Source organism: Carassius auratus, chromosome 41 (assembly GCF_003368295.1).
Source record: "Carassius auratus strain Wakin chromosome 41, ASM336829v1, whole genome shotgun sequence".
NCBI lineage: Eukaryota > Metazoa > Chordata > Actinopteri > Cypriniformes > Cyprinidae > Carassius > Carassius auratus.
The window spans coordinates 14205924-14259954 of NC_039283.1; the positions used below are offsets into that span (position 1 = coordinate 14205924).

The window sequence follows — 54031 nt, forward strand, 5'->3', positions numbered from 1 at the left end:
ATCAGATTATGATGCAAGACGCTGATATCAGAAATGTTGACAAAAATATTGTACAGGTACAGAATTTACCAGGCCCCCAATGCCCGATAATGTGCTGCCTCGAAGGCTTTTGTTATCATGAAGAAGAGTCGTGTTTTTTCAGAGGCAGTCAGAGTAGCTACAACTTTGAAGGCGTGGCTAGATCGTTCCCTGCGACATTACACAAGCTCCACCCCACTCCAATTCCAACCCCGCCTCTAGATGAGGATTGGCTGTTCAGTAACATTGTGCCAGAGGAAGAGGTCAATAGCATGAGTAATACATTTGGAAAGTATTGATCAGTCACTGGACAGTAATGGCATGAACTGTATCCATTAATTTTATTGTATCTGGGGTTGTTTGATTAGTACAGTTTTGAGATTTCATGATCATTTCTGTAAAACGTTCTTGTCTGTGAAGTGAAAAATTTAATATTTTCTATAATAGAACTGTATGAGTATTATAACATCATAAAACAAAAAAATCTGTTATATATATGAATTAATTATTTTTATTTTGTATTATATTGTACAGTGTTTGCTTGTCTTTGGCGCTAAAAATGTTTGCTTAAAAAGTGATTTCAAAGTTACTAATGCTTTTTTTTCATTTAAGTTACATTATGAACATGAATTCAAATGTTAAATCTATATTTATTTACCAATTTTATAGACATGTATTAATTTATTCTTTTATTGTTATAATAAACCATGTTTTTAAACGTAAAATTGAGATTTAAATATCTATCTATTTTTAAAATGTATTAATTTATTCATTTCCTATTAGTTTACTTCTTTATTGTTAGATTTAACAACATTTTTAAACTAAGCATAATGCAAAACAATTTTAAATGTCTAATAATTTGTCAAATTCAATTATGATTTCTATTTTTGGTTTAGAAACTGATATTTCATTCGATTTTTAAGTGGCACTTACTCCATATTTACTGTGCAGATGGCGATAATGTGTTAGTGTGAAAATAAACCACACTGCTTTCAAAACCAATGGTATTGCGACCCCAGTCTCATTTTATCATTATAGCAAAATAAAGCAAAAGATCAAATAAACAACACGGTTAAAAATTCAAGTTGCACAGATGCAAAAAAGCACACAGTCCTCTTCAGAAACACAGCTGGAGATTTAATTCCTTTTCATACATAATTTCTGCTATTGTCCACTCATCTCACACTGGTTCAAAGCTGCATCATAAAGCGCAGGTTCAGTATAACAAGACCCATTTAATGCACAAGACTTTAGGATTCAGAGAAATAGTGGTTTATAAATTTGAATGCTCTTCAAATGTAATTTTTGAGTTTGAACAGCTCTGCAAATCTATCTGCTAAATGTACAAATCAATTCAAATGACTCCATGAATCCATTTCTCAGTGACAAAACACATTTTTTAGCAGCAGTGTTGATTTGCTTGACAGGCAAACGGACGAATGGATGAATGAACAGCATAAAGACTGTTGTACAAGGCTTGAGTCTTTGGGCTTGTGTTTGCAACTGAATACAAATCCATCTTGATTCTAGAGGTCAGGATTTAAAAATACACTACATTTTCAAATGAAACAATATTGGGGCAAATAAAATAATACAAGTATCAAAATCTGATCGACATAACCTATTACAGACATTTTACGAAAACCCTGCTTTCCGAGTTACAGGACATACTGTTGCGGGACCACACAGGTAGTAATTACTGCAGTAATAACAGTGTAATAAACCCTTCAGTGCATCAGAGAATCAAATTGCAATTTCACAGGCTTAACAAATCTTAAATATATTCTAAAACTTAATGGTAACAAACAATTATTATTCACAGTTTAACACTGTTAAACTTTAAAAACTTGTGCGTGCAAGCCAGGAGCAGTGTATCAAAATGCTCATCACCATACAATATCTAAAATATCAGAGACATATATACACCGAAGGCTAAGGAAACTTTCATTTGTCATGGATTCATAAACATCTCAGAACCAATCAACAACTGGAATCTAAAAAGTATCTGTAAAGAGTCAGATTGCTGTTCAGGGCGACCTAATATTGCAATTTACTTATCAAATTCCAGACCTCGGTCTTATTATTACACTGATTTTCAATGGACGCATTTTAGTATTTTCTGCAGATACTACAGGCACAAGCTGGAGTAATGTCCCTTTAGTCATCCATATGCCCTAACAAACGCTTCGATCCATAAATATTTACCACATTCAAAAAAAAAAAATACAATATGTCCATTTGAATAAAAAAGAAAATAAAAAAAAGTTACATTGATATAATGAGATAAGTACTAACTAGCAGCCTTCAACCCCCTGGAAAACAGGCAAGATATTATATGTTCATATCTTCCTCAGTCACACCATGTCACCATTGTAAAAACTGTCTCAAACACATTCATGTGTTATATTCTTTGAGGTCCACTGCAGCTTATTTAAGAAAAAAAAAAAAAAAAAAATCAGTGTTTTTTTATTCTGTCCAGTGTTACTGACTGATACTCTGGAAAGTGTAAACCCATCTTTACCCTCTAAATCTTTTTCATTTCGCCTCGTTTTCACTTAAAATTGCAAACTATACAACAACCATGACATGTCTGTGTGCAGACAAAAAATCAATACAAAACAAAATAAATACTTGATTTCTCTTACTTGATAAAAATTACAACAAGTCAGTAGTCTGAAACTGGAGCCGATGTGTTAAGACATCAATTAAGAAATCCTAACTACCTATCTATATCACTACCAACAAAAGCGTCCCTTTAGAGCTACCTAACTAACTACGCACAGTATCTAAGAGGGTCTGATCTGCGGCACAGACACCCTGAACTTGACAGAAAGTTACTGAGTAACTGAATACTAAAGTTTGAATGAGAGCACAGAAGGTATATTTCAGATATCTAGGAACTGTTACTGTTAAATCTACATGGAGGCTCTTTTTTTTTTGCTGCTGTAAGTCCAGTATTTGTTTGACCTTTAAGTTTTTTTGTTCTTTTTTTTTTTTTTTGTATCGCCATTTTTTTCTTATGGTCAGGTTATGGCTAAAATGTAAAAGCTTTAGTGGTTGGCTCAAATTTGTAGCATATAAATTTAATAGAAAAGCATTTTTCTCTTACTCACTTTTCTGTCTTTGTTTTATACAATCGTAGCTTTGTACATGTAAATTGTCATCTATGAAAGCCCCTTTTTACCTCAATAAAAAATAAAAAAGATAACTGAGATAAAGTTTAAAATAAGATAACACTGTGAGATATAAAGTTGCAATTTCGAAAATCATAATGTACGATAAGAAGTGACATATCGACAGAACGTCCAACTGTGCGTTACAAAGTCACATTAGTGGAAACAAACTCGCAACTGCGAGATGTTGAGTCGTAATTGCGAGATATAAAGTCAAACTTTGAGATATAGACACATTTTGAGAAATAAGACCACAACGTGAGTTCGAAATCAGCAATTGTGAAAAACAAACTTGTTTGTGAGATGTGAAGTCAAAATATTTAAAAAGAAATTTGAAATTGAAGGATATAAAGTCACACTGTGAGATACAGTATAAAGTCACAATTAGCAGAAACAAACTCGCAATTGCGAGATATAAAGTCACACTGTGAGATATGAAGTCATATTTTGAGATATAAGGTCACATTATGAGTTATAAAGTCACGATTGAGAGAAAAAAAAACTTGAAATTGCGAGATATACAGTCACAATATTGAGAAAAGATAGTTGCAATTGTGAGATTGTGAGATATAGTCACAATTCTGAGATTCCAATTTATAATAGTGACAAATTAAGTTGCAAGTACCTTTTTTTCTCTTTACTGGGGTGGAAATGGGCTTCCATAATCATCATCTCTGCCCTAATTATGTATAACTAAAAGCATTGTCGTCTATTTATCTGAAGTAGAGCTATCACCTTTAAAATCTAAACAGAGATATTCTAAAATACCAATGATACATCCTTGTACCTGTTCACTTCTCAATTTCTTAAAACAGAACATTATTTTAGGAGTGAGAGAGAGAAAGTTTCTCAGGGTTTTGATGGCTTGTGCAAGCACAGATGATGATTTTAGCCTGATTGTTGATCATCTGTGCAACACCCGATGGCCTTTGATTGCCATCTACATGCAGATTTCTCCTAAACACATGGCTTTTGATTGATTGAGAGAGAGCTTAAGATGGCCATCATAATTTTACAACAATAAGCTTAATATACTGCACCGATATACAATACTTATATTTCCCAAGGAATGCTGGGAAATGTAGTTTTATTTTCTCCCCAACTTAAAAACTGCAGTCTTTACTAACTGCTTGCTTGGTTTAAAGAGTACTAAAAGAGTACTGTATCAAACTTACACCATCTTGCATGCTAATTCATCTGTTCATTTAAAATCAATAAATCACATTAACTAGGTTCAAGTTATATCCTAAAGCACAGATGTTCTGTTATGTGTACCATTGCAAAAGCTATGAGTTAAGCCAATTAAACTGTCCGTCTATCACACTCTCCACTTCTTATTCAGTCTCTGTGAGGCTGTAGGGAGGAGGGGGGCCCAGGGTGTTGTCTGAGGGTGTGGGGGTACCCGGCGGGCCGCTGGACGGGGTGGGAGAAGCACCTGGATCCTCAGAATCAGAGTTCTCCTGAGAAAGGTCATCTACCAGAGCCCTTCGGCCAGCACGCATGGAGATCGGGAGCGGAGCTCTCCTGAGACAGAGACACAGAAATAGAGAATAAACAGCAATTCATGCACAAAATATACAGTGTCCCCGTAACATTATTTAAACATTGGACACAAAATATCAAAGCAATCTGCAAAAAGAAAAAAAATAATATGCTTTTCTAGATATTTCGCACAAAGCACTCATATATGACAACATATTTTGTACAGTATAAAAACATTTGGTCAAATTATTTGCTTTAAAATGTTTTGTCCAGTAAACAAAACACAAGCCAAAATGCAGTGCTTTTTCGTCAAATGCTTTGCTTTAAAATCTTCTATGAACAAAACAAGAAACTACAAGCTTGCAGAGTTACAAAACTGGTTTGTAAAGTGATTTGCTTAAAAAAAAAAAAGATATTTTTTGATATTTTGTTACCTAGTACAATAATATTTACATTTAATTTTTGAGGTCACTCTTTATGAACTGGAAGAAGGTGAAAGATAGAGGAAACTGAAAGTGTGAAATTGAGTCCATGATTGGTGTAAGACAGAATCTGTGATTAATCACCATCTATAAACATGAAGTGACCCACAATTCAATGTAGACTTCACCATCTTTATATGCTTCCCAATAAATCTTAGGCCTAAAAAAGGCGCACCTCTACACCCCTCTACAATCTCAGCAGGACACCTCTAGACAACACCAGAAACAAGAGGAGAAAGGATAACGCTCAGAGAGGAACATAAGGCACACAATGTTCACAAATGAAAACCTACTGTTCTGACTTCTGCCGTTCTGTGACGCTGAGTGGGTGTAGGACACAAAGACACAAATAAGGACGGACACACAATCAGACACATTAGATGAAACATGCACATAAAGTGAAGAAATGGTTTGATGACATGCAAATATATTTATGTATGAATAGCAGAATGACTGGATCTTTTGCTGTCCTAACCACAAAATGTGTCAAGTTTCCAGAGACAAGCCATTTTTCTGTTCACACTGAATGCAAACTGCTGCAAAATGTGACAGTCACAGCCAATTAGAGGAGACATTTGATACAGACTGTAAATAGTGGATGTATGTACATTGCTAGCTCAAGAGTTATTTATTTCTACCCAGTCTAACCTTTAAAAATTTATGTTTTTTTTCTTGGTTAAAAAATCTTACTGGTATGACCTATTACAGTACAGACTGATTTAGTTACATTAAAATAAAATTATTTAGATGTCAGCGCATGAAGAAATTTTTTGAGAAAACCTTACAACATACAGCAACAGGATTTTGGAATATCAGAAATCCATGTGACTCTCTTGTCTTAGTTGGGGGGGCTCTTGAATTTGACACATAAACTAGCACCCTCATGACCATCCTAATGTTTACCTGAGCTGGGAGCGGAGAGTGTTGAGCTCGCGGTTCATGCTCTGCATGCTGTCGCTCATTTCCTCCAGCTCTCGCTGTAGTTTCCTGCGCTGAGCGTTGGAGCGAGAGCTCTCTTCCTCCACCTCCTCTAACTGCCTCTTCAGCTGACGGAGACGCCCCGTAGACTTATCCAACTGAAAAAAGAGAGATGTGAGAATCATACCATTCCATGTGTTTTACACAACCCGTAACCTACCCATTTGTAGGTTAATGAAGGCTGAGGTATGTTAACTAACCTAAATTGTCTTACATTAAGAAATGATGGTTTCTGATAGGAAAATGCATTTAAAACGAGAAAAACAGACTGAATTGATCATTAGCAATGCTTTGTGGGATAGGTTCGTTCATTCTCTTAAGCTACACACTATTTTAACTTTGCCAGTTTTTTCCCCTAATATTGTCAGATAATTTCCTAATCATTCTGGACTGTTGAAATGACTGTTTTAATGTGATTTATCTCAAGCTGGCTGATTTGGCTGGAAGTCAAATTTGCTGAAAGTCTAAGACGCAAATGAACAGAATTAGTGTAACAAGTAGGGTCAAAATGATGCTTAGCCGATGTCCTTTAACAATGCAAATTTGTTTTAATAAATAATACATTTATTTATAGATTTCATTAATTATATTTGATAGATTTGATTAAGTCTGTAATTAAAGATAATCCTTCACAGTTGTCCAGTCTGAGGTTTTTGAGCAGTACCTGTTCTCTGTACTGATCTGCGTGTCTCCTTTCATCCTCCACCTGTATCAGAACTTCTTTGAGTTTCTTCTCTGTTTTCCTCACCAGCTTACTGGCCATGGCTCGCTCCCTAGGAAGGGAGAAAAGGGAGAGAGCACACACAAAACAGTCACATTGCTGGCTTGATCTTCATAGTAAATTTAGATCCTTAAAAGAAGAACTTAACTTCTTAATTTAAAATTCTGTTATTTTCTCGCGTTTTCAAAAATGGTCTTCTCTTCTAAATGCAATACAATTTAAGAGTAACCATGGCTATCAAGCATGATTTTTAATTAATAATTTTAATTTTGTTTGTCACACAAATCTATCAAATGGTTGATTCAATTCGAGCCCATGGGATATCTCACGCAAGTAGTATAGGCCACTTTTATAATGCTTTTAATGATGATTAGGTCTTGGTATTGCCTGGTCTCCATTCACTTGAATTGTAAGTAAAAGAGCTGAGGTTCTGCTAAACTTCTCATTTTATGTTTTTTTTTTCATGGAATAAAGAATTTAAAAGACTATTCAATAATATTCAATCTAATAAAATGACTGATTTAACTGTACTGACACTCTTGAATGAGAACGTCATTTGGACTGAATTGAGCTAAACAATCATACTAACTCTGCAACATCTTCAATGTTATTGAACTGAATTGAATCAACACTGAACGTACTTGAGCTGAATATTCTGTAGAGCTGCGTCCGAGTAAAAACGTACGAATATTACATTTACATTTAAAAATGAATAATTGCAAACCTTGCAACATTAACACTCTTATTTTCCTGATTAGTCATGTAAAGCTACTTTGAAGCAATTCTATAAAAATGCTATTACGACTTCATTTGACTTTGCTAGATTAAAAAACCATACAGGTTTGGAACGACATCTGTCCATTCGACTTCGACTTCCACGTTTTTCTTTAGCTCCCCCTCTGTTTTCTTACTGTCTCTCCTGCTCCAGTTGTTCCTCCACAGTTTCTATCTTGGCCTCCAGGGCGGCGACACTGAGGCGATGTTTCCCCTTCACAGCCCCCTCCATCTCACTGAGACGAGTTTTCAGCTCTTTATTCTGCCTCTCCAGAGTCTCTCGTGCGCTCTCGCTCTTCTGCGCCAGCGTCCTCTCTCCAGATAACTGGACTGTAAGTGTTTCAACCTAACAGAAAGAGATGGAGAGAGGGGCTCTGTCTCTCTGTGTTTTTCTGATAGTATAATGCAAGTTTGTGAGTTTCTTTGTATACCTGTAAGGTGCTCTTTCTCTGCCTCTCGGCTAGTAGTTCAGCATTACTTTGTTCCTCCTCCAGCTCTTCCTCCAGCTGAGTGATTCTGGTCTCAAGACGACGCTTCTCTTCCAACAGTGCTGATCTGCAGGGGAAGCAAAGTTCACAATGTGGGTCATATTTACTTTTTTAATAAACGTGGACCTATGAATTGTGCACAATAAGACAAGGAACATGTATTAAGAAACCAAAAAGGGGGTTTTCATCATCACTAGACCTCAACACAAGAAGAGATACTGACTTTCCAGTTGCACTGTTGAGGATTTCATCTGCCAGTTCATCTCTCTCCTGTTGGGCCTGTCTCCGCTGCGTCTCAGAAACAGCCAGCTCCTGAGAGAATATTATAATAAGATAGATATATATATTAGAGAGACTCACAGAGTTAAAATATCTTCTGGGTTACATAGGCAGAGTAGCATACCTCTGTCAGCTGTAATAGTTCTGCTTCTAACGTCTGCAGCCGTTTCTCGCTGTCCTTTGATTGGGCGACAATCTCGTCTCGAGCTAACTTGGTCTCATCAAGCTCACGAATAAGCTCCTTCATCTGAGTCTGAAAAACACACAGGAACACACTGGATATTCACATCAGGGCTCTTCAGCCGTCAGCCTGCGGGGAAAATCAGATACATGTTTCCAATGCATACGGCTACTTTAATTTATTTAAAAGAAATCTGATCATTGTTTTGAAATGACTGAGTTTTGGTTTACAATGAATATTCCAAACATCACTCCTGATAAGCAACTAGTTATAATCACAACCTGGGATGGACTGGGAGTAAAAATGGCCCTGGACTTTGACTAGGCCCGGCCCAAAGCAAACAGTGCGCGTAAACTCGACAACAACAAAAATAACGCCTGGCATGAGTGTCACAAGACTTAAATTGTGGCTCATGATACTGTACCAATCCAAATTATAGCAATAGCACTGATGTTGACTAGATGTTGAGCTGGAGTGGGTGTCTTTCTCTGCTCTTGGTCTAAGCTCAACCTGAATAAACAACGATGGAATGGATAAAAAAAAAAAAAGTTTTATTCCAAGATAGCATGGAATAGTTTATATAATATTTTATTATACAATCTATTCCATGTGGTCTTAAAATGAATTTATTACTTAATAATCTTAATTTATGCAGTAATTAATCTTACTGCACAGATAATAATACCACATCTAAATGAAAATACACCATTATAAATGTAACGTCTGTTCTCAAAATCTTCAAAGTTTGTAAGTATTGCTTTATAAGCTGTCTGGCTCACTTCTTTTTATTTAACTGCGAGGTGCTGCTGCTGGAAAATATTGCTATATATTTCATTTAGTTTGGGAGATTTAGTGGCTTCAGTATCTAAATTCTGAATTTTTTTATACCTCGCCTTCTCAGCCCCACCCTTTTCTTTCCGTTTTTTACCCGCGGACACGTTATGCATATTGTTTGTTTGTTTCTATGCTTCTTCTGTCTAACGTTAACGTCTTTTGCTGTTTATTTCTTCCTACTCTTCCACTTCTTCTTCTCCTTACTTGGCTGCCACCTACAGTACTGGAGTGTGAAACAGATTAGTGGGGAAAAAAAAAAACGCTGATTACTGCATGCTTGGCGGGCGGCGGGTACCAGCCATTCTGTGATTCTTCAGATCACACAGATGGCCAGTCCGCCCCAACTCTCAACAACACGTTTTTATCATATGATGGTTAATTGAGCAGACGCACCTGGAGACGTTTCATCTGTCTAAGTGCTTCCTCTCTGCCTCGATTGGCTGCCTCCACCTGAGCCTCCGCCTCCTGCAGCTCTGTCTCCAGTTGTTTCTTGACAGTCAAAGCCTGAGCTCTCTGAGTTTTCTCCTCCTCAAGCATTGTTTCAAGTTCTCGCACCTGAACAAGTGATAGAAGAAACAAATATAAAGCATGAGAGAAAAGGAGATCAAGATCAGTTCTTTTTAGCCCTGGACATCTTCAAATATGATCTTGTATCTTCACTTCTTCATACTGCTGAAGGCAGTTACCTGTTTGTTGAGTGCTCTCCTCTTTTCTTCCCCTTTCTCCTCCTTAGTGCTGATCTCTCTCTCAAACTGAGCTCTAAGAGCCTGAAGGGTGACTTCCAGTCTGAGGCGAGCGTTTTCCGCCTCTGTCAGCTCGTCCTCCAGCTCCTGGGTCTGTTCTTTCAGAGACTGGGCTTCTGTCTCCAAAGCCCTTCGAGAACGTTCTAGCTCATGCACCTGAGGAGACGTGACAAAGAAAAATTAAAATTAAGTATTTTTTGTCAAAGACCAGAATACGCTATTGTTATTACTATGCTATTACATGTTAATAAATATAATATAAGAGCATTGGTAAAAAGCAAGCTGTACATTTTTGCCCACGTCATCTTGGACGTTGACGAGCTGCTCCATCTCCAGGCGGAGCTGCTTATTAGTTCTCTCCAGCTCATCTCTCTGCTCTGTTGCTTCCTGCAAGGCTCTAGAGAGAGACAGGAAACGTGTCTCCTTCTCTCGACTCTCTGCTTCTGCGCGGTCCCGTTCCTCTAGCAGCCGAGAACTAACTGCTTTCTCCTCTGCCAAACACTGAGGGGTAAAGATCAAAGAGTGATGAATATCTAGAGCAGCACTACTCATTTTCGAGGCTTTTTACTTCTTTTTTTTACCACAGTCAATCCATCCATTAATCCAACCATTTAGCCATTATTAACCAGTCAATCTGTCCATCCATGCATCCATCTATTCGTCACTTCATCCATCTCTCCAGCCTTCCAAGTCAATCCGTTCATTCATTCATTCAATTCACCCATCCATCCATCATCCATCCATCCATCCATCCACCAGTCAATCCATTCATTCATCCAATCATTTCAACTTTCATCCATCCAATCAATCCATTCATCCATCCCTCCATCCATTATTCATTCATCAATCCATCTAATCCATCTAATCCATCTCTCCCCATCCCATCAGCTGATGCATCTATCCATCCATCCACCACTCAATCTCTCCATCCATCCAACACTCAATCTATCCATTTATCTATTCATAAATCCTATCATCCTCAAATCATTCCATCATTCCATCCATCCATTACTCAATCCATCAATGAATCCATCCATCCATCCAACACTTAATACATTCATCATTCCATCAATTTTTTCATGCATCCATTCAACCAGTCAAACCATCCACCCATCCATTCATCCCTTTAATCCACCAGTCAGTCCATTCATTCATCCAGTCAATCCATCCATCCATCCATCCATCCATCCTCCCACTATGTGTTTCCTCCTGTACCTGATCAAATTTCTTCTGCCGCTTCTCCAAAGCAGTGCAGTTCTGTCTTTCTCTCTGTAAAGCAATGGTCATGTCCTCTATCTCTTCTCTCAGCCGTTCTTTCTGTCTCTCGATGCGTTCTTTCTCTTCTTCTTTGGCTCTCTCTCTCTGTATGGCGTTCTCCAGCTCTCTCTGCAACTTCCTCCTGGCCTCCTCCCCAGCCTCCACCGCTGAATTCACTTCCTCTGTCTGCCTCTTTAGATCAGACAGCTGCATGGACACATAAACATGATATCATCGAACAGAGTAAAGATACAACAACAGGGTTTTTTCTTGGGTGAAGAAATGGATGTGTACCTGTTGTGTATGGTTCTGAATCTGGCGTGTAAGTTCTCTGGTCTTCTCTTCCTCCTCTTCTAGCCTCTCCATCAATCCAGCTTTTTCTTCCTCTAGAGCACGTACACGTGAGCCCAGTGCCAACTTCTGCCGTGTCTCTTCCTGCAGTAGCTCCTAAAACATAACACACACACATTAGACACAGATATTAAGCATGCTTAAGAGGCCAGTCTCAGAGACGTCACATTTTCTAAGATCTGCTTTAAAATAGAACAACAATCAAAATGGGCAGAGAACCTCTGCCAGATCCTCTCTTATTCATCCATGTAAAAAGGGTTTCTTCAAAAGCAGTTCAGTTAAGTCCCATGAGCCTATTAATATGTAGCGGAAAAGAGCAAATTAAAACACAGACGCTAGTTACCTGCACATCATGTAGTTGGCTCTCCAGACTGCTGACCTCCTTACTCAGGCGGTGAGATTTGGACTCAGATGAGGACAGAAAACTGGTGAGAGACTCAAGCTCCGACTGAGAGGGAGAGATTTCAAAGTTAGGATTTTTTTAAAACTGGTTTGATTCGTTGGTTCATTTGTAACATCTAGATTGGCCAGCAAATTAACAGCTTGGACCAACTAATGACAGTTTGGACCAACTAGAAAACAGCTACCAGCTTAAACTAGATTTTCCAGAGAGGAAAGTATGTCTGTTTAAATATCATGGGCAAAAACAACTCTATTGTCATTGTCTACTTTCAAAAGTGTAGCAATGTACTGTAAGAATCATAGCTAACTCAGAATTCACATTCAAACCAAGCAGCTTTCTTTTGATCACTTGGATTCTTTTAACTCCCAATCAAATACAATCCTATTAAAATAGATTTGAGTTTAACCTAAACCTGAGTTTACATGAATTGTACATCTTATCAGGTAGGGTGCTGTTCCCTGGTGCCCACCAGAATCTGGAAAACCGTTTTTTTTTTCCATAAACCAAGATATTAAACTCAAAACATGCTTGGGTCCACACTGTAAAAGCTAAATATTTCCAATGAAGCCCATTTCCTCTCTTTTTCCCCATTTGTACCTGGAGTTTACAGAGTCGTTCCTCTCGCTCCTCTCTTTCTCTCGCAGCCTGTGCGAGGCGTGCGTTGAGTTCCTGTAACTGTCCCTCTGCTCTCTTTCTGCCCCTCTCGCTCTCCATCTTCCCTCCCTGTAAAGTCTTCAGCTCGGAGCTCAGGTTCATGCGCTCCTCCTCCAGAATGGCCTTCGTCTTCTCCAGAGACTGACGAGACTGTGAACATACACGCACATCAATGGCTGGCACCTTAAGAAAACACTCCTGACTTCCCAGTGTAACAACAGCTAGTAAACATGTTTCAATCAACGTAAACCCTAAGACTCACTCTCTTGGCGTTGTCCAGCTGCTCCTGTAGGGAGTCTATAGCAGCGGTGTGTTTGATGCGGAGCTCTGACAGCTGGGCTTCGTGACGACGGGTCTCCTCCTCCAAACATCTCTGAAGCTCTCCTAATTCAGCCTCACGACGAGACCTAAACAAACACACACACTTAAACGTTAACCATAGTCTACCCTTCTGAAAAAGAAAGAATGAATCTGCACTTGAAGTGTAACTCTTTTTTCAAAAACTGCACTTGTAGATAATATAATATGAATAAAAAAAAAAAATGCAACTTAAGTGTGTATCATAAAACTGTTCTCTCTTTAAGAACACTTAAGTACGCATTTAAAAAGTGCACAGTTAAAGGTTTTAAAATACATATCTTTATGTTGTCATCTTTTGATGTGTTTTAAAGTACACTTATTTTGATGTATTGAAAACATAGAAAAGCACATGTAAATTACTTTTAATAAAATATTAGATTTAAAGTTACTATATTTTAAATGCACTAAATTGTAACTTTATCATTACAAATGTGTAATTACACATAATTTAAAAACAAACTTCAATAGAAATTACATTAACATGCATTAAGTGTCCAAAAACATTACTTAAGTATATGCAAAGTATATTATTTCTGTAGTTAGCACTCTTTTCAAAATAATTAGGCAGAATTGTGTTTTTCTCATTAGTTGACTCTTTAATATATTGAAATCAATCTTTAAAATTATATTTTTTTCAGTAGGTATATAAAGATTTTCACTAAATATGATTAAAAACACACCTGAGCTCTTGCTGAGCAGCTGTAGTGTCCAATGTATCTTCTAGTTCAGTCCTCAACGCCTCTAACTCCTCGCCCAGATCTCTCCTCTGTTTCTCAGCTCTCTCCCTCATTCCTCTTTCATTGTCCACCTCCTCTTTGAGCTCAGACACCTGAGACATGGCCTCTCTGAGGGCTCTCTGAGCCTCTGCACGACGTGCCCCCTCTTCTTCCAGCCTGAGAGAGGAAAATGATGAGATGTCATTCTTGAGTACTATTACTTCTCAAAGTGATTCGCTATAAGGTAGACTTATGTTTGTGCATGTACCGTGACTGTAGTGTGGTGATCTCTTTCTCTCTTTGGCTCACACTGCCTCTCAGCTCAGTGACGAGTAAGCTCAGGTCAGACAGCTGCTCTTGGGCCTCCACTGCTTCTCCCTCCATCCGTCTCTTCCACTTCTCTTGTTCCAGACGGCCCTGCTCTTCCCTCTTCAGACGCTCTAAGGGAAAGGAAGATACACTTATATATCTGTTTGTGTTGCGTTTATGTACCTGTAAAGGAACAGTCCACCCCCAAAATAAGATTTTGTTATTTATTTGTTATTCGGAATTAGCCTCATGCTACCCCAACCCATTAGCTGTTATTTCTACATGGAAGACAAAGGGAGAATTTTTTAAGAATCTTGATGCTGTCCTTTTCCATATCAATATGGCTCATACTGTAGTATGCAGTAATATTTCTTCTGAAGTCATATAAGCTACTTTTTGAGCTTGTAATATATAATTTCTTCAAAAACATAATTTTCTTGTGTTTGCTAAAAAAAATCAGACATTATTATTTTAAAAAAAAATTCATACTGTATGTTTTAAGTGGTTTCTTATGCTCACAAAGGCTGCATTTTTTATGGTAACCAAAATGCAGTAAAAGAGCAATATTATGAAATATAATAACAATTTAAAATGATACATTTTAAAATGTAATTTATCTCTGTGTTGGAGATGTTGAATTGTCAGCTGTCATTAGTCCAGTCTTCAGTGTCATGTGACCATTCAGTAATCATTCTAATTAGTTGATTTGTTATTTAAAGACCCTGTAAAGTCAATTCTGATAATTGTTTCTAAACACATTATAAATGTTAAAAATGTATTGCTGAAACAGATTACAAAGACTGTGAATTCTGTAGTACTGAATAGTGGAGCTAGACCGTTAAACAGATTTTCACCCAATCTGTGCTCAGGATTTTTTGGGCGCGGCTAAAACGGTGGCTCGATGATGCACTGGAGCCACGATCATGGCCCCTCCCCTAACTATAATAACTGTCGATGACTCACCGGAGCTAATATGTATAGCTTTGTAAATCCAATTAAGCTGCAAGGAGCATCCATTCAGGCTGTAGTTGACAGTTAAGAGGCGGCAGCTTTCCCGTGAGTGGGTGTGGTTTCAGCACAGACAGCGGACACGCCCTCAAAGAGCAGAGGATACCGCAAATTTTTTGAGATTTTGATAACTTATTTTATGTACTTAGCTGATTTTTGTGCTTAATAATATTTTTTTCTGTGTTTTGGCAAACTCAAATTCTTAATGTTGACTTTACAGGGACTTTAAGAAATATTTCTTATTTATTATCGATAGAAATCGATATTGTGAAAACCATAATATATTTTTTCAGGATTCTTTGGTTTATTTGCATTATAAATTGCATTTTTTTTGTAACAATCAAAAGTCACTTTTGCCCGATTTAATGTGCCCCAGTTTTTCATTGCTTAATAAACACAAGGACAGTTACCTTCTAAATCAGCGATGACAGCTTCCTGTTTGTTTTTCAGCTTGTTAAGACTCTTCACCTTCTCCTCTTCCTCTGTGAGTTGGTCGGTCACTTCATTCAGTCTCTCTTCCAGCTGTTTTTTCTCCTGAGAGAGAGAAAAGTGCATGAGTTACTGTACCACTGGAGTTGCATTCAAACAACAATCCTCTTCTCTTTAACTACCTTGCTTAATCTGTCTCTCTGCTCTCCCAAAGTCAAAGTCTCGGACTCCAGACTTTTCACTTTGCTTTCCAGGGTGACTTTCTCCAGCTGGAGACGCTGACGTGTCCCCTCTTCCTCTTCTAGCTGTTCCTCCAGATCCTGAGTGAAAGAAACAGAACAGTGATGTTGACAGAAGATCCTCAACAGTGGGCACAATACACAGACCCATCCTCCTCACCTGCACATGTTGCTGTATTCGCTTCTTCTCAGTGGTCAGCTGAAGGGTCCTCTCCTCTTCCTCCTCCAATCGGCTCTCAAGCTCTCCCAACACATCTTCAAGCTCCTGTTTGCGACTGGCCAGCCGTGCTCTCATTTCCTCTGCCTCTGCGAATAACTCGGCCTCCGCCTGCAGCTGGTCAGTCAGTACTGACTTCTCCTCCATCAGCTTTCAAAGAGGACAACAAGATGAATGTGGAAATCAAACAAATGCACACTTTGTTGTTTTGATGTACTAAGATGCAAAACAAAATTGAGTGAACCAAGGGAAAAAAGTTACCTGTTGGTTTTTTCTGTCCAGTTCAGAGAAGTCATGCTCTAGTTTACTCAGGTTGTCTTTGGCTTTCTGAAGCTGTGCTTCCCGAGCTTGAATCTCTTCATCCTGGCGGGTCACCTGTAGCAAGGGCTTCACCTGGAGAAGAGGTCAAAGGTCACAAAGCAAATTAACACAAAAGACGTGCATGCAAAGTTTGGGGTCAGCATGATTTTTTTTTTTAATAAGGCAATTAATATTTTAACAGAAAACAACAATAAATATTAACTTTATTTTTGTTCATTTGTAATAATTAATATTTTATTACGATTGATCAAATGTGTCAACAGTTATATTGAAAACTTTTAACAAAAAAAATTATGAACACAGTAGTACAGTTTATATAGAAATATTAAATAAATCAACCACCTTAAAAATTTTATTGAGCATCAAATCAGCATATTATAAAAATTTCTAAATGTTCTTATGACACTGAAAACTGTAGTAATGTCTGCTGAAAATTCAGCTTTGCCATCACTGGAATAAATTACATTTTAAATTTTTATAAAAAAAATATAAAATAGTTATTTTAAAGTGTAATTACATTTCACAACATTACCATTTTTACTGTATTTAATCTAAAATATATGCAGCCTAAGAGAACATAAGAGACTTCCTTCAAAAACCTTGTTGACCCTTAACCTTTGAACTCTTTGAACCTGTGTAATTCTGAGTGTCCAGTAAGAGAGTATGGAGCACATTACCACACTATTACATTACATATTGATAAAAATCTTCCATAGTATTTGTGTTTGCATGTTAACAGCATTCTAACTAAATGCATTACCTTAAAATTCATTATTAGTCCTACTTAATTTTTTACATTTTATATTTCATGTTGTGTAGTGCTGTGTGCTACCTTGGTGAAGAGTCTCCACCACTGCCAGTTCCTGAGCTTCAGGTAGGCTGCACAGTTCCTCTGCATCACACGCATTGCACTGAGCTGCTGCTGCTTCTTATGGAACGCCCTGAAAGAACAGGTCAATTAATCCGTACACATATTACACAGCACCAACCTACCTACCACACACACACACACAGACGTTTACCTCCTGGCAAGGTATCCACGGGTCACGCTCTGGAAGCGGATGATGGTGTCAGTGATCTTCAAGTCTCGTTCTTCCTCCAGGTGAGCCAAAACTCCAGCCCGGAAGAACACCTTACTCTGTCCCACCCGGAAAAGATTCTTGTCCAGCTCCAAAGCGCTGATCTATAAGTACAGGAACAATACATAAATCAATAACCTGTATTAACTCAACTCCAGAATACTAATCAGAGATCTGGATAAAACACTAGAGCATCATTGACCTTCCCTACTCTGATCCTAAAGCATCTGTGCTGTTCACATTTATTAATCAGAAACTAATAAAATATAATATCCTCTATCAAATCAATACTGTGAACTCAGCACAAAAGGTTTATGTGTGAATGACACTTACCATTAGCTCACACGCCTGTTTGCCATCCATAAAGGTTCGAGGAATAGCATTTGGAGTCAAGATCTCATACCTGAGATGAATAAGACAATATAATGTTATTTAGCTATAAACGTTCACTTACTTTACTTATGTTAATGGAGACATTCCATAGACTTCGATTTTTTTATATACAGCTAGTTATGAATAACCTTTAGTTCACTACTGGGTACAATTTTTCCCTCAAACTATGGTTAAGCAGGATACACACACACCTCTGTCTGAACTCCTGGAATGGGATGCGGTTCGGGAAGCCCTGTCTGCAGATCCTGATTCCCTCCAGCACCCCATTACACCTCAACTGATCCAGAACCAAATGAGGACTCAACTTCCCTGCCTGTGATCATTTAAAGAACAAACAATTAGGCAAGCTCCGATATAAAAAAATGCTGGAACAACTGATATTACATTCAATACTATATTATACTCTAAAATAAATAAAAAATAAAACACTTCAAATCAATCCCACAATGCACAAACAAAACGCTGGTAGAGAATACCCATAATACACTGTGAGAGTCAAACAGAATGAATTGCCGCATCTTGCCAAAAGATGGCATCCACAGCTGAATCATCCGTCCATCCATTCATTTTACAAAGCGCTCGTCCACGACATACAGCGTAATACAACACAGGTATAAATTAATTGTAAATTGATTATTAAATTGTATAAACATAGTTTCAAGTTCAAGATAAATCCTTTAATCTTACTACTGGAGCTGGTAGCTTACCAGTTTCAAATGATTATTAAACCTCAAACACAAACTATGAAAAACGACAGTCCTTCCGGTGCACTCCGTGTCCAAATTCACTCACTCTTTCTAGTGAACTGAATAAGTGGCCTAATGTAGTGAATGAGGGTATAGGGGGTAATTTTGGATTCAGACAGAAAATATACACAGATAAAAATAAATTTGAATTAACATTTTGTACAACCCTACAATAAAAATATTACTATCAGTTATATACTATATGAATCTTTTAAAAAGGCACTTCAGTCAAACGTTAAAGGGATACTCCACCCCAAAATGAAAATTTTGTCATTTATCACTTAGCTCCAAACCCATAAAAGTTTTGTTCATCTTCGGAACACAATTTAAGATATTTTGGATGAAAATTGGGAGGCTTATGACAGTCCCATGGACTGCCAAGTTAGTAACACTATCAAAGTCCAGAAAAGTATGAAATGCATCATCAGAATAGTCCATCTGACATCAGTGGTTCAACCGTAATGTTATGAAGCGACAATAATATTGTTTGTTAGTGAAGAAAACAAAAATAAAGACTTTATTCAACAATTCCTTTGTCAACAGTTTCCTCTGTGTCTCTCCACATCACTCAAACTGCCTACAGTCTTCTGTGTCAGCCGCGCAACAAGGATGTGCTGTTTTCTTTCAATTCAAAGCATAACACACATAGAAACAGTGCATCCTTGTTGAACCACAGATGGAAGATGGACTATTCTGACGATGCTTTTCATACTTTTCTAGACCTCGACAATGTAACTTACTTGGAAGTCTATGGGACATAACCCTCGTGTTTTCATCCAAAATATCTTAAATTGTGTTCCGAAGATGAACTAAGCTTTTACAGGTTTGGAACGACATGGGGGCAAGTGATTACTGGCTACTTTTACATGCACCCAAATAATCTGTTTGTAATTGGATTGATGGCTTAATTGGATTGAAAAACTTAATATAAACACTTTAATCGATCCGATTGAGCTCGATCCGAATGAAATTTCGATCGGATTGAAGGGGATGGTTTATTCCTCTTCTAATACGACTGAGCGTGCATGTAAACACTCGATCGGATTGAACCATGACACTGAAAAACTGTGCATGTGCAATGACGCAGAAATAACGTAATAATGTCTGACGCACGGAATGAGCGGCTCTTCCTTTTGAGTAAAGTGTTGTATAAATGCGTGTCCTGTCATTATAAAACTCCCATTTCATTCGGCAACTGTGAAGTGGAGCAGGATCCTTTTTGTATCCTTTTTGGATACAAATCCACAGGCAACCCATTTGGGCAAGGGGAGGGTTTTTTTTTTCCGCGTGATAAATATGAGCAGCACAGCGGTTTATATGTTTATTTATCCATAAAGGTGTATATAATAATTCTGCTGTTAAAAACAAATAAAGAAACCATGTAGGAAAGTGGTTATTATGTGCAAACAGTGAGAAACTCAATATTATCTATATGTCTCTTTCTCTTTTAACTGTCACTATTTGAGCAGTGTGTGCATGTCTAAGAAAATCTATTCCGATTTGAAGCTTGTGACATAAACACACATCAACCGGATCACTTTATTTAGCGTTCATATAAACACTACAATCAGATTCATCAATCGTAATGAATTCAGTCCGATTGAATCATAAAGTGTGCATGTAATAATTTTTGGGTGGAATATCCCTTTAAGGTCTCATTAAGAAAGGAGAAGAACCATGGCAACTATCCATTTTTATTAAGATTCTTTCTTACCCTTTTCTCATGGTTAGGGATGATGCAGCGCAGGAAGTTGGGGTTGGTGTTGCGGAGGGTGGCCATCAGTTTAGTGAGGGACTCTTTGTAGAGTTGTCCCACCGTGCGGAACATGCCCTTCTTCGTCTTGAGCCCAGCAGCCCCAAAACTCACCGGACCACTGCTCTCACCAGATGACACCTGATCCAGACCCACAATCCTCTCCACTGACAAGCACAAAACAGGGATGTTATCATATAACTTAACATGTGCATGAGCACTATGACTTTATTTTAGGACTATTAAAAGAACCAGAAAGATTTTTTTTTCTGATCAGGTAGAAGTCTTAGTATAGTAGAGTGTGTTGTACTGAGACCTTTAACATTCCCCAAACAGAAAAAACGTTTTTACATTTCTAAATTTAAAGCACATTGAGAAAGATGCTTCATGACGAATAAACTAGAGACAAGCACTTTTAAACCAAACTAGAATGAGCTCTATAGAAACCCATGAAAAACAAACTACACATTCTACTAAACTACAGTGCAAAACAGCAACCCACACATCACATCACAATCTGATGCCATGAAAGAGAGATGAAAGAAAGAGTGAAGTGTTAATCATCAGTTAGATGGTGGGGAGTTTAAAAGAGGAAGAGCAGAAACACCTACTGCTGTCAGTGCCATTGGTTTGCAGTGTGGCATAAGAGTCAAAAAAGTACACGCGAGGAAGAGTTTGAATATCTGAGAGAAGAGAAGAGGAGAGGAGAGGAGAGGAGAGGAGAGAGGAGGAGAGGAGAGAAAACGAGAGGAGAGGAGAGGAGAGTATTAGAGGAGAGGAGAGAGGAGGAGAGGAGAGAAAACGAGAGGAGAGAAGACGAGAGGAGAGCAGAGCAGAGCAGAGGAGAGGAGAGGAGAGGAGAGGAGAGGAGAGGAGAGGAGAGGAGTGGATAGGAGATAAAACGAGAGGAGAGGAGAGGTGAGCAGAGCAGAGCAGAGCAGAGCAGAGGAGAGGAGAGGAGAGGAGAGGAGAGGAGAGGAGAGGAGTGGAGAGAAGATGAGAGGAGGAGAGGAGAGAAGTGGAGAGGATGAGAGGAGAGGAGAGGAGAGGAGAGGAGTGGAGAGGAGAGGAGGAGAGGAGGAGAGGAGAGGAGAGGATGAGAGGAGAGTATTAGAGGAGAGGAGTGGAGTGGAGAGGAGAGGAGAGGAGTGGAGAGAAGATGAGAGGAGGAGAGGAGAGAAGTGGAGAGGATGAGAGGAGAGGAGAGGATGAGAGGAGGAGAGGAGAGGAGAGGATGAGAGGAGAGTATTAGAGGAGAGGAGTGGAGTGGAGAGGATGAGAGGAGAGGAGTGGAGAGGAGAGGAGAGCAGAGAAGATGAGAGGAGAGGATGAGAGGAGGAGAGGAGAGGAGAGGATGAGAGGAGAGTATTAGAGGAGAGGAGTGGAGTGGAGAGGATGAGAGGAGAGGAGAGGAGAGGAGTGGAGAGGAGAGGAGAGGATGAGAGGAGAGTATTAGAGGAGAGGAGTGGAGTGGAGAGGATGAGAGGAGAGGAGTGGAGAGGAGAGGAGAGCAGAGAAGATGAGAGGAGAGGATGAGAGGAGGAGAGGAGAGGAGAGGATGAGAGGAGAGTATTAGAGGAGAGGAGTGGAGTGGAGAGGATGAGAGGAGAGGAGAGGAGAGGAGTGGAGAGGAGAGCAGAGAAGATGAGAGGAGAGGATGAGAGGAGGAGAAGAAAGGAGAGGAGGAGAGGAGAGGATGAGAGGAGAGTATTAGAGGAGAGGAGTGGAGAGGAGTGGAGGAGAGGAGAGGAGAGGAGAGAAAACGAGAGGAGAGGAGGAGAGGAGGAGAGGATATGAGATGAGAGGAGAGGAGGAGAGGAGAGGAGAGGAGAGTATTAGAGGAGAGGAGAGGAGAGGAGTGGATAGAAGAGAAAACGAGAGGAGAGGAGACGAGAGGAGAGGAGAGGAGAGGAGAGGAGTGGACAGGAGAGAAAACGAGAGGAGAGGAGAGGAGAGGAGTGGAGAGGAGAGCAGAGAAGATGAGAGGAGAGGATGAGAGGAGGAGAAGAAAGGAGAGGAGGAGAGGAGAGGATGAGAGGAGAGTATTAGAGGAGAGGAGTGGAGAGGAGTGGAGGAGAGGAGAGGAGAGAAAACGAGAGGAGAGGAGGAGAGGAGGAGAGGATATGAGATGAGAGGAGAGGAGGAGAGGAGAGGAGAGGAGATTATTAGAGGAGAGGAGAGGAGAGGAGTGGATAGAAAAGAAAACGAGAGGAGAGGAGACGAGAGGAGAGGAGAGGAGAGGAGAGGAGTGGACAGGAGAGAAAACGAGAGGAGAGGAGAGGAGAGGAGGGGAGGATATGAGAGGAGAGAAGAGAAGAGAAGAGAAGAGAAGAGAAGAGAAGAGAAGAGAAGAAAAGAGAAGAGAAGAGAAGAGAAGAGGAGAGGAGATGAGATGAGATGAGAGAGGAGGAGAGGAGAGGATGGCAGGAGAGGAGAGTATTAGAGGAGAGGAGAGGAGTGATGGGAGAGAAAACGAGAGGAGAGGAGAGGAGAGGAGAGGAGAGGAGAGGAGAGGAGAGGAGAGGAGTGGCGAGGATGAGAGGAGAGGAGAAGAGAAGAGAGGAGAGCAGAGGAGGAGAGGAGAGAAGATGAGAGGAGAGGATGAGAGGAGGAGAGGAGAGAAGATGAGAGGAGAGTATTAGAGGAGAGGAGTGGCGAGGAATGGAAGAGAGGAGAGGAGAGGAGAGGAGAGGAGAGGAGAGGAGAGGAGAGGAGAAAAGACGAGAGGAGAGGAGAGGAGAGGATTAGAGGAGAGGAGTGGAGAGGAGAGATCACAAAGCAAAGCATTAGTCTATAGTAGATTACATTATTAAATATTAGTAATGAAATAAAAAAATTATTATTAATACTGCATTATCAAACATGTATTAATACATTTTATTCATTGTACTAGTTTGTAACTGTACCAAGCAATTATTTTATTATTTATTTTATTATATATTTTATTATTATATTTTATTATTTTATTTATTATTGTTCTTAATGTTAATAATAATAATAAACATTAATAATTATTTATTTATTTAAACAAACAAATTAGTAGTAGTAGTTATTGTTGTTTGGCCTCTGAATTTAAAACTTTGGGAAATAATAATAATAAAAATATAAATAATTGCATTTATTTGTTTATTTCCTTCTGAAATGTTGGGAAATTAATAATGATAGTAATAAACATAATACCACCAACAACAATACTATTATTATTCATTTGTTTCTGCTTAAAATATTAGTAATAGAAAACAATAATAATATTACATTATTAACTGAAATGTTGGGAAATTAATAATGATAGTAATAAACATAATACCACCAACAACACTATTATTATTCATTTGTTTCTGCTTAAAATATTAGTAATAGAAAACAATAATAATATTACATTATTAACCAATTATTAATAAATAACACAATTATATATTCTCTTTAAGGCTGTAACTAAGCCACTTAAAGGTTTGTATTGTTTATACCAGTTTGTAACTGTATGAAACAATTCATTCATTTATTGTTGGTGGTGTTCCATGTTAATTATAATATTTATTTGTTATTAATTTAATTATTTATCCTAATTAATAATAATACCTTGACTTTATCGCTTTACTTTACTTGACTTGACTCACCCTCCCTCCAGAGCTCAGAGATGAAGGGGTCAGATGACTGATGCAGGAGAGACGCAACATTATCATTCAGCGGATCCATGTTCTTTATCAGCCACTCATCTGCCTTATAGTCCACCTGACAGAGTAACAAACCCCATTATGACTTCATGATGACTAGAAAACAGAGGAAGAGTGAATACACTGTGGTAAAAATATAAATCGGACCTTGCCAGCATAGTGTATAATGGAGAAGTCGGCCTCTTCTTTAAGCTGCCTCGGCCGCATGAACTTCGAGTGTGAACCCTGCTCAGCTGACACCTTGTCCACAAACGAGCGATCAGTCGCCCTCGGAAACCAACACTCCTCATCCAGCAATGCCAGGACGCCAGGAGGATGAGCCTGTGGAGAAAACCAGTCAGTAAACACTATAAAGACACTGCATGTCAAAGCAGGTGGTTCTCTATGATGTGGATTAAGTTCTACACACACACACTGACCGATCTCTCAATCAGGTCGATACAGGGCTGAAGATCCAGACCGAAGTCAATGAAGTTCCACTCGATGCCCTCTCGCTGGTACTCCTCTTGCTCCAGTACAAACATGGTGTGATTGAACAGCTGCTGTAGTTTCTCATTAGTGTAGTTGATGCATAACTGCTCGAATGAGTTCAGCTGTTGTGAGAGAGAACGAGAGGGAGGGATTAATATTTACCAGCACAATGATAAACGATCATTAAGACCCTCGCTTATCGCCCACCTGGAAGATCTCAAATCCAGCGATGTCCAGGATCCCGATGAACGAGGCCCCCTGCCGCTGTCTGCGGTCCAGCGCTCTGTTGATCCGGTGCACCAGCCAGCGGAACAGACGCTCATATGTGGCCTTCGCCAGAGCCTCCACTGCGAAATCAGCCTGAACACGCCCACAGCAATGAAACAAATGCATGTTTCTATTGTACAGCGTTGCTGAAGTAAAAGTATATTACTGTAGGTGGTCTTAATGTACCATGATGTTCAAAGCACTTCATGAAGCCACACAAACACCCACCTGCTGCTTGGTCTGAGCCTTCTGGACGTACTCGCGGCCCACTTTGATGCGGGGAGTGAGAATGGCTCGGCTGAACTCCAGGACACTGATGCCCAGCAGGTGGCAGAGTTTCTGCGCTGCTGTGTCGTCCGGCATTGAGGCCTGATCTGTGTTCTTCTCTTTGTGAAACGTGATGTTCCCAAACTGCAGCACTGCAGAGATCACCTTTAACATAGCTGAAAAGAGAGAGAGATAGCAGGATGGATAGGAAGATGGAAAATCAAACATTTCTCCAGTGGTCATGTGCATCTTTCTAGATTTATTTGAGGCCGTCCTCTCTTACATGTGGATTCTTCCTGTGTGAAGCCCATGATAGTCACTGAGTCCATTGTCTGAGTGAAGTTTTCTGAATCACTCTGACCCGGAACAGGAAGTGAGCCCCCGCAGAGGAAGCGATACTGATCCGCACTGCCCAGCAGAAGCTCCTCTACAGAGAGACAATGGATAAATAATGACGTTTCCATTGAAGAGAATAGAAACGTTTATATTTTTGACGATGTGTTGTGTGTGGTCTACTGACTTCTCATGGCCTCAGAAGCTCCAGAGAGGAGCTGGTAGAAGATATGAAAGGTCCGCTCGTCTTTAGCCTGACGAATGGCTCGAGACTTCTCCAGCAGATCTGATTCACGTGCAGGTTAAAGAAAAATGCACTGATATTCACCTCGTTTATATGCTGTACATTATAGGCTTTACTCATTTATTGAATGAGGTTTATAAAGAAGCCCAAATTTATGAATGCCACTGCATAACAAAATATAAAGTAGTATCTGCAAACAAGGATGCTATAACTTTTCTCACAACTGACGTTACTTTTCTAAGCATTTTTTCTAAGGTGATGTTAGTGAATTTATGAAGGATACAGGTCTCAATATTAGCACCAACAATATATCCAGCAACATCAAAATTGATCCTGATGAATTTGCCCTAAAACAAATTGAAAAGCATGTCAGACCAGATCAAAACATCAAGATTCAAGTGATGATGGTTAGATGTGCTGTTACAGAGCTTACAAATCTAGAAGAGTTGTCATTTTTGACAGTTTTGGCATTGCCAAAGGCCTCAAGAATTGGGTTTGCCTGCAGTAACTGTCTCTCCAGTTCCCCCTAGACACAGGACAGGACAGGAAGAACAGCATGTCAGAGCACATTTTACTCCCATTCCAGCAAAAATCCCACAGAAAACCTCTGCATTCAGAGACCCTGCAGCACCAGCAGCAGCATCAGCATCAGCAACATATGACTGCAGCCAAACATCTCTCACACTCTCTCGCACAAACACACATACGTGTTTACTTCACTAAATGGAGACTTACCACAGACATCTATTCATTTTAAATAAACAAATTTTTTTAAATGAAAAATAATACAAAATAATAATAATAATAATAATTATACATATAATATTTTAAAATAAAGTACAATAATCATTTTTAATTTAGGTATACAGAAAATAAAGAAAAATCTAGCTAATTAATTTTTTTATTTAACAGTGTAATTAGAAAAAAATGAAAAACACGATTTTTTTGGTTTTGTTTTTTATAGAAAAGTGATAGAAAGTCAGAAGAAAATTGCATACATTTAATAAAAAAAAAATCAAAATAAATGTACTTTTTAGTTTAATAAATATAACCTATGTAAATTAGGTCAAACTAAAAAACAAAAAAAACAATGGTCTAAACCAAACAAAAACAATTGTGTACATTAAAAAAGGAAATAATAAAAATTTGAAATAGGTAACATCTGGAAACATTTTCTGTTAAATTTGTCCTCAATTTAAGGTCAGAACCACACACACAGTGTTGAAAGTGCAAACTCATAAAATTGCAGTTCAGCAAAAGCCTTAAGATGAAGAAAAAAAAAAATCCATGTACAGGCCAGATAACCTCTGATTGGGCTCTGAGGTTTCGCTTTTACGCATATAGACCAGTGTGGTCTATATAGGTCAAGAAAAATACCATGGCAAAGCTTTAATATGCATACAGCGCCCCCTAAATGCCCATAGTGGAAGCATTAGAGCACAACCATACTCACATACTGCACAGTCTGTTAGAGTCCACAAAAAAAAAGAGAGAGATGGGGTGGTTGAACAAGTGAACAGGACAAACAGGGACAAAAAAACAGAACATATTGATGAGCAAAAGCATAAAAACATGGTTAAAAAACAAAGCAAGACAAAAGAAATAAATCCACACAGATTAATTAACATATGATGTCACACATTATGAGGTTAAAGTGACAGGACATGAATTAGAACCGCTGAAGTATGAAATCCTTCCTGTTGGCCAGGTTTGTCAGTCAAGACGAGAAAAAAACCCACTCACCCTGTTGCCACGACCCAGAGAGCGTGTACCATCCGTCTTCAGTGCAGAGCAGAGGACAAAGAGAAAGAGGAAAGAAGAGCAGAACGAAACAGAAGGACCCAGGAAAGAGAGGAGACGGGGACAGAAGAGCAACCAAGAACAGCGAAAATAGAAATGTTAGAGAAAAGATGCATATTTGCTACAAATATAAACATATAACCAATAGAATTTTTATTGGTGAACATATTGGCAAGGCAAGTGGATCTGCAGAACATTATTACTGTATTATTGCATTATGCATAATTTATCCTTATTGATGAACTTCTGTAACAGAAGCTTTGAGTTACTGGAGAACTAGGCAGCAGCAACAAATAAATGCAAAGGAGAAAAAAAAACTTGCAGCAATCCTCAGTCCTCACCTGAAGGGCGCTGTCTTTGGGACGTCCCAGAGTGCCAGACTTGTGTGAGGATGCCACATGTGCCAGATACTGAATCACTTTTTTTGTGTTCTCTGTCTTTCCTGCACCAGATTCCCCTCTGAACACACACACACAAACAGAACAAATAAACCACATTCTGCTGTAAAATAGGTTTAGACTATTTTCAGAGTTATTCAAACAAATACAGCAGATGACTTAGCTGGAGTCATTGTTTTAACAAGATACTAAACATATGCTGGAACAAATTTAGCAACACATGTTAAGGGAAAGAAAATAATGATCTGTGGAAAAAAAAAGATTGTCTGGCTGAATGAAGTATGTTAATTTACATTACAAGAGGACTGAGGGAATAAACAGGGCAAGTCCTTTTGGTAACTTTGTCTTCTTGTGGCCTTTAGGCTACTGCTGGGTCTACTAAAAGAAATAAGTCAAATAGCTACAGCTCAGAATTGCATCTCTTTAACTTAAATGTTCATTGTTTTCCATTTTTTTTGTGATGGCTTGAAAGAGATGAAGAATATTTTCTGAAAATATGTTCCACAAATATGTAGTTGAACTCAAATATAACTCACGTGCACAGGATGGCCTGATCTTCTCTGTCTGTACGAAGGACACAATGCACATGAACAGAGACATTAGCATGACCAGTGAACAATTAAAGTGATTGCTCTCAGTGTTTTAATATAATTCAGAATTACACATAACATGCATTACTGAAATAAACAAGTACTTAAGCTGCTAAAACTAAAATAAAAATAAATAAAGCAAAACAGAAATATAAAAAATTTACAAAAATGACTAAAGCACATAACAAAATGACTAAAACTTAAAATTAAAATACAAAAATAAAAGCGAATTCAAACATATTAATAAACAGTATATATTATATATAGTATCTAAATAATACTAAAATAAAAGTTTCTAAATTGTATTAGAATTAGACCCAAGTGGCTGGTGAATCTGCAGCAAAACACCAGGCCTCAGGCATCAACAACAAAAGATGTCAGTGTTCCCTTTCAGACACGTTGTTGACCGACAAATTGGGAATCTTGCTAGAGAGACCACTCCACTTTGAGTGTAAACTAAATGAGCCAATGCACATTGGCATGCAATTATTGCACCCAACTGCCGCTGATCATAGCATAAGTAGACAGTAGGGATGCACCGAATCCAGATTTTTGGGGTTCGGCCGAATACTGAATCCACTTTTTAAGATTCAGCCGAATCCAAAACCGAATACCCAATCCTACTCGCATCCTTATTCCATTAACACAGTAAAACACATTAATGAAGTAAACAACATCCACAGCAATGTATTTTTCATTTTATTTTATTTTAACTGTAAAAAAAAAAAAAAAAAGAATAGGCAACATTATGCCAGGATGACAAGTGAGAAAAACTTTTTTTTTTTTTTTTGACAATTACCAAGCTTATGCTTACCCAAGTAAACAACCAAAACCTTTCAAAAAATTTTTAAAAATCAGAATATGTTTGGTGACTTAACTGAAATGAAACTGAAATTAACTCAATAAACATAAATAGTAGGCCATTTTTGCCAGCAGTGGAAATCGCTGATTGTTTGTCTTCCACCACTGAAGAGGATACTCTCTAAGAGGAATCAAAAGCTCATCGAAAAAACGCTTATCTCCACGTCAGCACCCGATGTGACTGGCTAGCTCTGTACTGCTAAGGTATAAATCGTCCCAGCCGCTCAAGATTCCTGAACAGTTTAGTTTAGAGCGAACTGTTGGGCCGTGTTCCTCCTCATATAAACACCTTCACGCAATCAACGGCCGCGTGACATCGACCAGCGTAGCGCAAGCCTAGGGTTCGGGTCGGTGAAAAAAAACCCAGAAACCAAACCCCGTCAAAAAGCCCAGTATTTGGCCGAATCCGAATCCTGGATTCAGTGCATCCCTAGTAGACAGTGCAGTGCATAATCAGCTGTATGCTTCGGAGCCAAGCAGTGTTTTCGTTCTGCTCCTGCCAAGCCTTTTTGTGTGTCGAACAAGTCAGTGCTCTCAAAGGAGTTTCTCTGTGTGGTTGTTACAGCGCGACAGCGGGTTGGTTGACCTTCGTTGAGTGGGTGCAAACTACAGGCTGCACTACCCCCTGTAGAGTTGTGGCGGCTATCTCCTCTGTGTGCTTCAGCACAACTAAAAGAGCAATCCTAAAAAATGCATTCATGGGTGAATGTCTTTTTAAAGACTAGTCTTTTTAAAGATGGCATTTCACCCATGTGTTTTTGGATGCGGTCATTACCTGGCACTGGGTGATGGTCACGATCACTTCCTCTCATGCCTGTGCATTAAGCACGCTGAAGTGGCGTTTGTGGATGAGGCTTGTTCCCATTTCAGGTAGATGACCATCTTGGAGTGGCCGACCAGGCTCCACTACATCAAAAGGGGTGGATTTCCACTGGCTCTGCCACAATCTAGATCTCTTCCTGGCAGAAGTTAGGGGAAAACTACTTCTGGCAGTAGCTCGGGCAGTCTGAGGATCACAGTGGTGGCAACCCCTCCGAGGAACCAACTTCCCAGGGACTGCCACTCCTCTTGCACTTTGCAGCCAGCCTAGCTCCCTAAGGAACACGCTGGGACCTCCACAAAGATAGTACAATGATCGTATGTTTATCACTGCATTGGATGGCGAGTCTAAACTCTCTGGAGAGGATGGTAGCAAGGCCTGAAATGGATCAGGAGATAATGGCAATGCTTTCCCAGGCTGCTGAGAGGGGTAATTTAGTGCTCGGGCACCTCAGCCTGTTGGGCGTTCAGGTCAACTGGGAAAAGAGCAAACTCACCCTGGCGCAGAGGATCTCTTTCCTCGGTATGGAGTTTGATTCTGTCAAACAGACAGCATCCCTCACAGAGCAACATGCGCGGTCAGTACTGAACTGCTTCATTTCATTCAAAGGCAGAACAACGGTCTCACTGGAACAAATTTAGAGGATCCTGGGGCACATGGCAGCTGCAATGGCAGTTACACCACTACGGCTGCTTTATATCAGACCCCTTCAGCACTGGCTCCATGGCCAAGTCCCGAGGTGGGTGAGCCTTCTTGATCAGACACTGTGCAAAGTCATGGAGGATGAGGAGCAGCTCCTGCTTGTGGCACCCTGCTGGGCCACTCAAACCTGGTTCCCAGAACGGATACTCACTGTGACAGCCCCTTCTTGGCAGATTCATCTGAAAAAGGATTTACTGACTCAGAGACGGGACACCCTGTGGTACCCACGTCCAGACCTCAGGAAACCTCTAGAGGTAGTGGTCACCATCACTTTGGCATTAGCACCATCTATGTGATACACTTATGCCCTGAAGTGAAAGTTGTTCATTGAGTGGTGTTCCTCTCATAGAGAAGACCCTCAAAAATGTCAGATCAGATCCGTGCTCTCATTCTTGCAGCAAGGGTTGGAGCAAAGACTGTCTCCCTCCACCCTTACAAGTCTAATTCGCTGTTATTTCTGCTAACCACAACCCTATGGATGGAAGAACGGTGGGAAAACACCACCTGGTCATCAGGTTCCTTAGTGGGGCAAGAAGGTTGAAGCTTCCTCTGCCTTCCTCTTGGGACCGGTCTCTGGTGCTCAAAGCACTACAGTGCATCCCATTTGAGCCTTTGCAATCAGTTGAGCTGAAGTTTCTTTCAATGAAGAATATGCTCCTGGTTGCACTGGCCTCCATCAAGAGGGTAGGGGACCTGCATGCTTTTCGGTTGATTCGTGCCTAAAGTTTTGTCCAGCCCAGGTAATCCTGAGGCACCGGCCTGGCTAAGTGCCCAAGGTTCCCACTACTCCCTTTAGGGATCAGGCCTGCAAGCACTGACTTCCGGAGGGGGCAGACCCAGCCCTAACTTTGCTTTGTCCTTTCCGAGCATTGAGATGCTACGTAAACAGGACGCAAATCTTCTGGACCTCAGACCAGCTCTTTGTCTTTCAAGGAGAAGGGGAATGCCGTCTAAGCAGAGGATGGCCAACTGGATGCATGAAGGATGGGGCTTCCGCAACATTCTTGTTCCAAGTGGAATGGGTTCATTTTCTGAATATTATCCAATCTCAGTGAGTGGTTAGTGCTACGACAACAGTGACTGGCCTTCTTGCACAGTACACTGGAAGGGCAGCATCCATGGTGCTTTGGTAGGGTTTCCAAATTCATCGGTCACCAACATGACGTTGAGAGTGACCGACTGAAAGGGAATGTCTCAGTTACGTATTGTAACCCTCGCTCCCTAAAGGAGGGAACAGACACGTCACGTCACATACCATACTGTCACGTCACATACCATACTGTCCCGTCACCGCGGCTGCTGTACCACCGCTGAGTGGCTCGGCTCCTCAGAGAAAACCTGATGATGCGCTGAAGCTTCTGTCAAATTATACTAACGCTGAGATCAGTGGCAGCTGGATGCAATAATCGCATGCCACATTGGCTCGTTTAGTTTACACTCAAAGTGGATTGGTCTCTCTGGCGAGATTCACAATTCGTCAATCACCGAAGTGACGTCTCCATTCCCACCTTCAGGAAGCGAGTGTTACAATACGTTACCAAGACGTTTTCTCCTTCCTTTTAGAAGTTCATAAGCCTATATATTTTGCAGCACTTCAATAATTTGCATTTAGCTATTTTTATCTGCTGTTCGCAACCAAATCAGAACAGACCTGCAGCGCACCAGTTAGACATCAAAGTCATCAAACCTGTATCTTCAAGACTAGTTAATCTATTAATGAATAAATTAAAGGAATACATATTTTTTTTATAAATTAGACTTCCAGTTGTATTTTCTGCATATTTGTGCGGAACACTGCATGTTTTCCATCTCAAAGCCTTTAAAACAGACAAAATAAAGTACAATTATCTGACACAGTTAAAAAACTAATTTAACATTATGTCATTTATTAGAAAAGAGTTGAGACTCATGACATAATCTGCATGGCTCTTTTTCCTTGAAAACACACACACCGGTCGGGCCAGTTTATTAACCACAGACACACCCTGAAGAGCAGGATACAGGGGGAAAATGCCCAATCTCAGTGTCTCAGTCATGCTTGTGGTTTCACACTGTTAATAAGTATGTGCAAAATGCAGAAAAGTGAAACTGGCTCCTTTTTTCTAAATATTTTGATGCAGAGGTGTTTAAAAACATTCATATAAACTGAAGCAGCCTACAGCAGGTTAGTTGGTTGCCATGGTACCTTGCAGCATGCTCCTGTAGGCCGCCTCTGATATGGCGTAGATGTGTGGAGGCATCTCATGCCGTTTCTTCCCACGATACATCTCTATGATGGATTCTGTATAGATGGGCAGGTTCTTATAGGGGTTGATCGCCACACAAAACAGGCCGGAGTATGTCTGTCAGACATCAAACACAAACACCAGAATTCAGACAGATTGAAATAAAGATGTTGTAAATGTAGAAACTATTCTTGGCAGAGCTGCATAGACAGACTGCCCACAATCTGTTCACTGACTGCCTGATAGACACTGCACACAAAACTAGCAGTTACTTGCAAAAATCAGAAGCTCAGATCTGATTGGCTGCCTTTACCCAGATTCAGAAGTCACAGTGCTCAGGTTTTTAAAGAGCTTTGGGTTCGCAGTGCTTGTTTGTAGGAATGCACAACTTGGGCAAAGCTTTTATAAAACAATGTAACTATTATAAAATAAAAATATTAAACAAAGTAAATAATACTAACTTCAGATGTAAAATGAAAAGAACACCGTTTAAAATAAGATAAAAATATTGTTTTGGGAAAAAAAAAATTAATTTTACAGTACAACTATAAAATTACAAAAATAATATCTGAGTCTTAATTTCTTTATACTGAGCTTTGATTGAGCTTTTATTTTGGTGGAAAACCAAAGAGTTAAAGCTTCTCCTTTGTTGGCAAATATATTTACTTAAATAAATCAATTTTAATAATCATACAACGCCATATTGTGATTTCAATTTTATTTTGATTAAGCCCTAGTGCTTTGGTTTGAGGCGCTTAGTTGTAACTTATATTCTACACAGTTTTTGGAGTTGTCTTACTGTAGAAGACAAATAATGCATTTACTATTACAAATTTTAGTACATTTACTCGAATGAAAATACCATCTAATTTAAGTCTATAAAATCTTTGTCATTAAAGAAAATATTAAACCATATTTATTTATTTATTACATATTATATAAATAAATAAACCAATATTTAACATTTTATTTAATAATTTAATCATGTATTAACATTTAACAAAATCAAAATGTCAAACTGTTCTTACTCATCCTTGCACATAAACTTGGAATGGAATTTTTGACTTTATACACACACTAAGCATTACTTTTTTAAGTACAAATTTCAAAATCGTATAAAAATAGAAAGATTTAAATCTAGCAACCCATGTCAGATTCAGTTACTCATAAATGGCGCATAAAAGCAAAGCAAACAGGTCAGTCACTATACTGTACATGTCGGTCAGACAGTCTCATATTGATTGGTGGTTGTTTAGTCAGAATAAGCGGTGAATAAGTAGATCAGACTTTATGCCAATAGTCAAAAGAGGCATGTTTGCTATTGTACATGATGATCAGAAATATGATGCCTGTTCTGAATATTCTACATACTTTCCCAAACACTGAAATGTAAAATGTTGACATCACCATGATCTTATGCGCTCATTCAAATTTGATTACTGAACCAAGTCGGGTACAAACTGGGCTCAAGTGACTCGTTTGACAAATGCGCTATGAAAAAGGGCCCTTGATCTTGTGTGTGTATGAATACATCTGTGCATGTGTGTTTGTACTTTCTTGGCTGCGTTCAGCATGAAACCTGAGCGAAAATTTGAACTGTGAGTCTGTGATGAACAAACACATCCGTGTGTATCTGTGTGTGTAACACTATCCTTCTCGCTTACTCAGAGAAAACCACACACACTCATGTGACAGCAGGGCACGGTCACAGGCATGTGTCAGGACTGAATGATCGTTAAAATGACACGTGGGGAACCATTCGGACTAAAGGGAATCACTCACGTATATGAGTCCTGAATAGTATCTCTCTCGTAGATTGTGTAAGACAGAGGCCTCATTGAGGCACGTAAGATCAGCCATGTCTTCAACTTTACTGAATCGGGGCGGGTTCATCCGCTGGAGCTCCTCCCTCGAGAGCGTCAGCTTCCTCCCACTGTCTGCAAGCTCCACCTCCACCTCGTCACCCCGCTCCTCGCGCACACTTGCAGACTGACCAAAGGAAACACAAGCAGCAAAATAAGGGATGATAAGAGACTATATGAATGTGCTCTTTGTAAAATGTCTTTCATGGAACATGTGGTAGCAACTCCAAATTTGCAGCTGATGCGTCACTGTCTTTTATTAAAGTCATGACCACTGTCAATTGTCCGAAATATGATCATAATTTCACTCCATATAAATAACAAATGACAAGTAAGAACATTTATGACTCATTACTGTAAAAAATATATATATATATATATATATTTTTTTTTTTTTACTCAATTTAGCATAAAATAACAAAGTACAACTAATACTACTATGATGTTTACTTATAAATATTATTTCAATGTATATATATATATATATATATATATATATATATATATATATACATATATATATTGTTTTTGGAGAAATGTTACATGGATGCAAAAACAAACATATATGTTTAACATATAGTTTTTATATTAGTTTTATTTATATAAATTACATGCTTAATTTTTATATACGTTTATGTGTGTGTGTGTTTATACATATATAAATATACATATATAAAAATACATATATAGATATAGATATAGATATGTTCTAACAAATACACACACAACATAAAGCTATACAAATCACAATAAGTTTTTTATATTTTGGTTTTATACAAAGTTTTTTAAATATATTTTAGATTCAATCATATCATAATGTCAGAAATATTACCAAAGCACAGTGCGACATTAGTTGGTTTATTCAAACAACATTGTGAGTTAAACACACAGTTTCTGTGTTTGAGAGATTGATGATAATGCTTAATATTCTTCTACAGACCACTGACTTTCTCACACAGGAATAGTGGCTTTGTAGGAAACAGAGAATGAATTCATGTTTGATGGAGACAGACAGTCTGAGGGCGAGTGTGTCAGGGGTTGAGAAACAGAAATAGATATACTAAGACACAGAGAGAGAGTGTTCAGACAGGAAGTGCTGAGATCTCCCTATCTGTTCTCTCTGGCAGTCAGACACACTCTCAACATGGGACACTTTATGACGAGGCCTCATTTTGAATGCGGTGACGTTTAGCAACCACTGACTCAACAAGTGTTTTGTGCTATTCATAGTGTCATATCAAAGCACTAAAGCCCTGACTTAAATACGTGTTTGGGGGGTGGGCTGCAATGAACTAGCTTTCCAGATCAGAAACTTTGACTAGACGGAGAACAACATAAACAAGGTCGAAAGGTGAGCAGCAGATTAGAGCGTCCTCCAATGGGCTATAATCTGCTCTTCAAGAACCTGACCAACTAATAGATCTGGTTCATTTTGTGAGCATTTACTCACCATTATTATGTTTTAAATCCGAATGATATGCCTTTATTTATTCAGTGGAACTGAAATTTGGAAGAATATTTAAATCAGTCTGTGGTCACAAAACACACAAGACCCAAACCTAGCACGCCGAATCTTCAGGTGGCAAGTTTAAACATACGGAAGAGCAAATGAGATTTGAAAGTGGTGGAGGGGAAGATTTTCAGTCATTAATCAAATAAATTTGGGTATTCGCACAAAAACCAATCGTATGATTTACAAAGCCTATGGAATGTATAGCTTATGAGTCATATGGACCACTTTTATTGTACTTTAATAGTGAATTTCTCGTTCTTTTTTAATCTTCTATAAATTCTTGTCACAGTTTACTCAAAGGAAAATAATTCCTATTTACTTTGTTGTCATGGATGATGACAGAAATGTAATTATTTTGCATAAAAATGTTGTATATAACTATAAGCAATATATGAAATATTCTTATATATTTCTTTTTCTAACCTTTCTGCCTAATAATTGATTATTATTCCTGATTATTATACATGTCATATTCACTTAGTTTTGTATGTGTTACTTGGTCTTTATTAGACAAAATATGATTCCCAGTGCAAACAGACTTATTTAATCAGATTACAGAGTGCACTGCTGGTTACAGTGTCTACCTCCTTTTTAGTAATTTTTTTTATATAATAGGATTATGCTATAATAGGATTACAGAATCAAGAAGTTTCTATCTAAAGTATAAATCCATATTTTTTTTCTGCATCAAGTTAAAATTATTTACAATTTTCAAAGTGTTTATTTCTTATTTTGTAAATATTAGGTCAAATAAATATACATTTTATTTACTACCTTTAAGTTAAATAGTGTGATATCATATATGTGCGCATGATTTATGTGACCATAGTATTCTCTAAAATATCAGCAAAGGTGAACAACATTATATCAGTTATTACCTCAAATCCATGCTTCTCTGAAGGCACCCATACAAGTCTCTTAGCCGCCCAATCAGCTTGGCTGGAGGCGGAGAACCCTGAGGTTGGTGACCCAGGCCCCGCCCCCGTGGACAGGAAGCGGGTGACATCATTGACATTGCCCCCCGCTGGCCTGGACATGGTTGTAGAACTGTGTAGGAGAAAGAAAGAGAGAGAGCTGTAACTGTTTATGGAAGGAGCCCAGCACAGCAGAAAACCAATCATTACCCTTAATAGAATTATAACCATCATCATTATGATGCCACTGAGGCAATCAACAAGTCCATCAATCACAAAGAACAGAGAGGGACGGTGAGAGACAAACCAACAGACAAAGAGTGCTAGAGAGACATATAGAAAGTGGACTACAGTATTGTGACATTTAATATTGCAGTTAAACTGAAGGACAGCCTGATTGAGAGTGTCAGTAACGTATGCAGATCAGAAAATATGCATGTGACTATGCAAAGGCTGCACAAATCTGACCGCTAAAATACACACCCACATATACATTTGTGTATTTTGGGTCTTCTTTCTGAATATGTCCATTTACATTGACATTTATGCACTTAGCATACGCTTTTGATCCAAAGTGACTTACAAAACATGAAAAAAAAAAAAGAGCCAACAATATTTGTAATATAAAATACCAGGTTTATTAGATTTATTATTAGGATTCTGCACCACAGCATTACCAAAGAACATTAAACTAGTTTACCAAACATTTCGCACTTCTTCTTCTTCTGGTCAGACCAAAAGTAGGTTTGTCCATTTGTTGAACTAATATTGTTTTATTCAGGCTGTTTGGGATGCTCAGAGATACCTGAGGTGAGCTATCGGCTGACCCATGTGAAAAACATGTGATTTAATATCTGCCATCTTTTCTCGTGTGTTCTAAATTCAGCCATTTTTTTGAGTCAATCACATGAGGAGGTACAAGTCTCTTATGCTCACTAAGAATGCATTTATATGATCTAAAATACAGTAAAAACTGTAATATTTTTAATATGTATATATGTTAAATATATGTTTAACTTAAGATAACTGTTTTACTTTTTAATATATTTAACATTTTATTTATCCCTTCTGATGACACTTTTGATCAATGTAATGTGTACTTGCTAAGTAAAATAAAAATTTGCTTGTTTCTTAAAAAAAAAAAAAAAAAAAAACCTAGACCCAAACTCAGTTCATTTCAAGCTTTTTTTAGAGCTCTCCAAAAAGACATGGGCACTCTTAAGACTAACTAATAACTAATTTCCCCATTTATATAATATTTGCTAGATAAAAGGCATAACACAATATGCCTTTTGAATAGCTGTTTATGGAAAAAGATTCTTTTTGCAGCCAGATGTTCTACTACATCTACAGAAACATGCTAATCAGCTAAACCTTGACTTTTTGGTTAAATCAGAGCAATCTTTAATAGCACCACAGTGTTCAGATTATTTTGCAACTCAACCTGTAGATGGTTTACTTATAATTATCTCTGCATGTTAAACTGGGACAGGAAAAAGTATTTTAGCACAGAAAAATGACACATTAGAGGGACAACGTGCATGTTCTGAATTTGATGGATTGGTGAAGTGACAACCAGGCCAAAAAGCAAAGAGTGGAAATGAGGTCTACACAGTGTAACCTTACAGGAAAAAACAGGCCATTCAGTACATTTATTCCAATCCATGGGACAGACTATCAAACAGTCAACTCTACATCATTGCATACCCCAGTGCATTATGGTGAGGGACTGCATCTTAAAGCTAGATGAACACTAAAAATAATAGTTCACCCATTTTTAATGGGGACGGTAGATGTCAATCTCCACAAATTACAAGAAAAAACTAACATGTTTAATGGTCTACACGATTTGTGCGCACTATATCCCAAGTCTGAATCCATACCATACTTTTGTGTGAGAAACAGACCAAAATTGAATCTAGCTTTCAAATCTCATCCATTTTTTGCCAACATTAAAATACGGAGTCCAAAGCCTACTCCATATTGATTATTTTGGTAAACGAATAATCTGCAAATTATTTGGACATTTAATCAAGTAATAAGTAGTATCAAAGTACCAAGTAATAACCAGTTACAATTCATTTAAGGTGCCCCTGTGTAATTATACAATTAAGTATTGAGAGGGCTAGGATTAGTTTTTGGTTTATGGTTAGTTCATTGTAATTATACATTATTTATTGTTATTACTATAGTAAAAACATGTAACATGACAACATAAATGTTATCAACAATGGGGCATAAATGAAAGCAATGGGGCAATAATAATAATATTATATCTGTGTTATAGAAAATCAGTCTGCTTTGTACCAAAAAAGAGATATGCATTAAAATATGCATAAACATCATGAAAATGAGGAGTGATTTTAAAAATATAATGTAATGTAAAGTTTGCAGTGCAGCACAAAAGTCATAATCACTCATTTTAAAGGGACTCCTTTTCACATCCCAATTCACTTTTACTATATGGAAAAGAGCAGCATGGACATTCTGCAAAACGTGTCCTTTTGTGTTCACACGGGAGAAAGAAGTGAAGCGGGTTTGATAAAATATGAGGGCGAGTGAATAACAGAAATTTTATCTTTGGGTGAACTATTCCCACATGTCAGTCAAGCCAAGCCAGCTTAACAAGTGTTACGCTGTTAAATCCATTGATCACACTGTCCCTCTATCCAGTCAAAAATTAAATAAAGCCGTACTCTGACTAAGGTCTATTGGGGCAAGAGACCTCTTTTCCACTTTGTTAGAGTGCACAAGAAAGGAAACGGTTCTGATCTTCAGTATCCCTGATTAAAAGAGTACTGTTATACAAATCCATATTCAAATCAATTAGCCTACATAATAAAGCACTGGGTTGTGACATGCAGGCACTGAAGAAGGCTGTGAGCCTGTGGGCAATACAGCCTGATGACTAGACATCGCTGTTTCAAGACCGAAATTATGAAATTACTTGTTGTCTTTTTGTTTAGTTTTTTGTCATCTGCTTTTTTCCAAGACCTTACAATTCCCCAGAGGGCTTCAGAGCTCTTTTCCTCCAAAAAAAAGTAAGTGCTGTCTGGTTTAGTCTATGCATGTCAATCAATTGGGTGTGTTTTGGCAACCGTCGCCACATGACAGTTGAACCATTCTGTCAATTCGGCCACTTTGATGACACTTCCAGATATCCTTTAATAAATGACACTGCATAATGTAAGATGCAGTGCCATAACGGACACATGCTCTTCAATATCCAGCCAGGTTTTTGATCTACTGTATGGATTTCTTGATGTTTGACTATCAAACAATTACACTCGCTCTGTAAATATCTGTGTGAAGCATGTGTTCCCTACACTCTCGACACCTGACCCATCTTACACCATCCCTCTCACAGAGACGGTGAGATCACTTAATTAAATGTCTTCCTAGCAAGAGATGAACCTGTCTGAGTCTGTGTGTGCTTCTGCATGACAAATATGAGAGGAATGAGGGAGTATCTCTTTCATTCTGACTGTTTTAGTCTTTCTCTCATCATTTTTAATGTCAAGTGTATTTTATTTGAATGATAGTTTATTTAGCATAGAATATTATGAAAGAATCCATATATATTTTAGTAAAAACTAATAAGGATAACGTGACAGTAATTTTAACAAAATAAATGCAAAGTAGAAGATAAATTAAATAAAGGAAAATGAAATCAAGACTCCTCTGCCTGAACAGAGAATGAAGTCAGGATGAATTTTAGAGCAGTGACTGCTATCTGCAGTTCATATATAAATTTGGCTGTGACAGAAGCATGACTGTCCTCTCTCTCAGTCATACACAAATTAGGGTTTAACGCTGATCTTTCATATCTAACTGGTGATATAAGAATATATAAACAGATGAGACCAAATGAAAGAATCAGCATGGGTTTCTAATTCTCCCTGACGATTCCTCGGCATCTGATGCGGCAAAAAAAGAGCTACAAACACTCCCTTCATTATTATAATATTACAACATCGCTAGTAAACGAGCGTTCCCACGGTAACATAATTACAATACGGCATTTTTGGAGTAGTATATGCGCGTTCCAGTCTGGCTCAGCTAGAACGCGCCTAGCTGCCTTAAAATGCTGTCTAGGTAGTAAGTGCACTAGGTTTTGAGACATCGCGCCGGTAGCCGGCCTGGGTCCGTGTCTGTTCTGTATGTCTAGCAAAGCCGGTCTATTCCCATTATAGAAGACCTACAATAGCCCACAAAGAGAAAAAAACACACCTCGGGCATTAGGCTATATGTGACAAATAAACAGAGCACCTGATGGCTAATGCAGCATGGAAGAACGGCATGAACGGTTCATACTTTCTTAAGATGGCTCAGGGAAACACCCTTTAACGATGATTACTGCATCTGCCTGTGAAGATGAAACATTATTGTCGTCTCTGTAGGTTATGTGTTTGAATTATTTACAACACCTATTTACTGGATTCTCAAAGAGCGTGCTATTTGAAAGGACTAATGCATAATTTATAAAACGTTTTATACAGCAAATGCGTGTTCGTGTGCCCGCGATGTTACTGTTTTTTCTAATGCATTTTAATTCCGGGGTCTTTTCTAGATCTCTTGGGGGGGACCTTGCCTCTCCGGTGTCATTCTCGGCTTTATTTCGAGGCCCCATAACCCACGGAAACCTGATCACGCGCACGGCACAGAATAAGGAGACACGGGCACAACACAAGACAACGCGCGTGTCTTACCTTAAATGAGTTACTCCACGCTCAGGATATGTCTAGAGATGTGAAGAGAAAAGAAACGCGCTCTCGTGCTTTTCTTTCCAGTGTGAGAGTACTAATACAGTGCAAATGCGGCTTTTCACATTACAGCGCTCCCTAGAAGCCGCAAACTCATTCACACTGAGAATAATACAGACAGAGAAGCGAAGTGAGGGCAAGCGGAGGACTTCACCAGAACACCGACGCTTCCTCACTGCTGACCAATAGCGTTCAGGATTTACAAGCTTAATCCCGCCTTCCAGAAAATAGACGCTAATTAAAGCCCTTACTATCCCTTTAAACCCGCCTTGTGAATGGGACAGAGCGGTCACGCCTTTGTACTGGCAGCTTCTCGCTCGGCGCGCGACAAACAGATCAACAGGACTGACTGACCAATGATGGGAGTTGAACAGAGTTGATTGACGTCGCTGGAGGCCAGTGGCGGAAACGCAGCAGGTGCCGCTGCTGGACTGTTGCGCCGTGGGGCAGAGATTTGTGCGCTCTTTGTTGACAGCAGCGCAGTGTCTGTCTGACGCGAGAAAGATCACTGAAGCTGGACGCCCCAGATTCCGCATTAATGCCGAGAAATCGTTAGACCGAGGTCTGGAGAGCCGCCTCAAACCATTAGTCAGAAGTCAGAAATGGAGAACGACATTTAGGTGATAATAGCTGCTTAAAACTGAGAGCAGATACATCATTTGTACAATGTATAAATTAATAAAATTAATTAAAACATAAAAAACATACCATTTAGCATATTTGTATTGTTATTATTATTATTTAATACATAATAGTTATACATAAACACATGTGACAAATATGACCATCAAACATTCATGATGCTGCTGATGATTATACTATTATTATAAAAAAATATTTTATAACATTTCATAAAAAAAAAAACACATATAAAATAAATAAAAATGTAAGAGACGAGTCAAAAAAAGCATGTATTTTTTTATTTTTCACATGTCCGTGAAGCGCATTCTGTCTGTACAAAGTAATATGAATGGTATTAAAGGAACAGCAAGATGCCTGGACACTGATCGACCAATAATTTGACAGCATTTAGAAAATAAATAAAAATTAAACATGAGCCACTGGATGCCAGGCATTACTGAATTATGGAGTTATAAAAGCATATGCACACGCACACACACACGTTTGTTTTTGTGAAAAGTGGGGACATCCCATAGGCGTAATGGTTTTTATACTGTACAAACTGTATATTCTATGGCCCTACACTAACCCTACACCTAACCCTCAGAGGAAACTTTGTGAATTTTTACTTTCTCAAAAAAACTCGTTCTGTATGATTTATAAGCGTTTTGTAAAATGGGGACATGGGTTATGTACTCATAAGTCACCCTCTCTTTGTAATACCTGTGTCATACCCATGTCATTATACAGAGTTGTGTCCTGATATGTCACAAAAACAAGAGCACACACACACACACACACACACACACAAACACACACATACACACACACACACACTAGCAACAGTATGCACATAAGTCTGTTAATAGAATTTTGTGGTCAAGAAGACTAATGACAAACAAGAAAGCTTACATGCAGAGAAACAGGAAAATTAAAAACAGGTGACAATAGTAAATAAGTGGATAAATTAAAGCCACAATTGTCTTCAGATAGAGGGCAACAAAATTCTCCTAATATGACAACTACATAGCCCTAAGTTGAACCTGTGACAGGGTTCAGTCAGTTGTGTGTATATTTTAGTCCACACCAGCGCTATCTGCACACCTGGAGAGACAGAGACAGTTTTATCGTCTGCCTATGAATATGCATTTGTCTGGCTTAATTTGGCCATAAATCCACTTCTAAAAAACTGTCTGTGATATGAATGTTAGGTATTTCGTGTATTCAGCAAAGATGCATTTAATTGATAAAAAGTAACAGTAAATACATTTACAATGATGCAAAATATATTTGTGTGTTTGTTTGTTCTTTTGAACTCTTATTATTCATCCAAGAATCCTGAGAAAGAATGTATCACAGTTTCCACAAAAATATTGAGCATCACAACTGATAATAATAAGAGATGAAACTAAATCAGCATTTTAGAATGATTTCTGGATTTGCATCTCAATAAATAGTATTTTTAAATATTAAAATAGAGAACAGTTATTTTAAATTTTAATATTTCACAATGTTTATACTGTATTTTTAATCAAATGAAAGCAGCCTTGCTGAGTGTAAGAGACTTGTTCACAACTCCTTCCCTTTGCATTTTAGTTTATTACACATTTAGAAAAATATGATTATGTATGCAGCTAAAAGAACAGTAGCCAAGTTTTCTTCAATTTTTTGCGGTTTATAAAATGCATTTAAAAGGTTTGTGAAAAATGCGGTTTCCAGCCTTTTTCCATCCAACTGGCCCTTTACATATAAAACAGTATGCATAATGGCATCATCCCTTTAAAAAAAATTAACTGTTGCAAAAATAAAATAAATAAGTAAATAATAATAAAATGCCACTTATGCAAAGAGACGTTTCATTGTCTATTTTTTCTATTTTCAGTTATTGTAAAACATTTTAATGTGCTAATACATTTAAACAAAAAATTCCTGAAAACTTTCAGCTCCATTTCACACATTTTACCACATTCAAATATAGAATTAAACAGATTTGTCTAAAATATATATATTAAAAAAAAGGCACAGAAAGTGTGGAAAATGTCTGTTCCTTCTGTGCCTGTAGCATCACCATAATAAATCCTGGATTTCTCTATTACTCCGTAAAACCTCAGAACAGCAGACTCGGAAAAACTAATTACAAAAACACTAAAGAATAAAACCTGCCCAGCAGCATGCTTTAGGTCAGAATGTGTGTGTGTTTATTTAAGAATGAGACAGAAAAACAACAGAAGCTCCAGTCATGACATAACAATACAGACTGTAATAAGTCATTTTCCATATAGTTACTAAATTTACCAGTTACTACAGTTAGGAAAGAAACAAAACATAAATATCAACAATCCAAACAGTGGCTGATGATAGATGTGAAATATATATATACCCTATATTGTTGTGAGGATGGGTTTGGGACGAACTCAGATGCAGACAGGATGTACTGAACACAAGATTTATTATACAAAAAGGGGAAAAACAAAACCCACGAGGGGGAAAACAAGGGCTAGGGTGAACACTAAAAGAATTCTACAAAACACAATAAACAAGGTAAACAAAGACTCTGAACACTAAATACTAACAAACACTCACTGCAAGACAAAGACTTCTTCGAGGGGTTTCTAGGACAAGGTATCTCAGGAGAATGACATGTAGGAACACATAAGTAGAACAATGAACCGACGAAAGACAGAGCACACTAGGAGATTTAAATAGGGGAACAATTAAGACACGACAGGTGGCACAGATACAGCAATCACAACAAGACTAGGATAACAAGGGGGGCGGGGCAAGGGAATGAGACAACACAAGCACATGGCCCAAAGACAAGGCCATGTGCTTGTACACAAAACACGGGTCTGTCATGATCCTGCCTCAAGACTAGAGAAAAGTCGGGACATGAAGGCAGAATCATGACAGAACCCCTCCCTTAAGGAGCGGCTTCCAGACGCTCCCCAAGGGAACATCAAACGCGGGACAAGACTGACTGGGACAGAGACAAAAACCAACAAGACATGACAAATAATAACAAAGGCAAACATGAATAGACAATGACGGGGTTAGGGTGACAAATCAAAAAAAAACAAACAGGGAAGGGGAGGGGGCGGGACCACAAAGTTCATGGGGGACAGACCAGGGTGGGTGGGTGGGGTAGGAATCTTAGGAGGACAGGACGAAGGCTGACGACGGGGGGTACGGGCAGGTCTGGGTGGTGAGGGGTCTCGGGACAACTGACAGGGGACATGACAGGAGCAGACACGGGACGCGGGGGGACAACATCTACTGGACACGGGGGGACAACATCTACGGGACACGGGGGGACAACATCTACGGGACACGGGGGGACGACATCTATGGGACACGGGGGGACGACATCTACGGGACACGGGGGGGCAACGACAGGACACTCGGGATTTCTGGGGACAGGGTCCGGGGACGAGACAGGACTGACGGGGACTTCTAAAATCTGAACAAGACGGGACAAATAATCAGAAAAAGACTTTACAGCTATTACAATGGGCATCTCCTTGCGAGATGAGACCGATTGTAGTAAAGCCTTGGCTGCAGAGTCGGCCGCGGCTCTCTCCTCCGCCCTCGTGACTGCTGACTTAGTGACAGTTCTCATCCTTGCCGGCCCGGGCACGCCAGCGCTCACCGCTGCTGGCTCGGGCACAGTCACCGCTGCTGGCACGGGCACGCCAGCGCTCTCCGCTGCTGGCACGGGCACGCCAGCGCTCTCTCCGCTGCTGGCTCGGGCACGCCAGCTCTCTCCGCTGCTGGCTCGGGCACGCCAGCTCTCTCCGCTGCTGGCTCGGGCACGCCAGCTCTCTCCGCTGCTGGCTCGGGCACGCCAGCTCTCTCCGCTGCTGGCTCGGGCACGCCAGCTCTCTCCGCTGCTGGCTCGGGCACGCCAGCTCTCTCCGCTGCTGGCTCGGGCACGCCAGCTCTCTCCGCTGCTGGCTCGGGCACGCCAGCTCTCTCCGCTGCTGGCTCGGGCACGCCAGCTCTCTCCGCTGCTGGCTCGGGCACGCCAGCTCTCTCCGCTGCTGGCTCGGGCACGCCAGCTCTCTCCGCTGCTGGCTCGGGCACGCCAGCTCTCTCCGCTGCTGGCTCGGGCACGCCAGCTCTCTCCGCTGCTGGCTCGGGCACGCCAGCTCTCTCCGCTGCTGGCACGGGAGGAGACAGGGTCACAGGACCGGCAGGCCCCTTCTTCCTCCTCTTCCTCCTCGGGCGCGGTGCAGAGGCTACAGCTGGGTCAGAGGCGGGTTGGGGGAGTTTGGTCTCGGGCAGGGCAGCCTCGGACGCCGAAGACTCTGAAGCTGACTCCCATGAAAGCCGTCTCCCTCGCTTGTTGGGGAGACTTAAGGTAGTGGGAGGTACCTCAGGATCTTGGGAGGGACGTAACTGATCCCCCAGGGTTGCCACGGCCAGGACACGACCCTCCGGGATCGCCGGCAGCTGGGTAGGTGGGGACCTCTGGGGGGTACCCTGCGGCGCCTCCTGGGAGAACTTCTCCCACAGCCGGGCATAATTGTAGAGAACCCACTCGTTCTCAGGCGAGTATGGCAGGGCAACCCTTTTCTTCTCGGCGGGGGACGACATCCAACACTGTTGGCGGAACTCCAATTGGGATTGAGGAGTGGGGGACATCCTGTCTGCTGAGTTCCTATTAGGTCGGTTCATTCTGTTATGAGGATGGGTTTGGGACGAACTCAGATGCAGACAGGATGTACTGAACACAAGATTTATTATACAAAAAGGGGAAAAACAAAACCCACGAGGGGGAAAACAAGGGCTAGGGTGAACACTAAAAGAATTCTACAAAACACAATAAACAAGGTAAACAAAGACTCTGAACACTAAATACTAACAAACACTCACTGCAAGACAAAGACTTCTTCGAGGGGTTTCTAGGACAAGGTATCTCAGGAGAATGACATGTAGGAACACATAAGTAGAACAATGAACCGACGAAAGACAGAGCACACTAGGAGATTTAAATAGGGGAACAATTAAGACACGACAGGTGGCACAGATACAGCAATCACAACAAGACTAGGATAACAAGGGGGGCGGGGCAAGGGAATGAGACAACACAAGCACATGGTCCAAAGACAAGGCCATGTGCTTGTACACAAAACACGGGTCTGTCATGATCCTGCCTCAAGACTAGAGAAAAGTCGGGACATGAAGGCAGAATCATGACATATATCCATACATACAATTAGCTAATTAATTTTAGTCTGTGCAACTGTGGAAAATATGGTATGTTACATTATTACAAATAACTCTTAAAATGCTTCACATATTTGTCTGTGTGTATCGTGATACAAAAATGCACGAACTTGAATAAAAAAAAAATAAAAAATACAGTACATAAGAGAAACAACTTGAAGTAGTTTCCTATTTTGCAGTGACTCTAGCAGGCTCTCCGAAATTCAATATAAGACACAAAAGTTCTCACAGCTTTTGAGAGGACCTTTTCCTTTTTTCCACTTGTGTATTATATTATCATAAGAGGTAATGTGTAACAGGTATTTCCTTGCAATCATTTAACTGTAAAATCGCTCATACTGGTTGCGGCCCCTAGAGGCCACTGTTGTGTCTTGATCAGGTGCACGTGCTGGAGCCACTGCAGCTCGTGTTGATTGTGAAAGATCGCCAGGTTCAATCAGCGCACTGGGTCGGTGTTACAGCTCTCCTAATGTCACTGTGACCTTCTCTATCAATCCCTCTATATTCCCCCTTCACTCTTTATTTTCGGCCGCAGTTCGATCTGTTTTTGGTTCCTGAGTCTTTAACCTCATTCAGTGTGACTGACCTGAATCTCCCGTGTCTTCACCCTCCTGCACTCTCTCTGACTCAAACTTTACCTTCCTGCTTTCTGACCCCATCTGAAAGCTCTTTCTCTACAAAGCTCTGAATTTTAAGGGGGGAAATCACTAAAAGTGAATGAAGCGTCAGTGAGTACATTTCAATGTGAGGACATTTCATTCCAGTTAAGATTTGATCAGAATGAATAGTGAATAGGAGAATGTTGAAACGTCCAAGATAATCAGCAAAGTCATGCTTTGGTCTTTACAAAAATTCTTGGTGCTCGACAACAGCCGTGAAGTGGTTGGTCTTGTGAAACTTTGAAAGTGTATGGAGTGCCAGCGGAATGAGTCCTAAAACCCCAAAACTGGTTAGCATTGTTCATGATATCATTCAAGTAAGAACATGTTGCTAATTTGAAACATGTTATTTAAGTGTAAGATTTCAGTCCAATTTGCCCAGTTTGATAGGAGCTATTCTTCTATGACTGAAAATAGCTGTTTCCAAGATGCCTGTCTGAATTGACTTGCCTTGAAAGATACTTTGATAGCATCTGGTTAAGTAGGATTACGGGGAGTAAGCAAATAAAAAAAAAAACTACACTGGCACAACCGTTTAGTGAATTCACCCCACTATATTGCTCTTTCGTTCTCTTCTCCCAGACGTTGAGAGGCCCCTTTCCCTTTTCTATTCTCCATCTTTTGTGCATTCTGTCTTTTCTCAGCCCATCTTAAGCATGACCTATTGTCATTAATCAGTCCTTCACTGTCCCTTTATGCTCCTTCTTGCCTTAGTCCCCTGTTCAAGTCTGTCTTTCCAGTCTTTGTCCATTTGCTAGTTCTCTATCTCTCTCTCTCTGTCACTCTCTCTCTCTCTCTCACTACCCCCAGTTCCAACTCCTCCCTCCATCATGACCCTTTCCCTTTCTTTCTCTATCTATCTCCCTTTCTATCTTTGACCGCTGCTCTTGCCCTTTCATCCCTGCCGCATGGCTCAATGTTTGTGTGGGTGCTCACTGCAGGAGTCTTGTCGAGGTGGTGGTGTGGGCCGAATGAAAGAAGAATGGGGGGATGGAGAGAACTGGTCAGGGCAGGGAGGGACAGAGGAGAGCTGCAGAGACACCTCATTCTCGTAACAGAAGGAGGAACGGGAGTCCTGGATGAACTTTTTCTCAGCTAACTCTTTGGCGCTGCAGGTCGGCGTGTGCGAGACCTCATAAATCCTGTTGAAGTACGAGTATGAGGACACATCACAAGTACAGAGCAGAACTAGATTTGCATTTCTAGAGAAAAAACCTTGCAAGTCAGGAAAAGATTATTGTTCATTTTTATTTGGGAATGATCAATATTATGAATTAAGAGTGCCTTTTAAATTCCAATTCTGCTTTTACTATGGTAAGTATGCTTTTACAAAGCAGAGTTGCTTCTTTCTGGTAAGTTGTTTTTTTCCATAAATCTGGCAACACTGTCAGAAAAACTGCAATCACAACTGAATATACAATCAGAATCAGAGTAACACAATGTTTTTGCTGCTGGTTTAGGCAATCATTTTATTACAATAGGAGATTTTGAAACCTTTATATATATATATATATATATATATATATATATATACACACCTATACACACATTTTATTTTATAAGTATAAAACTTAAGAACAAAATGACAATTGGACAGGAAGTAAAATAGGGATTAAATAATTCCATAAGTCTAATATTTAGTGTCGGGTTTAAAACAAACACTAACCAGAATATTTGATGAATATCAATACAATGCTGCTTTACAAACACAGTAATGAGTCTCATATGGTACTTCACAACCTTCATTTTTCATTCAATAATCAATCTATTCCTTTCAACTCTCCACCCTCCATTTCTTTATTCTCTGTGTCTCACCTGGTAGCAGTTCTTCCTTTCAAAAAAGAATTGGGTGTTCATGGCAGTGGCCTCCACCATGCCCTCCAGAATCACCACCACCTCCATCTCTTTGTCTCCCTCTAGTGTACGTTTGTCCGCTTCAAAGAAGCAGGGGCTGTCCCCATTAATTTCATGCACAATTGTCACAGGTGACACTAAAAAGATGTGATCTGTTCCTGTGTCAAAGCCGACGTTTAGGTCTGCATTGTCCGACGGCAGGAACTCATCCTCAGGGGTCATCCGTGGCTGCAGGAATCTTCGACAACATTCACAGATCAGAGTTCTAGTCATTCGCACACATTGCAAAACTGATTCTTTAGTCTATGTTATATAAGTGTAAAACAAACAAAAAAATGAAAATCACCTGGACATGGTTATACTATGACTGTCTTAAACTAGGGAGGAATGAATGTGCCTCTATTAATGTAAAATAATGTGTGGTTTTACAATAAAATGGATCTGTTTTAAGTTTTACAAGATGCAAGTGGCTTTAACAGCCGTTCATTCACTGTTCTAACGTCCCATTTACAATATACCCATGTACTATAATTTTTTTGTACAGCCTTATAAACTTTAGGACATTTTTGTAGCTACTTGTTTTTGAGAAATACAGATTCCCTTTCTTACCACTCTTTGTTTTTAGCATATTTCCATATGTCACTATTTGTTGTTCCGTTGAATTACTGAATTCTATAAAGTGATGTGAGAACAATACACCATTATGTCACTTATTACTCCTGAATGAACATGGAACTAAGTTTCCGTTCACTCACATAATGTCTGAACTCTGTGCCTTCAAGTAATAAGGGCGCACAAATTGCTTTTGGCTATTATGTCATAAATATCAGAAAAAAAGTCAGAATTATTATACAATTGAAAAATAACCCAGTTAATAAAACTGGTATTAAAACATTTCAGTATTCAGAAAACCCCAATTTAGTGATGTATTGTAAAATGTGTTGAACAGTATCAACCACATGACAGTTGTCAGAAAGCATGACTGGCTCATTTTCATGGAACCTGGGATTAAACAATCTAATCTGTGAACCTGTGTTACCTTCAGTGTGGTCCTGGACTAAGATAAACATCCAGCTGAACAGAAGCCAATCTCCACTGGAGCCTGGTCCACTCGCTGTACCTTGGGTTGCCAGATCCATTTAATGCTGTACTGAAAGTCAGAGTTAGCTTTTTGTTCTTACAGCGTGAAATGACCCAAACAACACACATTTGGGGAAAACTGAGATAAATTAGATGCTTACAACAATTTCTTCATATCACCATCAAAAGTAGTAGGCTATTACTTTTGGCATGCTCTGTTTTGAGTAATAGAATAAGAGCTAACTACTTATGAAATTCTGCCAGTGAACATATTTAGGAAAGGCAATTTCTCTAAAGACAATGATACTGTATGTCCAAGGTCAATTGGACTACTTTGCAAAGATTTAAAGGGGTGGTTGATTATGATTTCACTTTTTGAACTTTATCTAATGTGTAACATTGCTGTTAGAGCATAAACAATGTCTGCAAAGTAAGTTATAATCCTCAGAGTTCAACACAAAGGGAAGTATTTTCTTGTAAATAAATTGCAGTTTAAGGATTACAAAAATGGCTGGTAGGGACTACACAACAAGCTTCTTCCTGGGTTTGTGACATCACTAACCCCGTCGTTTTCATAAACCCTGCCCTCGTGAACATGCAACTACCCATAATAACATTTCTGGACAATTTGCACTAGACGTTTAGCGAATCACAAACACACTGAGCATGTTAACCTATCAGAGCCCATAGCTTATTTCTGAGGGACCGGCTTCATAGAACCAGGATCTCAACAGACTCTTTTGATGAGAAACCAAGCATGAACACATTACACTGCACATCATAAACACAATCAAGCTTAGAAAAAAAGTGCTCATCAACCATGCCTTTAAAGGATGGAAAATTTCTGTCATCATCAGGCTGGCCCATTAAAAACGTGGATTCTCTTTTTAAAATACATGTACAGTATAGGTCAAATTAGTCAGGTCAGTCTCATAAAACAAATGCACGCTTCTTAGTTTAAGTGAAATTAAAGATTACTGTAAATCGAGGAATTAAAAAGGCTGTCCATCAATGCATTAGCAATTGATTTTTAGTGAGCATTTCTGCAGGTTACATTAAAGGCCAGTAGATGGTGTCAAGTGACTTTATGAGTTAGTCACTGAATCATTCAGTCAAACCATTCATTTATTCTTTCAGTAACTTAATAAGTTTAGTTTACTTATTCACTTTTATATCCTGGCTTTTGAGTCAGATGTCTATTATAAAGGAGGGAAGTATACATATATATATATTTGTATGCAGTCAACGATTTATTTAATCAGTCGATATGTTTAAAAGCACTCATTCAGGAACAAACCAAGTAATTCTCTTTATTATGAGTCATTGAACAATTCACCAAACCTATTCATTCAAAACCACTGATTGTGGTACTCTTGGTGTTGCTTGTGAAAAAATCCTTGTACATATTAGGAACAACAGCTTGTGTGACATTACAGCAGAGCATTAGCTGCTGTGGTCACTGATCAAGAAATAAGTCAATATAATGGACTGATGAAAACAAACATGTCTATGTGTGTAAACGTGTGGCACTTGCAGCATATACAGCAAAAGGAAGTCTAGAGATTTTCAATGCGGAGGAGGAATGTCAGTCCTCTGTCTTTATTACAGAGGACTACTGAAAGTGACGTGAATATAAACATCAACACCCGAGATGGAGGATCAATATTTCATCTTGAAGTCCTCTAATCATTCTGCAGGGAAACAAACCATTTGTTACGTGTAAACATGTCCACCCATTTAATTAAATATGCTGTAAGGAGAAGTCAAACAAATGGGCTATCTGTCAATGGGCTGACGAAGACTTTGGGGATTTAATTAACGTAATGTAAGCAAAGCTCAAGGGCAGTTTAAAGCCATTTAAAGGGTCTTTGAATATTAATGGCAAGGTACCGTAAACAGATCATTTTTTTAGAAACCCCTGTGCAGTAGCACATTGCTAAAACACACACACACACATTGGTTGAACCTGAGGTCTCGGTGAGACTGGACAAGTGTCTGGCAATTATGACCCCTTTGAAGTGAAGGGAGACACCCTGGGAAGGGCAGGATTTAGGCATCAAGACGACCACACACCATGAAGTCTGATGTGTTCATCTACATAGAAGCCTCATGCCAGAGATCAGCAAGACTTAAGAATATCTATCTATCTATCTATCTACTGTATCTATCTATATTATTAAGAAGCTGTTTTTGTATCTCCTGCAATTAGATTTTTAGAGAGATTTTTGAGTTTAATGAGACTAATTAACTTAGATATTTCATTATGTGCATAATATTATTGAAAAATAAGCTAATTGATTCAAGCATAATTTTTTTACAATACTGCAGTAACTTGTATATTAAAACTTGTATATATTGTTCAAAATGCCATTAAATGCTATCTTTTTTGTCACATCAGGCCAGTTTGTTCTGTTGTCTTTTTTTAATCTCACTCTATCCTTTACTGAGACATCAGACAAGCATTCTGTTTCTCTGTGTTGGTTTTTGTCTGTGTGGCTC

At 39.2% G+C, this 54031-nt stretch overlaps 1 protein-coding gene across 5 annotated transcripts; it reads right to left on the bottom strand.

Moving 5' to 3' along the window:
• Nucleotides 1-1022: 1022 nt before the first annotated feature.
• LOC113060158 (myosin-10-like) lies at nucleotides 1023-42259 on the bottom strand. 5 transcript variants are annotated; one of them, XM_026229027.1, is made up of 45 exons: nucleotides 42039-42259; nucleotides 37294-37462; nucleotides 34823-35029; nucleotides 33001-33157; nucleotides 28379-28406; nucleotides 27786-27903; nucleotides 27388-27423; nucleotides 27098-27109; nucleotides 26078-26170; nucleotides 25928-25991; nucleotides 25588-25686; nucleotides 25351-25494; nucleotides 25029-25243; nucleotides 24741-24893; nucleotides 24482-24655; nucleotides 24210-24383; nucleotides 24006-24120; nucleotides 21000-21071; nucleotides 20350-20555; nucleotides 18081-18202; nucleotides 17830-17899; nucleotides 17440-17600; nucleotides 17250-17358; nucleotides 16358-16489; nucleotides 16040-16246; nucleotides 15823-15960; nucleotides 15622-15745; nucleotides 14163-14334; nucleotides 13859-14071; nucleotides 13081-13225; nucleotides 12762-12968; nucleotides 12105-12209; nucleotides 11705-11857; nucleotides 11369-11617; nucleotides 10442-10654; nucleotides 10097-10309; nucleotides 9804-9965; nucleotides 8520-8648; nucleotides 8340-8428; nucleotides 8060-8183; nucleotides 7766-7974; nucleotides 6798-6906; nucleotides 6059-6231; nucleotides 5449-5475; nucleotides 1023-4715 (listed from the first exon to the last, which is right to left on the bottom strand). In XM_026229027.1, exons 2-45 carry the CDS (start codon nucleotides 37450-37452, stop codon nucleotides 4526-4528), a joined length of 6171 nt encoding a protein of 2056 aa, XP_026084812.1. In that variant the 5' UTR covers nucleotides 37453-37462; nucleotides 42039-42259; the 3' UTR covers nucleotides 1023-4525. The 5 variants fall into 5 exon arrangements, with proteins under 5 accessions (XP_026084812.1, XP_026084813.1, XP_026084815.1 ...); XM_026229028.1 differs by lacking the exons at nucleotides 27098-27109; nucleotides 42039-42259 and having other exon boundaries at nucleotides 37294-37452; XM_026229030.1 differs by lacking the exons at nucleotides 21000-21071; nucleotides 42039-42259 and having other exon boundaries at nucleotides 37294-37452.
• Between the last annotated feature and the right edge of the window lie 11772 nt (nucleotides 42260-54031).

Bases quoted from the DNA above. Each gene is read 5' to 3' on its own strand.
- LOC113060158 (XM_026229027.1), bottom strand. From the start codon at position 37,452: ATGTCCAGGCCAGCGGGGGGCAATGTCAATGATGTCACCCGCTTCCTG. The intron at 24,894-25,028 runs GTGGGTGTTTGT...GGGCGTGTTCAG, and splicing joins AGGCTCAGACCAAGCAGCAG to GCTGATTTCGCAGTGGAGGC. The intron at 16,247-16,357 runs GTAACTTTTTTC...CCTCTTTGAAAG, and splicing joins TGGACAGAAAAAACCAACAG to CTGATGGAGGAGAAGTCAGT.